The sequence below is a fragment of the Vanessa cardui genome, chromosome Z (assembly GCF_905220365.1).
Source record: "Vanessa cardui chromosome Z, ilVanCard2.1, whole genome shotgun sequence".
Classification (NCBI taxonomy): Eukaryota; Metazoa; Arthropoda; class Insecta; order Lepidoptera; family Nymphalidae; genus Vanessa; species Vanessa cardui.
Window position 1 is genome coordinate 1,706,354 of NC_061154.1, and position 65,760 is coordinate 1,772,113.

The 65,760-nt window shown below is 32.6% G+C and overlaps 1 protein-coding gene across 4 annotated transcripts; it reads left to right on the forward strand.

Moving 5' to 3' along the window:
- The first annotated feature begins 319 nt into the window (after positions 1–319).
- Positions 320–32,440, forward strand: LOC124542923 (DENN domain-containing protein 1A). 4 transcript variants are annotated; one of them, XM_047120865.1, is made up of 15 exons: positions 320–641; positions 1,301–1,456; positions 2,056–2,193; positions 6,768–6,951; positions 7,805–8,062; positions 8,693–8,794; positions 12,917–13,029; positions 18,189–18,297; positions 19,217–19,405; positions 22,677–22,709; positions 25,502–25,608; positions 26,392–26,590; positions 27,118–27,507; positions 31,710–31,814; positions 32,051–32,193. In XM_047120865.1, the coding sequence occupies exons 1-14, from the start codon at positions 625–627 to the stop codon at positions 31,764–31,766; spliced, it is 2,052 nt and encodes a 683-aa protein (XP_046976821.1). In that variant the 5' UTR covers positions 320–624; the 3' UTR covers positions 31,767–31,814; positions 32,051–32,193. The 4 variants fall into 4 exon arrangements, with proteins under 4 accessions (XP_046976821.1, XP_046976819.1, XP_046976822.1 ...); XM_047120863.1 differs by lacking the exon at positions 31,710–31,814 and having other exon boundaries at positions 321–641; positions 32,051–32,440; XM_047120866.1 differs by lacking the exons at positions 27,118–27,507; positions 31,710–31,814 and having other exon boundaries at positions 321–641; positions 32,051–32,440.
- The last annotated feature ends 33,320 nt before the right edge of the window (positions 32,441–65,760 follow it).

The window sequence follows — 65,760 nt, forward strand, 5'->3', positions numbered from 1 at the left end:
CGTACTCATGAATAATATTTACTTCTTTTAACATTATCACTGTTTATAATGTTGCAAAAAAAAAATTAATATCTGCAATCTAGACAATCAAATAACAGAATATTTTAACTTTCAAGCTTCTAAAACTGTGTAGCACAGGGTTAATAATTTAATAGTCATTTTTAGTTAAATATAAAAATAATGCTTATGCTCTAAAGCTATGATCTAGTGTTCATTTAAAGAATCATTCATTCGTCTGAGTCAATATGATGGATCGCGGACGTGACGAACCGTTATATTTGTTGTCAGCTATGACAGTCTGTGCTTAAAATATAAAAGTAGCTACATTTTTAATCTGTATCAGTTCGAGACGTTCTCGGCTTGAAATGAAGTGCAGTGTAAAGTGAAACAGGCAATAACTGCAATAAGTCTACTAATAAAAAAAAAAGTAAAGACTGACTCAATAACATCGTCTTTCATAATAGTTGGAATGATTCAAAGGAAAAATCTTTAAAAATGTTTGCTGTGAAACGAAAGTGATATCTATGGCTTGTGATGTCTCATAATATGAGAAATCTTCTGATATTTGCCAAAAAATAGTCATAGTAAGATGTAATCAAAATTTTAGAAGGTCCACGTTCAGACATGGGTTCCAGATTACGGTAAACAAATAACAAATATTTAAATCGTTCGTGACATATTTTAGTAACTTTCTAAGTAATAATCGATCTAATTATATTCACTGCCAAATCATTTAACCTCATATATGGTGCCAATCATTTTGTGTTATTTTTTTATTGTTTGTTTCTTATTCCGTCCATCGTTATCACATTTGTTTTAATAGACCTTTTATTTTTGCTCTGACACATATTTCCTGCTCCTAATCATAAACGTCATTGTGTTCAGCTTGTAATTGATAACTCCAACTGTCTCCCACTTTTGTAAAAGTAAATGGCGATATAGTCGCCGAAACTTGTGACAAAAAAAAATACTATTTTATATGTCTACAATAACAGCTTATTATAAATCCATTGAGATGGACTTTCTGCACAAGGTTTATTCTTTGTAAGTTAATTTTTAAATGTGAATTCACCATTCATTCATAGTAAACCTATTAATTCTAAGAAAATTACGTTTGCATTAATATTTTATAAAATATTCCAATGCTAAGTGTTGTTTGTTATGTGCAATTTAAATTGAAACTGAAAGTTAATAATATTCGAATGATTATAATTTTAATAAATTTGTGTCATAATGTAATTAGTACTATCTATTTTCCCGTAATATTTATATTTACCGTAGAACCTGTCAATGCTTTCAGAGATACCGTTCGCTTCCTATTTGAATTGTTCTGTGAAGTATCCCCCGGTGATCATGTAAGAGATCCATATGTAGTACGAAAATACCCAGAGAATTATAAAAATGAAGAAGAATTGAAGAATGTACCCAAATTCACATTTCCATGTCAATTGGAGAAGTAAGCATAAATATACTATCTTTGAAGCGTAACTATTGTTACCTCTTTTACAAGTACGCTAAGCTTTGTGATATCTATATATAGTCTTATTTTATTATTTGAGGTATTAAATAGTAAAAATATCATATCAGTCTCTATCCATTAAGATCCTTTTTTTAACATCAAAAGCATAGTAAACCTTTCAAATCTATTGCTAGTTTTAAATATACTTAATAGAAATATTATTCAATAAAACCTTTTTGCTCGATTTTGTTTCCATGTATATATACTACAAATATGTAACAAGTTTCTCTTGATCTAATTTTCAATTGGTACATGGCACAATGTCAAGTGTCAATTGAATCGTAATGTTATGTATTGATACATTTCAAAGTTCTATTTGCATTATTTTCACTTTAAAGTAAAACTAAATGCTATAAGACTATTTTAAATCTAGATTTTCTAATATTTGTGAAATATAAATGATAATTATGCATGTTTAATTCTTTTTTTTTTAACTTTTTAATTTTCATTCATTATATATATATGAAAATTTGCATGCAGCCAAATTTATAAATGTATTTATCTAGTGTACTTATTCCAGTCTTTATTATTTTCAGTACATTTGTTCAACATTACTCCTTTGTATTGACGTCTGTGGATTCGAAATATACATTTTGTTTTTGTCGTTATGATCCAAAAGCAAACACAGCGCTAGTGCTGCTATCCCATTTACCATGGCATGATATATTTTACAAGTAAGTGTTATGATTATTTATATGAATGTGTTGTTTATTATTTCAGTCATTTACATAAAATAATTGAACATCTATTTTGTGTGATATTTATCGAAACATGTACTTTTCCTACCACCCCGAGTTCTATAATTTATAAAGTGCATCTATACCTATAACCTATACTTTTTTGAGTGCATCGCCAATTTGATGGAGTATAATGAATAACGATACATATTTACAATACATATATCAATATATCAAATTAGGTAAAATGTCACTTTTAGTGATGTCAAATATTATGCAAATATATTTTTGATTCTCTAATTGTTTGAGTGAATTAAGCAGATATTTTTTCTGTGCAACATTGTATAAGCTTGTTGTATGTTTACATCACGTGCGAATGATAAGAGTCTTTTAAAAAGTCAATTAATAAGGGTATCCTCTCGTTTTGCGTGCACTGCGATATTCTGTGTAACAGTAATATTCTAGCAAAGCGATGAATGTTTTTCCAAGCAAAGAACTAATTACTTTGGAAACATTTTTATAATCACTTACGCTGCGCAAAGATATATAAACAATTTGGCGAATTTGTTGTTTTTATATTGTTTATTTTCGTAACTTTGTCTAAATTCTTAGTAAAATTTAACTATGACAGTCAAAATTAAGCGTTTTTATAAAAAAAATTAATTCTGTGTATAATTTTATAAATATGAGCACCATAAAATTTAAATACACATTTATCACCAGTAAATTGAAGCCAAGTGCTTATTATAAAACATTGTGAGTCTATCAGAGAGGATAAAAAGATAGCCACAAAAGATAATCATGTCTATCCTTCTCGGTAGAACATAAATTGTGAAAATGTGCGTGCTTTAAATTTAATTTATGATTCTCAATAGGAGATTCATATGTCCTTCTAAGAATATGATACTTAAATACAGTATGTTTTTGGCTTGCTAAGATAAGTTTAATTATTTCGAGCCTTTACCGCCATTTTAGCGCAACCGACAAAAACCAAATTTTACAGGAGACGATTTTTTTTAAATATTTTTATACAGAAGCGTGCTAGGAAATAAAAATTTCGCATACTTTAATATTTTTTAAACATTTAAATATATAATTGAAAATAAAACAAAAATTATAAGTATTTATGCCATTTATGGCGTTTACATTATTTTTGCTGTCATAATCGATAGTGATTTTGGCGTTTACGATAAAAATGTCTATTAAAATGACTATATCCAAGAAACTATAACTGTAAATAAATAAGCATTTTAAAAGGTTTTTAAATGAAATAGTCACAAATATAATTAAAAATATATTTATTCATATCAAACATTTAAAATAATGAGCTCAATCAACGTATATAAAATAAAATAAAGTATTTCTTCTGGTACAAATCTACTTCGTCTGCTTTAACACCACGTACTGTTCCATCATAGGTTTTAAACAAAATAATATTTGTATCATTAAAAATATATTTATGTTAATCATTTGGAATAATGAGATCAAGCAGATTATACATATAATAACGTACTTATATAAAATTAAGTAAAGTATTACAATTCTCATTATTTGCATCATACTTCGTCCGTTTCAGCTAAAGCATCACGTATGGTTTCATTATGCCGCATACTTAAATATTCTTGATGGAATCACCATTCTAGATTCTTTTCTTTCAAGTGACAACATACAGTGTGTATAAAAACGATATGTTTTGAAATTCTTGAGGTAATTATACTTTTGTGCTCTTATTGCGACAACAGTGGGATGGAACAGCAGGCAACATCTCAATGAACGATTTTAACTGTGCGATTTCTACTTCACCAGATTTATTATGAGTATGAAGAGCTTTTCTGCTTTCCCAAGCGGTATTCAGAAATTTATTGGCATTTTCGATAGCGTATCTTAAAGACATTTGAGATAAGTTTAGGGTCTTAAGCAAAAGTTGTTGACATATTTTAATAGTCTGTCCATTATAGTTTATAAAATAATCGTATGATATTTTACGAACATTACTACTAGCTCTTTTTCTGCCAATCGGTCTCCCTTTAGCACATGACAGTAGGAAATCTTTTTGTCTTTTGTCACAACCTAATCCCCAATAGTTTTCAAGGATAATAGCCTAATCATCTTCAGTAAATTTATTTGAACATGAGCTACCACATCTTTTATTCATACAAGGATGAGGTTGCACAGATTTCCCTACAGCAGCTTTGCGATTTTTTTTTGATAAAAGACGTTCCGGTAAGGGTATTATTTTCCTGTATCCTCTTTGACCAACACTCGTCTCTTGAGGTGACTCATGTCCATCCGAAACACTGAACGATGAGGCGGGCTTCCATGAGTATTCACTATCAATGTCGTAGATTATTAGAAGCATTATTGTCGTAGATATCCAAAGACTTCCCGTTTAGTTCTTCTTGGTCAAAAATGAACTGGTGCTAGGCTGTATTAATAAGAGACTCTCTTCGGGAGGTTTTTAACAAAGTAGGAATACCCACTGTTGCGTCACAGTATATTTACAACAATATTATGTATATTCACAATAACATTGATCACTTTCTAGGCTATAACGCCAAGTTTCCGACTCCGCAACGTCAATAAATCCTTCTTGGGGCAAGGTATCCGTTACTATAATAAAATTCCGCAGACATTTTTAACTATGCCGTTTCGTAAATTCAAATCGTTTGTAAAAAATACATTGTGAGAAAAAGCATATTATTCGATACAAGATTTTATAGATGATAAAAAAGCGTGGAGTTAATATCTGTTGACTTCCAAGCAGGATATATTAATTTAAATAATTGTATTTGATTAACATGACTTTGTATTTTTTAAATATTAAAAAAGAGTAACTACTGATTTTCTTGCCGGTTCTTGTCGGTAGAATCTACTTTCCGAACCGCTGGTAGCTTCACTTAATTGTAAAATGACGATTCAAAAGTGCTTGTAAAAGCCTACTTGAATAAAGTTTATTTTGATTTGATTTGATTTGATTTGATCAATGCAATCTGGCATAATAGGATCCCCTAAATTAGTTTGATTTGTTATATCTACTTGTGCAATTTCATTTCGATTATCTAAATCCATTAAAGTATAAGAATTTTCAGTGTCAGAATCACTGAAACAACAAGTTTATTTTGAGTTATTGTTATACGTGGATTGGTATTTTGCTCAGAATTTAAAACGGGATCAGACCGTGATGTCGTCGCAGTTAATGTAGGGTCTATATTAATATCGTTGTTGTTGCTTGTTAGCAAGAATGGATCAAGAACTAAAGCCTCTCCATCTTGCTGTATGTTCTCGGGAAAAGCAGTTTCATGATAGCTTTTTTCTGCGGGGAGTGGTGATATTAGCTATAACAAACAAGAGATATCCTAAAAAGAATCGCATGATGTAAAACATATAAACGGACGGACAAAGTTGTAGTAAAAAAAGTGTGCTCACTAACCTATTAAGAACCCGTCTTTGAGAGATCGTTAAGGAATTTTCTGTCATCCTCTCTTTGTTTCTCTAATTAAACTTATGTAAAATAGAGGCCATTCTCGTATCAACGACAATTATATAAAATTCTCGTATCAACGAGAATGGCCTAACTTAACTATTTTTAACCAATACTAATCTAACACACCAACAATTAAAATGGGAGAACAATATTACAGGCAATAAATTGTACGCATATTACATTTTTACATCGTTCCCTTTGGAACACTGTTAGTTGCATCCTAATAACTTTCGCGGAAATAAATATGTCACGACAGGTTTCTTTATAGTAAGCGCCTTACGATCAAGGACTAATGTCGGTTGCGATAATAAGTAAGGTCGCTTGCGCTAAAAAAAATCCGTCATTAGTCAAATAAGATAAAATTGCCTATTGTCGCTTACGTTAAGACTTTAAAAACGTATGTATTTACGATAATTTTAGCATTTGCTATAACTTTGTAACGGTTTTTTTTCTGAGGGAATCATCAACAGATATCGATCCGTTACGGTTTAAAATATTAGTATCAATAAAAAACGATTTTTCGACAAAAGTGTCGCTTACGATAATTTGGCGGTAATGGCTCGATTTACTATCTTGTAAATCTTTATATTAAATTATATAAATTATCTATAAGAAAGCGAACATTTATTTTAAGTTAGAATAATATTGCACCGATGTGTTCTATGTTAATGATAAAATATTATTTAATATCTGTATTGTTTCTTGTAGTTATTTCTAGTGCTTAATATCGCTCAGTTGAACTATATGTATATTAAAATAACAACAGTTTATGATAAATAGATATTTTAATTCTTATGTTCTTGATATACATACAAATATTAATAATGAAGGAACATTTTTCCATACAATATTTTTTTATTATTTAAATACTTACCAAATCACTATTCTTTTTATTTATTTTTGCATATCACATTTGTGTGTATGTTTTAATGTTTGTGACTCTCAAACAACTGAACAGATAAATTTAACGTGCACAGAGATATGTTTATATGCAATAATTTAATAATTTGTGTTATATCAACAATATAAACAGCTAAGTGCGTCTAATGTGATCTGAATTTTATTTAAAGCTATGTGTATATTGCAGGTTACTAAATAGTATAGCAAATTTACTAAACAGTAATGAGAGGGGAGAGCTGACATCGTTCCTAGAGGCATGCCGCATAAGGCCTCCTATGCCGGGCCACACACTCAAAGTTACGTACAATGCTGGTCATAGTGTTTTTTCATGTCAAAGCCCAGATAACAGATTACCCAGTATACCGGACAATGTGAGTAAAAATTTTGATATTTGAAATAATTGTCAATATATAGTAAAGTAAGTCAAAAAAGTCATCAGTGGTAGGTTTATGGTATATACAGACTTATTTATTTAGGTGAGCAAAATTCATTCACCAATTATTCTACTGCGATAATACTACAATATTATTTGCTTTCTTGTTGGAAATTTATATTGCTATACTAAAATTTAGTATTGCAAATTAAATTTAAATCTTAATAAGTTATGGCAACACTATGTAGGCCGTTCAATCATGTTGAGAATTTGTAAGGTATAAATAGTTTATAATCATGTTTTTATTACTTGTCAATAGCCTTAAACATTCTGTTAATTTTCAATTTCAAAATTTGAATATAAAGGGCATCAAACAACGAATTTAAAAAATATATGTATTATATGTTCTCTGTGGGGCTAAGCTCGTGTATGGTTGTGTCTTCTACATTTATAATATTAGTGTGGATAAATTAATAAAATTAGATTTTATACAACAATGAGTTCGATCTCGAATAAAAAAAAAGAAATAGGATATATTTATATATATCCTATCTAGTAAATATTTATGTAGTTCTGTTCTAGTTGTCTGTAATGTAACAAAGTCTATTGTAGTTGTCTTTAATGTATTGTTACATTCTAGTCTAATATAACAAGTAGGGCCTGAAAAATGCCCAGTCTTGGGTTAAGACCTTCCTTTGAGCATTTTGCAGCAGAATTAAATGTGCCAGAATTTCCCTGTAATTAGTCACGTGCAAGTTTTCTAAAATATTTTTCGCTTCTCTGAATTTATTTTTATTTTACTGGATACCAGTTAATATTTAATTGAATGATTATTTTTAATCTGTTTCAAGTGCAATCTCACCGAGTACTTCAGCGCTATGGATACGAAATGCATGGCAGGTCTCTGGGCGGCTTTACTCCATGAGAGGCGGATAGCGATAGTAGCGTCGAAGCCTTCGCGTCTCTCAGCCTGCGTCCAAGCCGCCAACGCGACTTTGTTCCCTATGTCCTGGCAACACATATTCATACCAATACTACCGAAGCATTTGGTTGATTATCTGTTGGCTCCTATGCCGTTTCTTATTGGTGTTCCTAGAAGTGTTATGGAGGTATGTTTTTTACATATATGTATATGATAAAATTATAATGATTACATTTTTAATCATGTAAATTTTTTTGTGATTTATACTGTCATATCTGTTGAAAATATCTTAATAAATAGGGCATTTTTATTCAACACTAGTATAAATTATAGATGATAAAGAATGTAGAGTTAATACATGTTGTCTGTCAGGCAAGGTCAAGAAAATGGTAAATTTTGAGTTTCTCACCGGTTCCTTTTGGTAGAATCTACAAAAGTCTTAAATAGCCTACAAATATATATAAAGTCAAATTGTTATCTTGTTATTTTTTACTTAATAATTAATTGTAATTTCTAAATTATCTTGTATCCGATTCGAAACTATCCGAAACTCGCATAATCCTATACGATACGTATCCGTTATCGTTAAAATGTTATCTACTAGCAGTCGTCCCACGGCTTCACACTTTTTATGTGTTCTATGTCGTTCCTTGAAGTTCAAATTTGCTTCATAACAAATTTCATCAAATTCGGTTCAGCGGTTTGGTCGTGAAAGATCTACAGACAGACAGATAGACAAGAGTTACTTTCACATTAATAAACATTTATTAAAACTAACTTAAATTGAATAGTGTTTGATTATGTCTTCTGGTTTCAGACAGTGCGGATGTCGGAAGTTGGTGATGTAGTTGTACTGGATGTAGACGCAAATGAGCTGAAATCTCCATTTCATGACTTGGACAGTCTTCCCCAAGATATGGTAAGCTATTCACTATTGCTACCATCCTGGAACAATAATAATAATGGAATAAGTATATAAATATATATAGAGACAGGCAAGCACCGTTGAATCATGTGCTTAATTTGTCTTTATAATTCATCTCGGGTTCAGCGGTGAAGGAAAACATCGTGAGGAAATCTGCATGTGACAAAGTTCATAGAAATTATGCCACATGTGTATTCCACCAACCCGCATTGGAACAGCGTGGTGGAATATGTTCCAAACCTTCTCCTTTTTTTTTTTTTTTTTTTTTTTTTTTTTTTTTTTTATGGCATAGGTGGCAAACGAGCAGGAGGCTCACCTGATGGAAAGTGACTACCACCGCCCATGGACATCTGCAACACCCGGGGGCTTGCAGGTGCGTTGCCGGCCTTTGAGAAAGGAGTAGGCTCTTTTCTTGAAGGTTCCCATGTCGTATCGGTTCGGAAAAACCGCCGGCGAAAGCTGGTTCCACAAAGTGGTTGTGCGAGGCAGAAAATGTCTAAGAAATCGCGCTGTTGTGGATTTTCGGACATCAAGATGGTGCGGGTGAAACTTAGAATTTTGACGAGATGTCCGAAGGTGAAATTCAGCAGCCGGGATTAATCCGAACAATTCCTCGGAACATTCCCCGTGAAAAATTCGGTAGAAGATGCAGAGTGATCCGACATCTCTACGCAAAGCCAAAGGATCAAGGAGATCGGAAAGGGCTTGATCGTCGATAACTCGAGCCGCTCTACGTTGGATGCGGTCAAATGGAAGGAGCTGGTACTGCGGAGCACCCGCCCAGAGGTGAGAGCAGTACTCCATGTGAGGCCGAATTTGCGCCTTGTAAAGTTTTAGGCGATGGGCCGACGTGAAATACTGTCTCGCCTTGCTGAGCACGCCCAGCTTTTTTGAAGCCAATTTGGCTTTGCCTTCCAATTGACCGCGGAACTGAACGAGGCTCGAAATATCAACGCCAAGTATTCCGATACTACCTGTAGCGGCTATCGGAATGTTCTCAAATCGTGGAGATACGACAAATGGTGTTTTTTTAGCGGTTAACGCGCAAACTTGCGTCTTTTTGGGGTTGAAATGGACTAGATTTAGCCGGCCCCAATTCGAGACTTCGTTTAATGAAGACTCGATTTCAGACACAAGTTTGTTCCGGTTCTCTTCGACGTTTTCCCGAGAAAAATTAGCGCGGCCGGTGTATAAGGTGTCAACGGTACTGTCGTCTGCATAGCAATGAATGTTCCCGATTTGCAGCAAATCATTGATATGCAGAAGAAACAGAGTGGGTGATAGAACGCAGCCTTGTGGAACACCAGCATTGACGAATTTTAAGTCAGAGCATGCACCGTCGACAACGACCTTGATGCTCCGATCTGCCAAAAAGCTGTTAATCCAATTGCATAATTTCCCGGGAAGCCCATAGGAAGGAAGCTTCGAAAGAAGCGCTTTGTGCCATACGCGATCGAAGGCCTTCGCTATGTCCAAGCTGGCTGCTAATGCCTCCCCCTTGCTCTCAACTGCTTCAGCCCACCTATGAGTAAGGTAAACTAGAAGATCACCGGCTGAGCGACCCCGACGGAAACCGTACTGGCGGTCACTAATCAGCTGATTCTCCTCTAGGTACCGCAGGAGCTGGCAGTTAATAAGGGACTCCATTATCTTGGAGAGCAAGGAGGTGATGGCTATAGGCCTATAATTGGACGGGTCTGAGCGGTTGCCTTTTTTAGGGATCGGATGCACCAAAGCTGTCTTCCAGGAATTCGGGACGACGCCTAATGTGTAGGATTGCCGGAAAAGACGCGTTAAGACCGGTGCCAACTCGGGAGCACATGTCCGTAGCACGATTGGAGGGATACCATCGGGTCCGCTCGACTTATGAATGTCCAAGGAAAGAAGTGCTTTACGAACTGCACTTTGCCGGAATTTAACTTCCGGCATCGTGGTATCACACCGCGGAATTGTTGGTGGAGATTTTCCTTGGTCATCCAGAGTCGAATTCGACGCGAAGAGAGAGCCTAAAAGATCAGCTTTCTCTTTCGCGGTATGGGCCAATGACTCACCGTCCCTGTGCAGAGATGGAAAAGAGGGCTGACAGAAATTCCCTAAGACAGCCTTAGCGAGAGACCAGAACGCTCGTGTTCCTGAAGGGAGACGCACCAGTCTCTCGCCAATTCTGCCAATGTACTCCGTCTTCGCCCTAGCAATCACGTTTTTGAGGGACCTAGAGGCAGAGTTATATTCCTTTTTGAATGCGCTGGTATTTACATCACGAGACGCAGATGCATTAGCCCAGGTTTGATAGCGTTCCCACTTTCGGCGTGATGCCGTTTTGCAGAAACGACCAAACCAAGGCTGGGACTTGCCACCGATGGGTACTGCAGAGTAAGGAATGAATAGTTCCATACCCTGAAGCACCACATCGGCAACAGAGTCAGCAGCAGCGTTCGGATCATCCGGCGAGAAACAAATCTGCCCCCATGGGTACGATGCAAAAAAAGACCGCATCCCATCCCAATCTGCTGACTTGTAGTGCCATACTCGGCGGCACCCAACAAAGCGTGGCCGTGAGTACCGCACAACCGGCACTGTACTCCGGACGAGACAGTGGTCAGACGAGCCCAGAGGGGGATCGACGATAACCTGATAGCCATCCGGATGCGAAGTCAGCAGAAGGTCCAACAGGGAAGGTGTATGATCCTCCACATCCGGTATTCGCGTTGGCGAGTTGACCAGTTGTGTCAGATCATATGCTAGAGCGAAGTCCAGAACAGATCTACCCGCATGATCGGTGGTGCGTGAGCCGAGCCATTCTGCGTGGTGAGCATTAAAGTCACCCAGAATAATGATCTCTGCGGATGGAATCTGCTGAAGCACGGAATCTGTAGCCATTTGGACGTGCTCAACCAGTCGGTCGGTTTCGGCATTACCGCTATGGGACCTATAAAGGCACGCATAGATTCGCGGATGATCATCGCAGTCTACACGCAGCCAGATAATCGATAGGTCCTGTCCTTCAAGGCTGCCGAGGCGTCGAGAACAGATATCATCTCTAACGTAAACGCATACCCCAGCTCGTGGTATAAAAGAATGTTCCAATTTGTACCTACCTAATGGAAGAGGAGGCCTTTAGCCCAGCAGTGGGAATTTACAGGCTGTTGTTGTTGGTCTAATGGAAGATGTAACTTTGAATTGACGTAAAATATTACCATAAAAATATTATTATAAATAGTTTAGTTATGTATCGAATAATACCTTACAATAAATACTTGAAATGAAATTGTAAGAATATAAATATTAGTGAATGATATCTTTGTAACCATACGCTGCTGTTACAAGGTTATGTCAATGGTTTCTTTTTTAATGCATGACTAGTCGTGATTCACAGAGTCTGATTCATGTATTCTAGTTACAATTTGAACCTTAGTCGATGATTGTGAGTTCAAATCCGGGCAAGCTCCAATTAATTTTCAAATGCTGAATTTTTATTCATAATTTATCTTCTGGTCGGCTATAAAGATAACATATCACAGAAATATATATATGTCGGTTGTGCCCCTATCACACATGTATTGACTTATCCGCTTTAAATTAGTACTGTGTAATATGCTCCCAATCAATATATAATGTTATTATTTTTATTTATAAGTAGATTTTATATGGTCAAGTGGATATTCCATAAGCAACATGACAGGAGACTTCCATCTTTTTCAATTGTTTTTTGAATAAACAATTAATCAGTAATCAAGGCAAAAAGCATAAACACTTTTCAAAATATAAAAGTCAAATACAGATATGCACTTAGATGATTTAAAAAAAATATTTTATAGTTGTCTTCTATTTTAACAGAAATAAATAAATGGTTAGACTTTCAAATTTTTACTTTAAAATGTTAACTTGATAGTTTATTTCCAAAAGCTAATACAAATTTATTAAAGATATCAATGTGTTTAATTTCAAAAGGGACAAATAATCAATTAAAAGATTATATAAAGTTCTATATTTAGGAAATTACCTGCTTTGCCTAATTGTATGCTTCCAAATAATTCTTAATTTCTTAGTTATGATTGAAGTAAGTTTATGTAATTAAAAAAATATTGTTTATTTAATATAATACTTCTGTTTTAGGTAGCGAGTTTAAAAAAGGCTTTAAGTGATAAAAATGCACTCGGTGACGCCGTATCGAGGGCGTTTCTGCGTGCGCTCGTCTGTTTGATTGGCGGCTACAGAGATGCTATCAGGTAAGAATATACAAACACATAGTACGACACAACTTAGATGTAGCATCGGCAAATTCACTTAAACCGATTACTGCGGATTTACATAACCAATATAAATATGATCATTCGTCTCACCTTAAATTTGATTGTTAGTTAATACCTAACGCTCTTACGCTGCCTATGTGATATAATTTTATCCGTCGCACATCAAGTTATAGTACGACACAACTTAGATGTAGCATCGGAAAATGCATTGAAACCGATTACTGACGATTCACACAACCAATAGAAAAAGCTCCCTATCGCGCCATTCGACGCTATTCGTCGCTATAGATTCTCGTGAAATCGACGTGTCAAACTGACGAATATGTTAGGTCATATGATATAACAAGTTATTACGTTTGTGTAAGGATTCACATAAGAAATAAATATTGATGATTTGGGAGAGTGTACTTAAGTCGGATGTGATCGGTTTTATGAATTTTGCCGATGCTACATCTAAGTTGTGTCGTACTATACCTTATAAAAACCCGATCGACTATGAACTGGTTTTAAAGAACTCTGGAATAATGTCAATTACTAGTATTTTTTTTAGAATTCGAATATTATTACCAGAGATTACCTTATATATACAAACGAACAAATTTTAATGCTAATGTAGTGTTATTGATATGGAAAATCATTGGCATGCCAGTAAAATAAACAAATAAATTGAATTGGGTACATGTAGTATAGAGGAAAAGATAATTTAACATTATTTATTTCTTACAAAACTATACCATGTTATAATAGGTATTATAATGTCAATAAAGAATTGTTGATGATGCTGGTTCCCTTTGAGATTCGCCGCTATGACAAAAATCAGTATACATATATACCAATACTTTTGTCATACTTGTCGGACGAATGTCGACATCAACCATAGCATACAAAATGTACACAGGCATATTTTTTAAATGTATAAAACGGTTCAATAACTATAAACAGTTGCTGTATATGTAAAGGACCCAATTGGATTGGACTGGGTTGGACATTTTTGCCGTTTATCGTCAAGCTAGAAATTCCAATAGGCTTCCAAAAGGGTTGCTTTTGCACTGATAAAAAATAGTGTTGTGGTGATACACACCGGCTGATAATAAAAAACAACATTATCTGTTTATAAGAAACTATAGGGCTAACCTTTATTATTAAGGGATTTTTGCATGAGCAAATGCTCATAACATGAATGAAATGCAGGAGACATCATACCTCCAATCCATAGCCCTCACACAGTTCCACCAATATATTGGTATTCCTTTTTGTTTATAGCTCTGATATATATTAATATATTGAGAGCTGAGATGACCCAGTGGTTAGAACGCGTGAATCTTAACCGATGATTGCGGGTTCAAACCCAGGCAAGCACCACTATATATATGAGCTTAATTTGTGTTTATAATTCATCTCGAGCTCTTCATCTTCGCTGAAAGAAAACATCGTGAGGAAACCTGCATTTGTCTAATTTTATCGAAGTCCTGCCAAATGTGCATTCCACCAACCCGCATTGGAACAGCGTAGTGGAATATGTTCCAAACCCTCTCCTTAATGAAATAGGAGGCCTTATCCCAGCTGTGGGAAATTTACAGGCTGTTACTTTTACTTTACTTTTATATATTAATATTGATGTTATTGTTCCTGTGACGTGATATATCCATCCTTATTTCATACTATACCAAAAAGCTTCCTATTGGATTAGTCTTATGGTACCGTTGTAAATTGAGGTTAATATTATATAATTGTATAATAAAGACTCCGAATATAATTAAAATAAAAGATAAATAAATGAAAGTAATTTGGTAACATTTATCTAATCTCCAGTACGATTGTTTTTCTCCTATATCTGTCAAATACATAGGCCTATAATCTATGGATGATATTTAATATTATAGATAGATAAAAAAAGTGAGTTAGCTTTCAAACAGTATTTTTAACAATATGTATTGTAGAATACTATGTTTATAATCAGTAATTCTCGGTTTAATTTAAATTTCGAATTTGAAATTAAATTTACTCTTCCAAAATTGTTTTAATCTTTACTTACAACCTTTTTTGATTTAGTATATTTTGAGGTTCCTTATCGAAGTATTCTTAATTAAAAATAACGGTTATCATTGTTGGATAATTCGAAATTCGAATTCAAAAATGGAAACAATTATTTCAAGTATAAATATATCACGTATAACAACTCGATGTATTCAACGCCAGGACACAACCGGCACGCTTGATAATGTTTTGATTGCATAAAATAGTTCCCTTATTGACTCAAGCACTTGTCAGCTATGGTAATAATGTATCTATTCTTATATGTATGTACTATGTAATGTACATACTATATATATTACGCTTATGTTTATTTATTATTAGCGTTTATTATACGTAGAAAGATGGGATGATCATTGTAAGAATTTTAGATGGCGGTCAATTCAAATCAATTCTTAGTTTAGTTTTAGTTGTGCAGACAGAGCACCGATTATTTTGCCGATGTCACGTAAGATGGAGAAGACACGAAAGAGATTGATTGATACGGTTGAGGGAACTAATATAAACTAATAAATTGGATTTCGATAGACTCGCTTATCAAGTCAAGTCAACGTAAAGTTGGTTCAGAAAGTTGTATACGACCAAGCCCTATCTATGGAGCTTCAAATACAACAATATAAAAAAATTTATACAATGATAAATTGCATCGTGAATGAACTTTGTTTTGCGTCCGAGAAAATACACGTTATAACACTTATTGATATCTAATTGGTTATCTGTGATTTCAATTTAACTCTTGTTAGTGTCAATTCGAATCGTAGTGTTTTATTTTTAAATATTAACATCACGTTTGTGATCACTGAACTGGCGGCGGTGATTTTTTGATTATAAAACATGGGGATATAAAATCACTGGTGAATACTACTGCATTGATTGAAAGTTTGATAGTGTTAGAAATATTAAATTAACATCGTCAATTCGCCTTGAAACCAAGATGTTATGTTTATTGTATGTTTTGTAAGCCAGTGTGGATTACTCGCCCTTTACACTGGCACACACTTAATAACACTGACAGAAGCTGCTTGACGGTGATGAATAGGTGATAGTTACTTAAAAGGGCTTGCAGACAACTATATTTGTTTGATACTAAAATCATATTCAACTGCAAAATAATTCAGTAATCTTAGCAGTTTACTGTATGTAATTTTAAGAAATTTCCTTAAGTTTCTTTTTATATAATAATGCTCATAAAAATTGCCCTGACTAATGTATCGCTTCAAATTCGATAATAGTCATGAATATGTCCACAAATGTATAGAAATGATGACATTTTTATAAGTGTAAGTGTTAGTTATTTTATTTATATCTAGTTAATTATATATTGTCTTAACCCCACTGCAATAGAAGTTACCTTGATTTTTAACTACGAGTAATTAATATCAGGATATCATTCCTTGTAAACGTATTTCGGCTAAATAGTTATTTATATGAATGATTGACGTAGTTATTTACGAATAAACACACTTTTTATACTGCTGGGCTAAGGCCTCCTCTCCCATTAAGAGGGTTTGGAACATATTCCACCACGCTGTTCCAATCGGGTTGGTGGAATACACATGTGACAGAATTTCATTGAAATTTAGACACATGTAGGTTTCCTCGCGATGTTTTCCTTCACCGCCGAGCACGGGATGAATTATAAACACAAATTAAGCACATATAAAGTGGGGCTTGCCTGGGTTTGAACACGCAATCATCGGTTAAGATACACGCGTTCTAACCATCTCAGCTCATAAACACACTTGCCATCTAATATTATATGCTGCATATTATAAAGCAATCTTATTATAGAATTACAAGTTTATAAGGTTGGATATACTGATCTGATTGTTTGGCACTGATGTATGTTGTATTTTGAAATACTTGCTATTCCCGACATACGAGTTAAGCCCAGTCTGAAACCAGTACAGATTATCACTTCATAGTATAAATAAAGGCGGTTTTTCTGTGAAACTACGCAAAGGATTTTGATGCGGTTTTTTTTAATAGAGTGATTCGAGTGGAAGATTTTTGTATATAATACATTGACAATCTAGTAAAGAAACAATGATAATTTTAGAAGTTTCTAATATGACGTCGTATATAAATAAAGTTTAGTACTAGTAGGGCGTTATACGCGTTTGAAGTTACTCCCTATTATATCAGTAATCTGCCAGTGAAAGTCAGTCCCATTAAAATCTGTTCAGCCGTTCCAGAAATTAGCGAAACAAACAGACGGACAGACAGACCGACAAAAATTGTAAAAAAATGTTATTTTGGTATATGTATCGTGTATAAACACATATGCATTTTATAAAAAAGGCTTTTTCAATATTACAAACGGACACTCCAATTTTATTAAATGTATAGATCAGAATTACACCCGTACGAAGCCAAGGTGGGTCGCTAGTATTGATGAAAAAGGTTGATTACCGATCACAGTTCTTGATAGAATTTAAATACCAAACCAAATGTAAGATACCTTTTTTATGTTATAGGTTGGCGTACGAGCATATGGGCCACCTGATGGTAAGTGGTCACCATAACCCATAGACAATGACGCTGTAAGAAATATTAACTATTCCTTAAATCGTCAATGCGCCACCAACCTTGGGAACTAAGATATTATATCCCTTGTGCATGTAGTTACACTGGCTCACCCTTCAAGCCGGAACACAACAATACTGAGTACTGTTGTTTGGCGGTAGAATAACTGATGAGTGGCTACCTACCCAGTGTCTAACAAGTAAATTCCTCAATATAACACTCTAAAGTTGCACTTCGTGATTGAAATAATTAGTATATTCGTTTCCATTGTTGTTAATAATGAAATTTCTGGCTGTAAACGCGTTGCAGCGCTACAATGTATATTGAAATTATAGCGATCGTTATTCAATCGCGTTATGAACAAATGAGTCCTGAGTGCTTATTTTATTTAACCCCTTGCAGTACTGAGTATCGTGTCAATTGCTCCGTGATACTTCGACTTGTCACTTCGCACTGCACGAGCGATCGAATTCAAGACATAGCCTCTCACAAACTTCCAGTAACGAAATATATGCAGTCTTAAACGGGAATTTGTGTTGCTTTTTTGATAATGTTGATATAAATTTATATTCCAGGATCGAAAAGGGTCAACTGATAACATTCAATCCAGAGGCGTTTGTGAGGACGAGGAAGAACATGCAGCCGTTTCTGCGGAAGATTCTCCAATCGCAAATATTCCAGCAGGTGAGATGGATAGATATTTATGTGTAAAAAATTCGAATGACATTCCCACTGCTGGGCAAACGACCGTATCATAGCAAAAAGCGATTCACAGTGCATCAGCGAACTAGTTCTTAAAGTATTTTTGTTGTTTATTTATTATATCTATCTATTAAATATAGATTATTAATAAGTAAGAATCGTGATATCTATGATCATGATATCTATAAAAATCGTGATATTCTTATTGAAAACTAACTGTGTCCGCGATTTCGTGCGAGATTGAATTTATTAGAAAAGTATTTGTTGTAGCCTAAGTTACTTCTTATAATATTAGCTTTTTGTTGGTGGAAGTCTCGTCAAAATCGGTCCTTACGTTCCATAGATTAGCCGTAATAAACACATAGATAGACAAAATTAAAAATATAGTTATTTTAGTATATATACAAATGTATTTAATAAAAAACGGTTACTTTAATATTACAAACAGACATTCCAATATTACTATGTATATATTGCACTCGTGCGAAGCCAGGAACTAACTAATTATAAAATAAATACATAAATATATTGTTTGTGGAGGTAAGGTAAAAATAAAAGGAAGAGCTTGGTTCAATTCAATTTTATTTTACCGTATGAATTAATATTTTAAGAGAACGTTTAAACAAAAAATTTAAATTGACAAAACTCTGAAATAAGTAACAGGCAAATCTTTTATAGTAACTAGCGACCCTCCCGGGCTCGCACGGGTGCCATACTACTATACTGTCAATGTCACTATATCTATTAAAAAAAACTGCATCAAAATCTGTTGCATAATTTTAAAGATTTAAGCATACATAGGGACAGACAGCGGACAAGCTACTTTGTTTTATACTATGTAATGAAGACAAAATAGTTTTCATAAGAGATTAAGTCATGCAACACGTTGTGTACCCAACAGTTCATAGACGAAAGGCTCGAGTTGCTTAACTCCGGTCGCGGCTTCAACGACGAATTCGAAGTCGAATGCAACAACTACGCAGAGAAAGTCAGCACCGGGAGCGGTCAGAAGCTGAAACAGCAGTACCGGGACTGGGCCAAGACCGTCAAGAAGGAGGGTGGTGCCTTCTTCAAAACCGTCAAAGATAAGGTGATTTATGGAATAGTTCGTGTTTTGTATTAATATTTATTTTCTAGCGACCCGACCCGGCTTCGCACGGCTAGTTGATATGTATCTTTTTAAATTATATTATGAACAAATTATATAAAATCATTAAAAATTGTATCCTATGTGCTAGTACATAGGATACAATTTATAGGTTATTTATTTATAGGTACAGTAATATGGGTTCTACACCAGAATAGTCTGATGTATAACCTATATTACTGTAAAATTTCTTCAAAATCTGTTCAGTATTCTTTCGTGAAAGAGTAACAAACATAAATACTGCTATCCTCACAAACTTTCGCATTTATGGTATTAGTTATACTTTTTATATATACATACGATGTCATGTCAGGCTATTGCGTTAAGCAAATTTTCAATGAAAATCTTTGTAATATTTATGTGTATGTAATATACTCTATCAAGAACAACCCACAATGAACTCAATGTATACTTTTGTATGGAAATTTTAGTACTTTTTGGTAGGGCTATATCCAAGCCCGTCTGGTTAGGTACCACCCACTCGTCAGGTATTTGCTGCCAAATAGCAATACTCAGTATTGCTGTGTTCTGATTTGAAGGGTGAGCGCGCCAGTGTAACTACACGCACAAGACATAACATCTTAGTTTCCATGGTTGGTGGAATTATCGGTAATAAGGTTGGTCAATAAATCTAAGCCCTAATGTCTATGGGTGAAGATGACCACTTACCATCAGGTGGCCCATTAGCAGGGTCGCCTGCTAATTATGTATAAATAAATGTAATTACATTTTATATTCATAGAATTTCATCTTTAAAAAGCTAGCTATAAAAATATTTAAAATGTTTAATAAAAAACCAAATCTAACAATAGATTCGTAAGGATACTGACACTAATGTCAGTACTGTAGTTTGTAACATATTCCAAATTTGTTTTGGATTTTATTATGAAAAAGTCATTTCTTTGTCTCTAGTGTCAAAAAAATTTGAACCTTAAGTTACTAACAATTAAGAGTGATTTATACATGATTTATATATTCTTTGAGGCCATTCATTGGTAAGATTTGATATTGATTAATCATACCTCTATCTATTGCTAATGAGAAAATATAATTATCATTATTAGCAATATTATTTACATTGATTGTTCTGCCAAATGTTTATTATGAAATAACTAATTTAAGATTTAAGAATGAACTAAATTCGTCTGAGTGTAGTTGTTATCCGGTCTGATGTGAGTGAGTCAGTGTATTTACAGGCACTAGGGACCAAAGATCTTAGTTCCCAAGGTTGGTGGCGTTGGTGATGTAAGGAATGGTTTATAATTCTTGCAACACCAATGACTAGATGTATAAAACCACTAACCAAGAGATATCTACTAAACATATAAATAAAATAATATTCTAATATGATTTAAATATTAATATAAAAGTAACATTGATAAATTAATTATCGCTTAGTAATAATATGCATCGTTTCATGATTTGTGAGTGGTAATTTAATGGTATCTAATGCCATCGGTCAGGGTTGCCAACTATAATAAGTAGACGTATACATTATTGTTGAAATATATTTTTTTCTCATATATTATACATCAAATCAAAATAAACTTTATTCAAGTAGGCTTTTACAAGCACTTTTGAATCGTCATTTTACAATAAGTGAAGCTACCACCGGTTCGGAAAGTAGATTCTACCGAGAAGAACCGTCAAGAAACTCAGTAGTTACTCTTTCTTAACATTTAAAAAATACAGAGTCATGTTAGTTAAATACAATTATTTAAATTAATATATCCTGCTTGGAAGTCAACAGGTATTAATTCCACGCCTTTTTATCATCTACAAAATCTTGTATCGAATAATACGCCTTTTTTTACCAATGTATTTATTTACAAACGATTTGAATTTACGATACGGCAAAGTTAAAAATGTCTGCGGAATTTTATTATAGAAACGGATACCTTGGCAACTTGTATACATATATACGTATAATGTGATTATCTTCGAGGCGAAATTGGAGAGATACCATTGTTTTTCTACTTACAGATCAATATATAAATTAAATGATTTAAAAAATGCATGCTTATATGATCAAATTCGTTGCTTCGTACTAAAATATTGATTGTATCTTAATACGAGATATATATGAAGTATAAATAAAATCAAATAATAAATAAAGTAAAATACAATACGTTTTGATATTAGTTCGAACACATGGACACGTTTTTGGAGTTTTGTTGTTATCTTTATACTATTATTTTATAATTGAATTATTATTTTATAATATTAGTAGTATTATATTAAGATTGTTATTTATTATTATTTATATATTTTAACAGTTGGGCCGTTAATCAGCTTAGCAATGCGGGTGTGCTTTGAAAACCTGCTAAACAAAAAAATATGCCTCAGCCTGTGTTTAGTGCTAATTTAATAATATTTTAATTTAATCTGTTATCGTATCGATAGAATTTGTACAAAAGCGAGAATTTGTGATAGTATTTTGTTTTATATTTTGAAAAGTAATATCATTAAAGCTTTTTTTATAAATCCTTTAAGAATTTTAGTTTATGATCTCGTGAAATGTGAATTATAAAATGTAATGGCTTCAAATTGATTATATTTTAATGTTATATTTTATATTACAAGTTCTTTTTTTCAACATATGTGATTTTGTGTCGAAAACGTTATACAGAATCATTGCAAGTATGCCACTCTGAAATATCATTTCAAAAGTATATTCCTATTTATAATAACTATATAGGGAAAAATAGATATTACGGTATCGTTTTTTATTGTATAATTTACAACATCCACGGGCTCATAAATGCCGGTGCCTAATTCTACATTACATATAAATTTTGGCGTTTTATATTTTTACTAAACATCAGCATTTTTTACTGTATTGTTTGTACGGTACAGTTTACAAAATAGATACAAAATTGCCATTCGATTGCGTTCTTATAGAAGTTTTAAACCATTTGTTAAATTATAAGGTAACTTTGCATACAAGCCAAAGATAAGTCCGGTAATGGCAGCAAAACATTCACATGATCAAGTATCACAAGTTAGAATCTTTATCCTAGTGTCAGTAACTGTTATGACAACGGTACTATCAATCTTCGCAGCTGTTGATTCACCTCGTGACGTACAAATTCTATCGTTATGGTTAATGAAATTTGTGTACTGTATGGTAAATGCGTGTTGTGTTGTCGGTAATTATGTTGCATGCTGTAAGTACATGGGTTTTTTATACGCTTTAAATTGTTAATATTTGCAGGCGAACCCCGCGGTACAATCGGCTGTGAAAACGGTGAGTGAACCATGAATGTTCATAAGATATCGTCACGTTATTCACTAATTAGTGGAATGTTTTTTTTTTTTATTATTGTTGTATTTTAATTAGTTTTTACATAATGTAGACATGTGCTAAATATCGATATTCTGAGTCGATTATTTCAATATGAAAATTGATTTGGACGCGTTACAGACCATAACTTAATAAATTAGGTCACGTTATAATAATAATAAATATGAGCCAACATCACATTCATGTAACTCTCTCAGTCTGATCCCAATGTAAGTAGCTGAAGCACTTGTGTTATGGAAATCAGAAGTAACGACGGTACCATAAACACCCAGACCCAAGACAACATAGAAAACTAATGGTAATCTACATCGACTCGGCCGGGAATCGAACCCGGGACCTCAGAGTGGCGTACCCATGAAAACCGGTGTACACACCACTCGACCATGGAGGTCGTCGTTATTTCAGTGCAAACGCGTTTATTAAAATCTAGTTGTTGTCCGCGGGTTCGCTCGCGTCTAAGGGGGTATCTGCCATGTCAGGCAAAAATAGCCTGTTCTTGTTCTTCCATGGAGTTCAAGTTTGCTTCATAACAAATTTCATCAAATTCGGTTCAGCGGTTTGGTCGTATAAGACCGACGAACAAACAGAGAGAGTTACTTTCACGTTTATAATATTAGTATACCTACACTTAAAAAGCTGCCGTAATACACGGATGCTATAATGTGAGAGACGTAGGTGCGAATAAGAAAATATATCGATAGTATAATTATAATCGATCTCTGTTCCAAATTTCATTCAGATACATTCAATCGTTCTTGCGTGATTGAATAAACATTTATTCATTCAAGTTTTGATAGATAGAATGTGTTCTCGGAACGAAAGCATCATTCGTTGTTCTTAATAAATTATTTCGAATATAATTATGGTCTAAATAGCTTGTTTACATTTTGTATAAATTAATTTCATGAAACATAATCAGCTTTTGTAGAGGAATAATACAGGGTGTAGTTATAATATCTTGTATCGTTATAAAACAAATCAAGAAGAGTATTTATATGTGAAAATTTATTATTTGTATATTATATTTACATCCGATGTATCTGTATTTAGTGTATTTATCATGTAGTAATTTATTTTTGATATTGTTTTAGTATATATATTTTTTATGTATATGTTTATTCTCATTGCATGTTTATTTATTTAGTATTATTTACAATACAATATTTGGGCATCGATGTTACTATATATACATAATTCCCTAATTCACATTTTAATATACCTCGTCAAATCTCAGATTATAAAAGAGCAAAGATCAAATGGAGCGCTCGCAACAATAAAGTGAAGCAACAAAAACGAATACAAAATCGAACGAACTATTGATGAAAGACATGTCTTGTTGTAATTTGTACTCGCTTTTGATTTTGTATTTGTTTATGTTTCGCGCGCTCCAGTTATCTTTTATTTTATATTTTGAGTCAGACTAACTGATATGCCATGCTAAACGCTCATTGGTTGTCGATGACGTCGTGACCTGCCACCGACCAATGAGAATTTAGATACAGCCAAATTATTTTTGACACTGACAGCGTTTTGGAAAATGGATATAGTAGTCATTTTCTTTTATATATATTAATTAATTATACATATATGTATTTATTTTATATTTATTATAGTTTTGATTAAAAGTAGAATATTAAGTAGAATATTAGCAAGCTATTAATTTAAAAAATTCCACAAATTAGTGAATATAGTGCGATAATCGAAATTATATAAAGTCTTAAGTCTATCGTTGCACTGGGTTTCAATGTATGTGTAAGTATTTATTGCATGTGATTTAATTGGGTAGTAAGTATACACAAAAAGAAACTGTTCTGAATTTGAATTTAAGTCTATAAAATATTTTTGTTCTTTAATTAAACTATAACATAAAAAGTATTTCTAGACACAAAGATATTATTGTAAGGTTCGTACAGTGCATGGCTGTATGAATTTAATCCTTTATCAGTTTGTTGTTTTTAAAATTTATTAAAAATATAAGGGGTTTAGGGAGGGGAGTAGTTTCGACCATGTCTTATGTTTCCTTCCAAGATGGTTGGTAAAAGTTTCGATAGTTGAAAATATCAAAAATATACTCAATGTTAAAATAATTTGAAAAAGCCGAGGTTTTCTCGAGATGCACCCTTAAAACCTCTAGGAATGGTCCCCAATGACAATGAACAAGAACTATCTGGTTATAATTCGTATATATCTTATGTTCTGTAAGTCATAAACATATAGAAAAACACAGTCGTCACACAAATACACATAAATGTTTGTGTATGTGTGTGTTTAATGGTATGCTCGTGTAATGTTGAAAAAGTGTAACATTTTTTTTAACACAATGCAACGTTTCAACCGCGAAATGTTTTCACCTGGGTCTCGTGTACTGTGCACGCTTTTGTATGAGTATTATTCGTTATCTCTTGCACTATCTACTTTATACGTCCTCGCACGCTACTGGGGTAAGTTTAGAGTAATTACCTTTTAAAGGTAACAATTATATTATTTTCAAGTAACACTTTATATGTTTATGTGGGAAAAAAATCTTGCACAATTTGCTTTCATCACAATTTGTTATTTTCCTTAAAACTTCAAGCAATGACACATTAATAATTTTTCATTATGTAAATACTGATTCTAATAAAATGTTTAATTATCTGGGTATTGAAAATGATATATATATTTCTGTGTATCCGAATGTTGCAATATTGAAAATATCATTTAATATTTTTAATAATTCGAGCATCTTTCCCTAGGTCCGACAAGGGGGTAAAAATATGAAGTCAGCTGTGCGCGGCTTGAAGAATAAAATGCCCAAAACAGGTTCACGGCCATCCTCCATAAACACCACTGACGATAGCAGGTAATTGTTTTTTACTTATATAGTGAAACCGTTACGAAATTTTTCGTGACTTAATGTTAGGGATTTCAGCTAGGACGTCTGGGTATCACCCACTCGTCAGATGTTCTACTGCCGAGTAGCAATATCCAGGCAGAAGGGATATAACATCTTAGTTCCCAATGTTGGTGGTACATTTTTTTGCATTTATTTTTGTTTTGACCACGCATTTGCTCGTGCTCCGGCCTGTGTGACGTTGATCTTGTGTGAGGGCAACGTGAAAGAATAACGAAGTAATATATAGATAAACTCTTATCCATATTTATAATATTATATATGATGTAAAAGATTGGACTACAGAATGATCCTATACACCATATGGGAATGGTAGTGACGGTTCTGAGCCTATATGGGTTAATTAAATATATTAATTAGATTCTGTGTGTGACCATTGCAATGGTACACTTAAAGCATTCCCCGATCATACAATCGTTTAAAATGAATTTGCGTGACTCGGATTATTTAGGATTCAAGTGTAATTTATTAATTAAATTTTTCAATTTAATATAATTTTATATTTCTTAGCGCAGCTATAAAGCGTAAGTAATATTGATGTCGTGTTTCAATTTCGTATTTCTTAAGCTATCCGTACGCTATGTTTAGCTATAATTTGGCTAATGATTGGTATTCGTGCTAGAATATATCAGTGGTGCTATTCTCCAAATTTTCTCTTCTCCAAGTTTTGTAGTGGAGATAAATATTTCTAAAGTGGTCGATATATGGTGTGACTGATATTTGTTCTGACAGGTTTTCATGCGGCTCAGCCACACCAGTTTCATCCGATTCCTCCGAATCCTCCCCCTCTCATGACATGCCACCTCGCGAGCCACCCCCGACTCTACCGCTAGATCTCCTAACGGAGATGGAGTTTCTCTTTCCGAATAAGCGTCGCGATAGTTTCCCCGGCAGTGCTCTCAACTCTGAAATCAGCCTCCCCGACAAAGCCGTGAGTATTACGTATTATTGAACGCCTTGTATTTATTTGGTCTGTGAATTTGGACAAACGGTACAAGTTTTTTTCCGTCAAAATTGTTTCTCCAATAATCGGAGTATTTTTATTCAAGAGTGAATCTCATTGAATTTGTTCATATTTTAAGTACTAATAAGTAAAATGTACCGCAACTTCAAATTCTCGACCGTTACGCTGAATGCTCGTATCGGAAACGCTTTAATAATCATAGCTTTTGATACATACTCTTAGTATGGGCAAGTCTCGGTGTAAATATCACTATGTAGATTCGTAGTGTCAGTTACTTTCACCCGTCATCAGTTTATAGTGTCAAAAGTTATGAGAATCGTATACCGCGATGGGGTGTCTTTGACGTTTGACCGCAAGGTTCAAGGAGTCACCCCGTCTTGCGTTGCCTATCGTTGGACGTCGCTTTACGTGTTAAGCTTGTATCACGTGTAAATGTATGCGAATGACAGCTCCTAGGGGCACCGTGGCACATTATTCGATATTTTATTTTGCAGAAAACCCTGTCACCATGCCCCCCACCCCGGTTACCGGAACGTCCCCACCCCCCACTCCGTTACCCAATCATATCGACAAGGAAACTAGTAGATTTGTCCGATGCGCCCGCGCCTCCCCCGAGGTCGATACCGGCGCCCTCGACGGCACACTTTATAAGTAACATCACAAAGAACGACGCGAACGTCACTCAAGACTTCCACACTAGCACGATTCGATTCACCGAGGGCAACGACAAGGCCAAATTAAAACTGACCCTATCGTCCAATCAGAAGAAGGGCCAAACTAGCCAGCCTTGTAACGGCTCCACGATCAGACCGGTGCCCCCTATTGTGCCCAGACCGGTCCCAGACAGGCCTAGGCCGAGACACAACAAGGGCAGAACTCAAGAGGTAATTTTAATATGCGTTACTATTGTCATAGCGATACTATATTTTTCAGTCAGAGATATTGCATATATACCTTGAGCAACGAGTGAATTGTTGTTTGCACTAACATTGGAGTAATATGTATTTATATAGATGATATTAATTTATTATTGATTTATACAATTATTAATATAATATAATTATCTAACATTGATAACTGTCCCATTATTATTTTGGTATTTGAACCCTGATGTTTGCGTTATATTCGTGAAACGATATCGAACTAAGATATAAGTACATGAAAATTGTGATATATTAAATGGAAACACTTAATAATTGGTGAGAAATAAATGAAATCAGAGTGATTGGAGTGTCCTTATAAAGGTATTATGAATGTTTTATCTAGATATATTCATAAAATTAATTACATACATACATATCCATTAATAATAATTACACACAGCCCTATACCTCGCTTATTAAAATTATTGTCGTTTATATTATTTGGAATGTTTTGGAATGATCTGTCAACGTTTTGTTTTTTTTATATTTGTCTTAACAAACACTACCATTGGTTGTTTTTATTTGAGAAATAGTACTCGTATTCGTACTGCACGTCAAATAAATATGTCATGTTGAGATTATTACTAAGTAAAATATTACTACCTATATTGATTATTGGGAATTCAAAATGAGTGAGCTTTTTTACATGTTTTTTTTTATCTACGTAATAGCGTAAATACTTTTTTTGAGTAAATTTACTATTAAATGTTTTTTTTATAATTTTTTTTTCTTGATAGTATTTTTTCTATTATAACACGATATCCAGTCGTGGCTATGATTACTTTTACGAAGAGTTTTTTTAGTTTAAATTAATTTAGCGTTGGAACTGATTTTGATTGATATTATTTTGTTGTTAATTTATTTCGTATAACTTACAGCGGTATTCATAAAAAAAAGGTTTTATTGGTTTAATTAAATATATAATATTTATTATGTTTGGTTACAAACAAAATTTGTAATATGACTTTATTTATGTAAGTTAGGTATTTTAATATATACGAATGTAGATTTGATTAATCTTAATTCGATTACCTCTCTATATTGACTATTGTAGTGACAAATTAAGATCAATGATATATAAAATTAATACACTTTGAAGTACAAACGCAGTTTTGATACTTACGATACTTTTATACGTATCGTGCCTAAATAATTCAATAAAGAGGCCGTATATCTACATTGGAAAGAAAAGAAAGTTTCAATGCAATATGTACCTAATATTATCGCGTCCAGTTTCACCAAATAAATTTTAAGATTTCCATAAGCATAATTTCATTCGTATTCGTAATACAAATTTGTAATGTTTATTACTATGTTAGCAAATTTAAAATACGTTTATTTCAGAATATTCCGAAAGTATTCAACCTACCTTCTTAATTTATAAACGTTTTAAAAATTTAGTACCCTCAGACCGTTACATTTTAGCTCGAGATTACGATCGTTACTTAAATATAATTACATCGTAACGAACGGGTTATTACTTTCAAAGGGTTTCATTATTTATTTATTTTTAGAAGTCAAGCTTCTTTGTTCGCAATGATTGTTTAATTTTGGGATTTAATTTTAGTACAATTCTTATAAGTAACGTTTCTGACGCGATAATGTTTCAATACTGTTACAAATGTAGCTGCGTTGCATATATGCGCATTATATCATCATTATAATTACATAGTATAAAACAAACTAGCTCACCGCTGTCTGTCCCTATGTATGCTTAGATCTTTAAAATTACGCAAAGGATTTTGATGCGGTTTTTTTAATAGATAGACTGATTCGAGGGAAAGGCTTTTGTATATGATACATAGACAATGTAGAAAAGAAACACTGATTATTTTAGAAGTTTCTAATGTGGTGTCGTAAAGAAATACATGGACAATATAGTAAAGAAACTAGTAAAATTCTGTAGTATATTTATTATTATGTACATATATAGCATTGAATCTGTGCGAAGCCGGGTCGGGTCGCTAGTGTTAAATGAAAAAGGAACATTCCAGATATAGGGGGAGGTTTATGCTATTATAAATATTATAGATAGATATATTTACATATATATTTGTAGTCGAATATGATTTGCAGTACGATTAAAAAATTGTTCAAATATGTATACAATGGTAATGTTCGTTAAAACATGACGTGTGTATTATGTGTATATATTTGTATATGGTGTTCGCACATATTGTTTCTTAAAATGCATGTACGCACTTAGTGTTATGACCTAGAATTAATATTAGGCTGATCGTTCACATGATACGTAGCGATATCATTAGCAATATTTCAGTCGAATTATTTTATTGAAATTGTATATAATTTGTCTGCTTTTGTTTTAATGTCCTTAATTTTCATTTAGTTAATTAGTATATTCACGTGAAAGAAAACTCGTCCACGTTTAAATATGGCGTGCGTTAGTTTGAGTGACGTCACGCTTATGAGATGTTTTATTTTGCATGGACTACAGAGAAGACAATTAAATAATACAAATTAGACTGTATTTGTTGAGTTGTTTAATTAAAATGTCGATAATTTAACGTGGAGGGGTGCGCCGTCGTTAGTGGATATACATATCTATATGAGTTAAAGTCAATTAAATATTAAAATTATGATTTTGGCAATACCTTGAAAGTTGCCATTTATTAAATATTTTAGTTGACATATTTAAAAATAAAAATGAAAAATGACGAAAGACAACATTCATATGATTTTGATTCCTCATTTGCCGAAACATCTAAAACTTAATATATAAGTAATTAGCATTGATTTCGATTATGAACTGTCGCTACGAATTATATAATGGCTCAGCTATACTATTTAACGCTACGTATCCATTGAACAGTCAGCCTTAACGATGTCGAGTTCAAACACTGTGGTCCAGAATGTCAGGTAAAGGTTACGTGCGAACCCGACTCTTAATATTAACCTCCAATATTAATCTTAGTCTTAACATATATGAATATATAGTCACGACCGGCCACAGAGCTCATATACTCACACATTGACAAAGGGTCGCTGTATAATATATAATCTGTATATTATAACTCGCATAATACTAGAAAATTGAGTTATAAATGTTTCTATATTATTTCGTTAATTTAAAGATCTGTGTTTAAACATAGATGTGTCAATTTGATTGATACAAAGTATTTATTTCTGTATTATTATTATTTTTTTATATTTTATATTTCAATAAAAATTTACATTAAATTTTAATTTATTAATTTTTTTTTATAAATCCACCGTTATGAAATTAATTTTTTAAAGCTCCTAATTCTGCAACGTTTCTCGATAAGTACCGATTTTTCTTTTTTAAATTAAATTTCAATATTTCTTTAAAAGCGGTCAAGATTTATATACGATGGGTTCCGTACAATATTACCCGAATTCGAAAATAGAACGCGTTCGTAATAAATTTAAATTTAAATTATATTTTAAGAACGTTGATAATATACAAAAGAGACAATATGATGCCAATTGATTCGATAACAGTTTGAAGTTTTTTTTGTTTGAAATCTTCCTAACCCAATGTTGTTGTGTTCGTTATTGTTCCCGTGTGTTACCCACAGTCCCTTTCTGACTTATGTTTTGTCTCAGAAACTTATGTGCTAGTTTTTTTTTAATTCTGACTTTTGCATTTTCGGGGGTTTACTTCGCTTCAATACACGAACGATTTAAAAAGGCAGGATTTTTTTTGGAATGTATTCACAGTCAAAACAGTTTAATTTTAAATTAACATCCATTGAAATATTTGATTTAAATTGATTTGCTTTTTACTGGCATTAACTAAAGCTTAACCGCTTAACCTAGTAAGGGCTTAAATAGGGTTGTCAGGCTAAGATGCTTGATTTGGAGAATTGAAATAGTTTTTCGATTTTCTAGTGACACACACACATACATTTTTTTAATAGATTTTTCATTAGAGTGGGGTGAACTAAGGTCATTCCAAAAATGTCGATGACATCTGATCGTAAACATTCATAATTGTTATCCTGAATTTCAGGTATGACGTATGTATTTGGTAAATGTGTTTTAAAGTAATTTTGAACACAGACATGTGAGAAAACTAATATTTAATACGAGGTATTAACGGTTCAACATTATTTTGTAGGTATAACTAACGTACGGAACACTAATCGTGCGATGAATTTTCGCACTTGACCGTTTTTTTTCAGACACTGTTGAAATATTTTACTCGGGAAATAAGAAACGGAGAGAATATTTACTTTTGAAAAAAATTTATAGTAATTTATCGACTTTCGCCTGTTTTAACATTTGTGGTAAGTCATTTCCTAGCGTAAATATATTTAAATGCTTATATTTTGATCACATTATATCCTTACACATATATATGGTTTGTAATATATATGATATTGCTGGTCCAAAGATATTCCATATCGAAATCAATCGCGTTAAAATAATAAGCACCTCTATAGTAATCGGTAATGAGAGAAGGTTGTATAATTAGGAGCGCAATTAAACTCTCCGGTATTAAACTAATCAATGTGTTTTTCAGTCATCTGGCTCTGATCTCATACAACTGGACGATACGCCCACGGATCTAGAAGATTTCGATCCACTTAAGTATCGGGATAAGAACGAAAAGGAACAAATTAAAACATCGACGGATAGCGCTTTGTTGCACGAATACGGGTTAGACTTTAGCCAATTCGGCTTATCTGATTTCACAGCTAGCTCGAGCGCGCCGGAGACCTCAACCGTACCTAAAGGATGGACTACTTTCAATTAGTGATCTATCTCGTGTCGTGACTTTAGCGCTCTTCCAATTTGTAACGCAGAAGCGAAACATTTGTACGTTTTTCGTGTGCTGAAACTATCCCTAAATCGTCTATACTATATTATGTCATTAATTCAAACGTCAAATATTCTTTTCGATATTTAAAAATTTTTTAAACGTTTTTTTTTTTAATTCTAATAAGGTTTTCTAAATATAACGATGTTCTAAAATAACGTTGTTACGAATTTGCTGTCCGGTTAGATTATTTGTCTAAAATGAAAATCTATTGTGAGGGAAGTTCGTCTGAGTGCGCATTGGGTAATGTTTAAAGCAACCGCCCACGGCTGTATTCACTGACTCGTTAATAAACAAAATGCAATAAGTACATTCGTGGAAAACGCTGAACTTGAAAATAAATATCTATTTATATTTTAGTTTACATTTTCGTTATTCTCGCGTTACATAATCGTTATTCCTAATGGAATGGACGGACTAACACAAATGGTTAATTATTTGCCTTATACTTTTCTATTCAATAGTGTATATTGTAATTTAACGTTCAGTGATGGTTATCAAAATTGTAGCGTTACGTAACGATGGTTGTAGTTATATTGATAACGTTATTTTATGTGTTACTTTCATATATCGTTCCAGTGTATGCGTTGCAATATTCGTTCCCTGCAAATGATTAACATAAAAGGAAAAATGTACGAAGCTGTCCCCAAAGGCACTAATAACGTACAAATGTATTCGCTTCTCAATTCCATTCTTTTCGCAATTCGCTTTTATAAAAATAATACTTTTTTTTTTCTAAAATAACGAAGCGAAAGTGGGCTGTGAATGTCGATACTTTAATGTGAAACATATTTCCGATTTTTTTCATCAGACTATCGAATACATCGTAATTGAAATTATGCATTAATTTACAAAGATTTTGTACATAAGCTATAGATTTTCATAACGCGGAATGTTTATTTGTAACATATACTTAAGCTTAAACAGAGATACGACTAGCTGTGTCAATTCAACGCTTTCATCCGTGCCTTAAGATAAACTCAAGTCTTGTACGTTGTCACTATATAGTATAAAACAAAGTCGCTTTCTCTGTCCCTATATCACTATGTATGCTTGAATCTTTAAAACTACGCAATGGATTTTGCGTATGTTTTTTAATAGATAGCGTGATTGGAGACATAGGTTTTTGTATATAATAAATGGACAATATGGTAAAGGAAATAAACATATTCTGTAGTGTATTTAGTATCTGTATTGCGAAGTCGGGCTGGTCGCTAGTTGAGAATAAAGCGAAGAAAACATTATTACGGAAATTCAAAGCTATAGTTTAGTAATGGATCGGTAACGCTTAAGTCATTAGTGTCAAGTTCTGTCGATATTCGATACTTTTATTATAAGCGGTCATCAAAATAATTAGTTTTTTTTTTACAGTAACCTAATGGATTTCGGTTTCGATAAGCGTTTGATGAGAAACGGCTGTTTTTTTTTGGAATTAAAATTTTCGTTATTATTTTGACTTTCTGTTGTGTTATATTTCGAATTATGATTTGCGATAGTATGAAAAAAAATCGGATATGTATTCTATATAGATATACCGCGTTAAATATATATATACGAATAGTTTACCGATTTACAATAATACGCTTTTCTAGTACTAGTATAATCTTATTTATTTCGCGAATTTCGAATTGTTTTTGTATTGTATTATTGTATTGTACATAATGTTACATATCAATAAATTGTATATTTCGTCATATTTTTTAATCATATAGATATTTGTATATTAGAAATCTAAGTTATATTATTTGTAATTTAGTTGTGCGCTGTGAGATACATTTTATTTGTTATTTGATTTATCTATGTGGGGGTTAAAATTGTCAATGTGTGCGAATAAAAATTTTGTTTATATTTATTAGTTTGGGGTTGCGTAGAAAATATATTATTGAATGCGTTATGTTATGCTACCGTAGGTTGCATTGCATCCATGACAGACGATCTGTGTATGATTAATAGAATACGGAACCCTAAAACGATTACGACCTAATCGCTCTTTAATATTTTTTCTATATAATTTTTGAATGACGAATATTGTGTATCTCATTATGCGTGGAGATTAAAAACGAGCCATTTTACAAATAGTTTTGTGCTATCGGTTCTTGCGATTTATTTTTGTTCTGTTATAATTTTTTTTGTTATCTGTACGTGTTTTGTAAATTCTCGAATGTTCTATGGCGGTGCTTTATGCTAAATTGCATTTTTGTTATACACGTTATATTTCTTTTAAACAATTTTATATTGTAACTTAGGTTTAATGTTTTATTGTTATTGAAACGCGCACGACGTTGAGGTGGTCAAGTTCATTTACTCGATTTTTTTTCGCCAAACAAATGTTTTATAAAAAAAACTATTATGAAATTCTTGCCTCGTTTAAATTATTTTCAACATATATTCAATTTATATATGTATATAATAATTATTCGATCGTTTATCATGAAATAATTAGAATAATATTAAACCAGTTCGGCATAGGTGATAAAGTACATAATTTTTTAATTAAATAACTATATACTGTATTGTCTTTATACTACGTAATTTGTATACTATAACTTTGTATGTTTTAACAATTGACATTACTTTTATAATCTGTGAAAATCAATTAAAATCTTCATTAAATTATAATTTAGGTATAAATAGATTTTATTTTAGATTTAAAAATCATAGCACCCACTTGGATCTCATTAATCATTAGTAAAGTTATTTGTGGAATCGTTTTTTAGTGTTCTCATATACAATTAGCTCTGTATAAGATCTCCGGATATCCTATTTCACTTTATCTGAGGTCATATTTTTGTATTAACACACCCTGTTCATTTTTAAGATGAAATGTTTATTTTAATTAACTTTAATACTCCCTTAGTTATGTTTTTCGAAATGTTTGTACCGATTTATTGCATTTACGAGATTATTTTTGATAGTAAATTAATTTCAGATATAAAAGTGTTAATTAAATTGCGTTATTGACAATGTAATCGTTATGAGAGAACTATTAGAATGGCAGTTGTAACAAAGTTGAGCTTAGGTCGTTTATAAAGACTGAGCTGACTTTAAGACGTGCGCGAAACTTATGAACACGTTAAGAAATAACGCAATTTAATTATGAATCACTTAAACTATGAATAGTCTTATTGCTAACTGTATCGTAGCTTTTATATTAGCTGTGTAATCAATTGGAAATAAATGTTGCTTGTTAATTATTAATGTTATACGTTCTCCTACTTTTTTCTATAAGTCTTTAAAAAGAAGGCCAATTTTAAATTTATTATAGAAATTTATAAAAAAAAAACAATACGAATATTAGTTGACATTAAAATAAGAACGTTGTTCCTTTGCATATCCCACTATAGTGATTTAATTATTTTCTGTTTTGTTGATAATATATATTTCATCTTCAAAATGAACAGGCTGTAGTCTATCTGGCGTACAAAAAAAATTTAATAAATAAACAAGTGGATCGCTTGTTTTAAAATCAAATATGTAATTAGTAGTGTTGTCTACGACTCCAATATTACAACACATAGTATCTAAGGTTAATTTCACAAATATAATTATTTAATTTACGTAAAATATGTGGTGATTGCATAATATTTATGTTTATTTAATAAAAACTTTTAAAGCGTTAAATCAATCTGCTTACGTCACAACGAAAATGCCAAACAACAATGTCACGGCTATTAATGAAAATTCTCTCACGTAAGTAAACAAACGGAAAAATACATTCGTGATTCATTTTGTTACAAAGCAAAGCTAACTTGAGCGTGGCGCTTCCGTGCGCCCGGCTGGGTTGGTGTTTTTTATTTTTTAATTTAATACAAACTCTTTTTATTTATTTATTTTTTACTTTTTATTATTTGACATTTACAATTACTTCTATGATCTATTTAATCTATTTTATTTCTTGAGCTTGTGAATGTGTTGTTAATACTGTGAAGTCACATGTAAATTTTATGATTTATAACTTCGTATATATCGTTGGAATTATTTTTTTAATTTTGCAAAGCGTAAAGCACTGCCAAACAATGGAAAATTATTTATTTTTTGTATTTATTCAATGTAATAAAAGTAAAAAGTACAATTAGCTGTTTTTAGATATAAATATATTTGTATTGTCTGATATATTTTAATTACGATATAAATTATATTTTTATAAGGTGCTGTATCGTAAAGAGCTATATTTGGGAATTTGAGATTGCATTAGACAGAATATACTCATTGAATAAGTTGCGCAAAAAGTTTTTATTTAAATTCTGGTCGAGCTACCGAACGAGCTGCCAGATTTGTATTGTGTCAAGAGGGAATTCTATTCGAATAAATTTATTTATTTATCCTGTTATCATTCCAACAGATGCATGTATATGAATATGCCTACGGCTATAATGTATTGTACTGTCTCAGTGGCGAGTTATGTCTTATATGGAAAATTGTGTATAAGATGTTTGGCGGTATTTAAGGTGGTCATACACGAAACTTTAAGTCTGACAGGTCATTATCTATGCGGTCAAATGGGGCGTTCATTAATGCTGCCTATAACTACAAGGGCATATGATCATTCGTCTCACATAAAGTTTGATTGTTAGTTAATACCTAATGCTCTTACGCTGCCTATGTGATATAATTTTATCCGTCGCACATAAAGTTATAGTACGACACAACTTAGATGTAGCATCGTAAAATGCAATGAAACCGATTAGGTACTGCCGATTCACACAACCAATAGAAACAGCTCCCTATCGCGCCATTCGACGCGACCATGTCGATTTGTCAAATTGACGAATATATTAGGTCATATGATATTACAAGTTATTACGTTTGTGTAAAGATCATATTCGCATATGAAATAAATATTAATAATTTGGGAGAGGGTACTTAATTCGTATATGATCGGTTTTACGAATTTTGCCGATGCTACATCTAAGTTATGTCGTACTGTACGTGTATGACTACTTTGAAATGTACGTCAATGTGTTTTTTAAAATGTATCAATTGTACCTAAAATAAATGCCTTGATGATGTTAGTTTACAATCATAGATTAAGAATATATCGTGATTCAATATTCTAATTACGAATGTCATAATGTCGTCGTGATAAAAGGAATCGTTCAAATGTCACAGCAGTGAACTTTTGATAGATTTGGTATTGAAATCTCGACAAATCTAATCGGTGGGTACTAAAGCTATGATAATAATTATTATTATCGTTATACGAGAGCTCATAACAAATTCGATGGATAGTTTTATGCAATTAAATGAAAATGAAAATAGATTCTAATTTGTTGAGATTGTTTCTCATAATTATTATATTAATATTGATTGATGGTGATTGAAATAACTCAATCTAAACCTGCCTTTGTATTTATGTAGTGAGAACGTTTTCTTCCGAATGATTTTCAATTTATTTTATATAGTTTATGAATATGTTCCCAAATTCATACCAGTGTAAGCAAAACTGGTCGATTTTCAGTTTCGATTCAGTTTTGCCAAACGCACTAAATGACTTTCATAACTTCAATTTTAGAGCTATAATGCAGACCATATTATGTTTGGTAAGTGAATACGATACCATTACCGATAATCTGAAAAACTAAAGTAAAGAAATTATATGAATCAGATATTCGCCTTGTGGTTTCTATTCTTAAATATTTGTGAAAAATTTGGCAATTTATTCTATATTGGCATAAAACTATCAATTGACAAAAGTTTCATTGCTGTGTCTAGACCTTTATATATTTCAAAAGGCAATACTTTAGAGTGATAAAATTTACATATTTAATTCCGTAAAAAAAGAAAACGTTTACGAAAATTAATATTTTAATAAAAATCTAAATGAGATGTAATTATTCTATCAGGCAAATACTTGTCTGGACACAGAGAGATTTGGACTTTGTAGCAAGTGTATATAAAGAGTATATTCGATTAAATTATTATACAATATTGCAAAGCTTAGAACGATCCTTGGTGAACACTTCATTCTAGATAAAATTAAAAAGACTCGTCTAGTCCAGATCTTTTCGTGTAAAACCTCGTATTCAAAACACAATTCTAAATTATATTCATATAGGTACATCAACGAATATGTAATTGATGAATAATATATATACGATAATTTATGTATAAAAATGTATTTGTATATCTAAGATATTAGATATTTGAAAATAAATTATTTTCGTTTTTAAATTGTATCTAATGTATATAAAACGCCCATGTCATCTGTTATCCCTTACTTAGTGATCAATTAAAACTTGTATCGAATCAACTGATTGTTTGAATATAAAATCGATTAATGGGTACGTTAGTGGCGATTTATCGGATTATGTTTTATCTGCGAGATAAAAAAGTAACGTCATTAAACACATATAACAATTTTTGTGTTATTTTATCTGTAACAGAAATATGGCCTGGCTGTTATGTCTGTATTTAGTCGAAGGTAAGTTTGAATTGAAATTATCGATATTGAGTTAGTGAAGTTGATAATAGATAATAAATCGTTAAGAATTATTGAAATAATTTCGTCTATGGTGCCGAATCACATAGATACATGATTTCACATATGAGCACTTTTAAATCACTATCTTCGATTATATTTAACACTGAGAAATTAAACTGCTACACTTGAAAAGTTTTATGTCATGGACAAAATATCTTATCTAGACAATCAACATAAAAAAATTAACAGCCTGTAAATTTGCCACTACTGGGCTAAGGCCTCCTCTCCCTTTGAGGGGAAAGAGTATCAAAAGACCACTTTGCTGGTTGGTTCACATGTAGCAAAATTTTGTTGAAATTAGACACATGCAGGTTTTTTCGTGATGTTTTCCTTCATCGTTGAACACAAGATGAATTAGAAACAAATTAAGCACATGAAAATTCAGTGATGCCGAGGCAAGCAATCACCGGTTAAGATGCACGCGTTTTATCCACTGGGCCATCAAGGCTCGGAGAGAGAGCCCTGCCTAAGAGAATATCTAAAAAAAATTACGACCCGTTCCCGCATTCAAACTGGGAAGAGTTACTGAGATCTACAGACAAAGCTAGGCGCTGTATAAACGAAGCAGTCTTTATTAAGAATAATATGCATGGGATGTTACAAATAACAATATTAAACTTGGCTACCTTTTAAAAGTTGGCCCTAGAGAGTTCCTCCTCTTTTTTTGGATTAATTTAGGTCCACGCTGAATTTATTACAGACATTTTAGGTCGAGCGTTTTTCTTCGATACGAGAATTCTCCCCTGAATAACCAAAGAAATGTTTTATGTAAGATAAAAGAAAAATTATAAAACACACATAATATTTAAGTACGTTACACTCTCTACCAGATTAGTAGACAGGCGTTATCATGCTGCCGCCCAGACAAGTGATAAGATGGCGTCTAAAAATCCAGATAGCATACAGATGGGTATCGGCCAATCGTTGGAATTTCCGTTCTTGAAGTCAACTTGCATTATATTTGTTCTTCAAGAAATTTTCTGAATTTATTCCTTATTCTGATAATTATCGACTTAATCCAAGCGTTATAATGAGTAATGGATAGTGGTCACCGTTATCAACATTGTGGTCGTATGAAAATTCAACCATTTCTTAGGCAACCAACGCAATACTTACCTTGTAAACTTATTAAGACCATTGTGCCTGTTACACTGGGTCACTTTTCAAACTAAACCCTAACAATACTAGGTATTGCTGCTGGTGAAATGTATTATGAGTCAGTGGTGATCCACAACAACAACAACAACAGCCTGTAAATTCCCACTGCTGGGCTAAAGGCCTCCTCTCCCTTTGAGGACAAGGTTTGGAACTTATTCCACCACACTGTTCCAATGTGGGTTGGTGGAATACACATGTGGCAGAATTTCTATGAAATTTGTCGCATGCAGGTTTCCTCACGATGTTTTCCTTCACCGCTGAGCACGAGATGAATTATAAAGACAAATTAAGCACATGAATCAGCGGTGCTTGCCTGGATTTGAACCCGCAATCATCGGTTAAGATGCACGCGTTCTAACCACTGGGCCATCTCGACTCGTGATCCAGGGAGATGAATTTTTACAAATTCGTTCAATTTATATTATTCAATAAACTAAAACAATGTCTGAACTCTTATTTCAATTTTACGATTGTATTTGAGGTGAGTATTGATTTTGTGTTAACAGCATAAACAGCAACTGAAGGTGTTCGTCGTTGACTCAATACAACCAAATTGAACTTTCCAAATTTAACAAAAATATTTCCATTAACTAAGTAACGATATACATGTATAGTTTATTATCCAGTAATTCATTAGATGTAAATTATATGTATTTTTCATATGAAAGGTGTTGATGTGATAAATTAGTCTAGAATTGTAAAAAAGAGAAAAATAACATACACGGTATAGTATCGCAATATTATGGTAACTGCGCCGTTTTTTACTATCAAAAATAAATAAGATTTAAGCAGATAAAAGTATCCATCCCAACTTACCACCCGGCAGATTTTAAATATTGAAAATTATGTATATATGAATTTATAAAAATATAATTTAATATAATATAAACCTGTAAATACATACATACTCTAAAGATGAAATCCAGCAAAATTAATTGATCATAGTAGAAGCATTATACTTATTGATTGGCCAATTAAAAACTATCTCCGGTTCGGAAATGTTACCTTGACTTAAGAAGAACTGGCGAAACGAACATAGCTGGTTTAATTTGGTTTTGTCGATTCGTGATTCTTTACATAATATTAAATATATCAAATGGACACGGGAAGACCGTTTCATTTCCAAGTTATACTATCAATCATGACCTGGTTGTATAAAAACCGTTTGCATAAAAGTATTACTTTACACATTTCCCCATAAAAGAGTTACTAACGCTGCATGCTGCCTAGAGGGCGTTGGCGAAGAGGAAGCACGATGGAATCAGAACTAAGCCGTTTAGCAAACGTTTCAGACATCGCGCGCCAATAGAGTTTCCATGTCAAGTGACAAATAAAAAAAGTTTCATCACCATATTTTAATCAATGTTGCAATAAGCAAAAATAAAATAACAAATGTGGAATAACACACATAATACAGTTTTAGCATATTTGAATTCGTTTTTCGGAAAGAAGTTTTATTTTTGTTACGTTTTGTGATCAGCTGCTAACGTCAATGTAGTTAAACGTAATTGTGCCACGAGAGTATTACCGACGTCGCCCGTAAGCGGTATTATTCATATAATATAAACAGGATCTGACACAGGTGCGGCAGTGACCTCATTTACACAGAAGCTGTAAGAGTCCTCTCAAGTTATTTTACTTGGAAAATTACATTTAGTTCTTCAGTCCAACCGGTCTGATGTAGCTATAAACATTTACTTCGAAATCCACGAAATTATTTGTATAATATTATCATATTTTTGTTAGTAGAGACCAAAAATACATGACTTTAGGCCTTTTGGGTAATTAAAAAAAATGGTCAATGGCGGTGCGTTGAAAATGTACATGATAGGCACGTGTTTGCCTGACATTAAGTAAAAAACAAAAATTCTCTTAGACATCTATTAACATAATAATTAAGATATATGTGGGATTTTTTTCAGATAAATATATACTTATTGTATGCGAATTTCCAAGAATCAATTATAATTAATCTTTTCTATAAAAAATCACAATAACCATTCACTAGCTCCTTGAAGGCATGAATATAATAACGTTGGTTTTGTATTGTATTAATAGAAAATGTTTATTCTAAATTAATTTTCACCAAGTACCTACTTGGTATTTTCTTTAGATTAAAAGCAACAATCTCGTTATAAAAAAACAAAAAAAAATTACAATAGAAATAATCTCAAACTATCTGTCACTCCCTACTTGATTTTTTCCACGAGTACATTTACTTAAGACGGAAAAGCGAATATTATATAATTTCATAGATAATTGTTTTATTTAATAGTAAGCACTTATGTAAAAAATATTTCTCATAGAAATTCTTTGGTAAACTTCAATCTGCGTCTGTAGAGGACATCATCTCCAATCGACTTCTCTTTCAAATCCAATATTAGATCTTACAGATATATATGAGGGCTAATCGTGTAAGAACTTTTATATTATAAAACTACACGCGACTTAAGTGAAACTTCTTTGTGCTTCATGCATACTTACTTACGCTGCACTCAAATTTAACCTTAAGATTCTGCTTTCGTCGCACCCAAAGCTGTACTTCAATGAAAATCATACATTGTTAATGAATTTCTCGTCTATAAATTTCAAGTATGTTTAAGCTACGTTGTTTGAAACTAAGCTTAAAATTTTAAAAGTATTTTATTATTTTATATAAAGTACAATGAAAACTAAATGGTTTTGTAAGGTATTTGAAAATAAAATCATATAATTTAATTCATTTATTAATTCAATTATTCTTTAATTAAAATAATATTTGAGATTCCTACATTAAATTTATGGCTAAATTTCACTAATTATAATAATTTTCCCAAAAATTTTCGAACGTTTTTATTAAACGTCTCAACTTTACGTCACTTACTTCTTAATTATAGTATTGAGTCGTGATAATTTTCATAATAATCTTTCCAATGGTAGGTACTTGCTGATATAATGTTTATATATGCTAACTAATTTATCTAAATGTAATTATGTACTAGTTATTATACTTAAAATTAGACCATATCATAACTATGTTATTTAATTAAATACCGATTTTCAAATCCAATTTCTACGCAGTCCCGTATTTAAAACTAGTCCGAGTTGGAGATCTGTAACTATATTTTCTAATTATAGAAAATAAAATTGTGTTATTATGGCAATTATTATAGTCTTTACTATTAAAATAATTATTTAAGATGTTTCAAGAAATGCCACAATTTTCCTAGCCAGTATATTTTTAGAATTTTTAAAATCAATGTTTATAAAGTTCTTGAGGGGAAGGAAGCAGCGTGCCAAGTCATTTCCCGAGCTCAGGATGATCGTGTTCCCGAGGCTGTTTGTATATTAAATTATGTATAAAAATAAACCGTGAAATGAAGTTACAGATTAGGAACGCGTCGTCGGTAAAAGCCGTAATTATTATACGAAGGCATATTTTTCTTATCGTCCGCTTGATACTTCGCTAGCAATAGAGGCCAACTTTTTTCATTTTCTTGAATGTTTGGATTCGCTTCCATTCTTTGACGAATCTTTGCTGCCTTCGCGACAACCTCAGCGTTCAACATGTTTTCAAGATATCGTAACTTGTGCGGCAGAATAATCTTCGTTACCTACAAAAAAAGGATTTATTTAATTAAAAATAACATTTCATAAAATGCTCTAATTTCTGATGTCTATATCAAAAGCTTATTCGTTTCTAATTTCTTGGATGATCATAAATATTTCCCCACAGATGTTAAAAAAATAAATAAATGTACGTGCTTATAAATCAAAGCTTTCTCGAACAGTAAAAAAATGGTGAAATGACTAATGAAATAAAAAGTGTAATTAAAAGGGGCATAAAATTAATTTCAAAGAAATCGTGAAGAATTTTACTGTGGGCCAAATTTCCGAGAATGGCAGTTTGAGAAAGAGAACACACACATGATGCTATCTCTTTTCAATAAGCTAATATCGATCGCGGTTTTTGGAGAAACGTGAAATACATCCTGTAAAAACGACGATGCTTGTACTTGTATTATGAGTATTGATTAAGACATGAAAATATAAACGGTATAAATAAAAAAAAATGTGACTATTCATATATATGAATCCATTTTAATGTGCTTAAATTTATTAAATGTGATGTTATGTGGTATGTTTGTATTGGATCTTTAATTTTCCATAATTATGTTATAGTTAAAAATAATTTAATCTATAGTGTATGATTCTATATTATAAATAATAATGTATGGTATGACTTCGACATCGTTTGACCGATCACGGTGAAAGTTGACACATAAATCTCACGAAGAAGATTTTCATACTGTTGATCTTCTTTTTTTGTTTTCTAAACTAAACGCTGCTGCAGGACATCGATTGGTACAACCATTGCATACTCTTCAAATATTCGACTTGAAAATTAGTGATATTTGAGCCTGGATAATATTTTTTTATTTTACGCTTGTTTGTAAACCATTGAAATTGTTTTTTTTTTTTAAGTTTCGTATGTTTGATCTGACATTTCATATTAATAGTGCTTAATCACGATGGAAATGATTTGAAATGCCATTGAAAAAATTAAACAGTGAAATAAAAATGTCACCTGTTAGACGACACAAAACTTCAATCATAGCGAATGGATTAGTCGGAATACAGAAAGTAAGAACAATATTCTCGTGAATGGTTTGCCATCAATTTATTCCAATAAGAGTGGTATTTTATTAGCGGCCATCTTAATTTATTTGGTTATTTCTCACCAACGAATGATGCTTCCTAGATTACAATCAGACTGTAAACTTTATATATTTGACGTTCAGAAATAATGTAAACAGACAAGTCCGAGTCTGCAAGGTTTCTCTAGTACAGGATAATATTTTAGTGAAATGTAATATCGTAAGCGCTCTTAGTTCAAGGTATGTTTAGAATGTCAACACAAAGTTTGTGGTTCCAACAAAATAACAGGAGAAACCCGCTGGGTTTAATAAGTATAGCAAATTACGGTTCTGCTTAGCTTGCTACTCTACGAGGCAAGTTCATTTCGTGCCAGATAAAATTAATTTACGAAACACAAACAGATCGCAGTTTAGACGAACTGGGTGTATCGTTATGAGTTCAGCAGTAAACAGCCATAATTCCGCCGTGATATCATTTTGATGGATAGTTTTGGATAGCGTTTCGTATATTTTAATTAAAGTACTATATCGACTGTTGGTAAAGCTCTCTCATCGGTTATTCTATCAATTTTTATCGTCATACTAACAGATCTTCAAATTTTTCCAAGATAGGGTTACTTAGCAAACATGGGAGGTCTTAGTCCAAAATGTCGATGTAAGAAATGGTTAGTATTGCACAGTGTCAATATTAAGCTTTGCTTATATGTTATTATTAGGTGGCCAATACATACATAATAAAAAAATAAATTGTGCCAATTCATTCCTGCCTGATGGGTGAGTGAGCGTAATTATGAGGGCTAGATTCCTAGGATGGTCGGCAATTTAAAAGCACAAGGAATGACTTTTACTTCTAACAATGCTAATGTCTGTGGGCGATAGTAATCGCTTATTTTCAGAAGATATTTATCTTTTAGAAGTCGTACTACTGTATAATGAGACTGGAATGGGTGATGATGGGGATAATGACTGACTTTAGTCGCAGAATCCAATCTCAATCTGTCGTAATTCGGTAAGACGACATATCCAATACTTCCCGGAAGATTTTAAGTGCAGGACTTGCTTTACTTTATAAGACAGGATTCCATACAATTCTAACTTTCAAACCCCGAGCCGACACTGAATGTTTTTCCCAAAAATCCAATTTTTTTTGACCAAACTTTAAATGAAAGTTCTCGGGATCAGTAATTATATCTACATATCAACCTAGACCTAGGAACTACTTTACTTGGACGGTAAAAAGTATATGAAGCGCCAAGCTACGGCAATACAAAGTATTTCTGTTTTATGTTAAAAAAATATATTGAAGGAATGATGAGTTACACCTGAAAAAACGACTTAGTTACATAACAGGAACCAATTGGGGCCGTTCTAAGAAAATAATAAAATTGTTTGTATTAGATCTTGCTTTTATTGATTTTCATAAATGCATATTTAATCTCCAGTACTTAAAAAGTAAATATCAGTTAAAAATTGATTATTTAACGAATATCGGATTGAAATATAAGCGAAGTGTGCGCAAAAGACTCAAAAAGCCGGGTATGTTTGCATGAACCGTTCGTAACATGATTTTAATGGAAAACCAATCGTTTTGCGGAACGAAACGTGAACGCAGCATACAAAACAGCTTATTTATATGTAGCACTTGTTTTTAATGGGAAATATTTATTAATGAAAATGAAAATTTCCATTTTATATACCTACAAATAATCGGAATGGCCCAGTGGTTGCTAGATGTGAATTTCTTAACTTACTATTAGATTCTGTATTCAAAACTGGGGCATGAATCACTGAAATTCTGCCATGTTTGTATCCACAAGCCTATACTGAAGAAGCTTCGTGGAATGAACTCCCAATATTTTCGAAGAAGGCCCGACGATAGAACACTAACGAGTTTTTATTTTCTTTGCTATAATAATGTTTTTTATTAAAACCTTCCTTGAAAGGTGCGGATTAGAACTAGCGCGCACTGGTAACTTTTGTCACGGTGACTGTTTCGTCACTCTTGTCGAGTCCATGAATATGTATGGAGGCACATTACGACGTGACGTTTGTGTCTGCATCTGTACATATTCACGGACTTGACAAGTGTGACGAAACAGTCACCGTGACAAAAGTTACCAGTGCGCGCTAGTTCTTAGTTTGGAACTTAACAGTTTTCCAGTAGGCATTACAACAAAACAAAAAAAAACATCTCTGTTAGTAAATACTTGTTTAACCGAATCAGCTAATAGCCATTATCAATATCGAACCTAGTTAATCAAAACTAATAAGAACTATATATAACCAATAATCCCAAATAAACTCAACAGCAAAGTGACCTAGGTAGAATTCAGATACAAAATATTTAATTAATTTTCGAACAAAATACTAAAACAGAAAACGATATTATGGGAACACGCCCTGAACTTGACGTGCGCAATAAATCCTTAGGGAGTCGTTAATTAGCAAGTAACGCTGTGTAACGCCTTTTAAAGAAATTACGCGTCATTTATATATTGGATCATTATCATCTCACAGGGGTCTTTAAATTAAAAAAACAAAAGCGTGCAAGCTGTTATTACTTCAGCGTTATTAAATCCTTTTTGCATTAGAAACTTATTATTCAAAGCTGGTCAAGGAAATATGTTGCTATGAATTTCCAGCCAGCCAGTACATTTCTCACTGCTGGGGTAAGGCCTCTCGCTTTGAGAAGAAGGTTTTAGAACATATTCCACCACGCTGTTCCAATGCGGGTTTTGGAATACACATGTGACAAAATATCTATGAAATTCAGGTTTCCTCATGATGCTTTCCTTCACCGCCGAGCATGAGATGAATTATAAACACAAATTAAGCGCATTAATATTCAGTAATGCTTGCCTTTGTTTGAACCCGCAGTAACCACTGGGCCATCACTGGAGATAGTCTTGAGTCAATTATATGTTTAATGTGTGATCAGTATAATCTGAAGTACATTGAAATGTTCTGTGACGTATGTAGTACTATTCCGTGAGAAGAAACTCACTTCAGAATACAGACATTGACTGTAATAATCATAAGGATATACGTATCAACATGGGTTATCACCGCTATTCACTTGTCACCATTTCAGGAGTGAGATAAGAAATGAAGTCTCACACAACGCCTGTTCTCGGAAGTTGTCAAGCAGTCAACTGTCGAATATGATGGCTTTGTGTTTTGTTTTAATTATCTATCTAATGTAACGCTTATTATTACCGTCTGCGAATATCTTTATGAAGGTTTTGACTAGAATTTTTACATTTTCGTATTAATAATTAATGAAAATTAAGAATTAAAATGTATAGAATAGTGATAAAGATTATATATGATGATTTTATATATTATTTAAGACGGGTTCTATCGACTTTAAATGGATTTGTGTCATATATGAGATATTGTGAACTGATAATGCACTTTAATTAAGTTTAAAGTTGCTCAGCGTGCTATGGAAAGGGCTAAGCTTGGCGTTTTTCTAAGGGATCGCAATAGAAATGAGGTGATCCGTCAAATAATCAAAGTCATCGACATAGCCCACCCGATTAGTAATCTGAAGTGGCAGTGGGCTGGTCATATTTGTCGTAGAACCGACAACCGTTGGGGAATACGTGTTCTAGAGTGGAGACTACGTCTTGGCAAACGTAGTGTAGGACATCCTCAGGCACGGTGGAGTGACGATTTACGCAAGGCGGCAGGCAGGTGCTGGATGCGAGTAGCCGGAGAATGACCACAGTAGCGTGCACTTGGAGAGGGATATGTCCAGCAGTGGACAAAAACGGGCTGATGATGATAATGATGATGAATCTACTTTATGGAAGAGTCTAGAGCAAGCCAACCTAGATTATTACAAAACATCTTCTAGGTTACCACTAAACGGCCATATTTCGTATTCTTGTGTTCCGTGCCTGAATGTGGCAATCTGACACGATATCTTAGCCCAATATACTATACAACTATTATCAGGTATCCATGAATTACCCGTTTATAATATATGACTTGCACATTGAATACGAAACGAAGTCGGGCCTAAACAATCAAACAGAAAGCTATAAATTGTAATGTTGTCGAAAATATCCGTTAATCCATCACAGGGTAAGGATGCCGTTTCTGACTGTCCCTCGAGACACCGTTCACATGCTGAGTTAAAATGTATTCTATACGTGAAGCGATCAGCATCCCCAGTTTCGTTAAAATTTATACAATAATTTTAACGTAGATGTATAGGCAAAGGGCTCTATGTTATTACATATATGTGGTATATTATCACAGTTTAGTTGCGTTATTATTTATTTTTTGTAAGCAGACCTCCTTGCTAGATGGTTATTTTTTCTAGCTGTGCACGCGACTTTGTACGCGTTTGAAATTAACAAAAAAAATATTATAGCCTAAGGTACTCCCTATTATATCAGTTACCTGCCAGTAAACGTTCCGTCAAAATCTGTCCAGCCGTTCCAGAGATTAGCCGGAACAAACAGACAGACAGAGAAACCGACAAATATTGTAAAAAATGTTACTTTGGTTTATGTACCGTGTATAAATAAATATGCATTGAGAAAACAAGGGCTATTTTAATATTACAAACAGACACTTTAATTTTATTATATGTATAGATAAATAGTTGATACTAGACAGCTATCGAAGAACAGAATTTAAGACGTGTTTATTTAATTATTTTCTAAAGAAATAAAATAAAGGTGACTTTTTAAAACGTTTACTCACTACAATCCCACATATATGTACGAGTATATCCATACAAAAAAATACGTGAACTACACATATATATTTTGAAAAATATATTACTGTTTTGTTTATTAATTGCAATTGTTAATTACGATTTGAGTAAAACAAATTTGTTAACTAACGAATGGTATTGTTCAGTATCGTCATAAGAGGTCGGTAGTCAACCATAACTCGAAGTAAAATCAATATCGGTATCGAAATGATCTTATCGTTTTTCTTGGCAACGTGGCGAGTGTCAACTTGCAGTAATGGCTTGAATTGACAATTTATATACTTATATAAAAAATATATTATTGCTTTGGTCACGAGAGAACGTGAGAACTTAAAGAATAAAAAAAATATTCAGAAATCTTAGAGCGTTTTTCCTTTATTCATATTTATGGGTTTTCTAATAGTTTGTTAGTCAATTAACAGGACATCGTATCCTGTTAATTGGCTAAAAAACTATTTATATTTGAGGCCCATTAAATAATTAAAAATTATTATATCGATACGACTTTTCGTTTTAGAGAAATTCGTGGACATATATACATACGAAATTAAGCACACATGCTTGAAGCCTAAAGCTTCATGCTCAAATATTATTCAATTCTAAATTGAACAGTATTCAATGTTACATACATACATGTAGAATTGATAACCTCCTTTTTGAAGTCGCATAAAATCGATAGAGAATTGATTCAATAATAACGGTATGAATGTTATGAATAATTAAAGTGCTATAGAGAACAATAAGGCTATACTTACGATATTCGCCGTTAAATACAATAACAAAATCGATATACTCAATGTACAGTTTCTCATTATCGATTCTTTGTTGCTTATCACTTAACTGGTATTTGCTAACGAATGCTATCGAGGTAAGCTTCTGTTTATGAAACATTATTCGTTTGTTGTATTGCTTAAACGTGACCAATAATTGTTTACAATTTTACGTATAACACTTTCACATGCAACATAAAACGCGGCGTTTTACAAATTTACTAGCGACCCGCCCGGGAACCGCAAGGATGCAATACCGATACTAAATGACGGCTATATATTTACATCACATTAGAAACTTCTAAAATGATTGTGTTTTTTTACTATATTGTCCATGTCATATACAAAAACCTTCCTCTCGAATCAATTAATCTATTAAAAAAACCGCATCAAAATCTGTCGTGTAATTTTAAAGCATACATAGGGACCGGCAGTAGTAAGCGACTTTGTTTTATATATGCCATGTAATGAAGAGACTGACTACTACGTACAAATTTGTATTTTTATTAACTAGTTAATATTAATGATTTGTGTTGAAAATTATAAATTATACTAGAAACACAAAAAAAAATAATATTTTCATGTGACATACTTTTGACTGAAGACAATAAAAAATTTAGTATCAGAATATATTTTAATTCACCCTGTAATTATTTCCTTATTAAAAGAAAACGTAAGCTATATGATAAATATATAGTTTTGTTTTCGAATATTCCGTTAATTTTTTGCATTATGATTTTATGTACAGTGTGAGACAACCTTAATACCAGATTTGTACTCCCGATTGCCTAATGTTAAACAGCCTCATGTTATGTAAAAGATCGATTTGTATTTTAAAAATGAATGTTTTAGAAATGTTCTGTGAATATAAACGATGAAAACAATTTGTTTATAATAAGCTATGTTCATTACAAGAACTATGTGTAATATATTCCTACTAATATTATCAATCAATATTTTGCATATTGTATGTAGTGATGTTTGTTACTCTTTCAGGCAAAAACATTCGATTTAGTTGAAGACATTGTGTGAATAATATCTGTCGATCAAACCCTAAAACACAAGCGAAACAATGGGCCTGAGCTATTCAAAATTACAATTAAAGGCAATTCTTTAACGGTTACTAAATTCAAAAACCGATTCGTTTTTCATTCGATGCAAAAAATGTCTACGGGGCGTAGCAGCTACGCGAGCTTGTTACTTATTCTATGTTCTACTACGACTAATTAGTAATTATTTGGAACTACTTTTGTTTCGTTTTCTTTAATCCTATCCAATGTATTCAGAAGGATTTTTGTAACGTCTGATACTGTTGTCTCACTTTGTCACTTACTTGTACACCCAAGAGGTTCCTTCCCACTTATGCCTGGAAAGCGTGACTGAGCGCACTATGCTTGAAAAACTTTATTTTACTTCTCGGAGAGAATATATTTTCCATATTAGAGTAATGGTTTAATATTTATAAAAAGGTTTATAGAGCCAAGATGGCCCAGTGGTTAGAACGCGTGCATCTTAACCGATGATTGCGGGTTCAAACCCAGGCAAGTACCACTGTATATATGTGCTTTATTCGTGTTCATAATTCATCTCGTGCTTGGCGGTGAAGAAAAACATCGTGAGGAAATTTGCATGTGTCTAATTTCATCGATTTTCCGCCAAGTGTGTATTCCATCAACTGGCTTTGGAACAGCGTGGTGGAATATGTTCCGAACCTTCTCCTCAAAAGGGAGAGGAGGCCTTAGCTCGGTAGTGAGAAATTTACAGACTGTTGTTTTTGTTGTGAATATTTAAATAATATTATAATCCGTTATAAAGCGCTTTCAATTTTGTCTTTTCTTTTTTTGAATCAAAAGTGAAATAAAAATAACACGCTGTATCATGTTGCGGATTCGGATTTTTATTGTAAGTATTATTATATCTGCATTCCCATATTGTTTCATTGAGATAAAAGTGAGGTTGTACGTGTACGAAAAAATAACAATAGAGATGTCAGTTTTATTGAACGTTTTGTTCTTACACTGGACCAAGTTTTTATATTGGCTTAGCGAGGAATATATTCTGGGTTTAGTAAAGATTTGCTTCATAGTTTTATTCTAAAAAAAGTCGCTATAAATTATTTATATAACATTATTTAATATATGTGACTTGAAGGCAGATGATTCTTTGTTGGTTTTAATTTTTTTTTATGGAATAGGTTGCCGGACGAGCTAATGGGCCACCTAATGGTAAGTGGTCACCATCACCCATAGAGAATTACGCTGTAAGAAATATTAACTATTCCTTACATCGTCAATGCGAAAATAAATATTTTTTATATATAATGTTTTGGCGGTAACCTTTTTTAATTTATATTTTAAATAATTATAGTAGTATTGTTAGCAGAAGGGCTGAACGTTAACGAAGTTTAATTACTTTTAAAATTTGTTGTGGATATCGATTGGAAATAAATTTCGTGTTTTTGAATATTTAGGTACATACATAGAATTGTTTGAGGATAATTAACTTTATTTTATCTAGTGCGATATTGGCAATGTGTTTTTACCAAAAATTAAATTAGTTATAATTATAAACTTATAGTATCAACATACTTTGGTATCCAATTGTACGTATAGATTTAGGTGCTGAGAGAAAAGATTTTGAAAAAGTGCAATTAAATAAATAAATTTAAAAGATATGCATCACATGTGTATGTATATATATAACATCAAGCCCCATGTCACTGTTACAGTCAGTATGAATATACTGATCCGCCTGGACAAAGTCCTACGACTACAATCAAATACTGGCTCCCACCAATGTTATGAACTACAATATCTCAGATCAAACTGAGGCTTTCAAAAATAATCTTTGAATGATGAAAATAAATAAAAAATAATAATATTACTCGTGTGTCTCAATACTCTATATTTTAAACGAATTCATTTCAGATAAAAAGTAATAAATTTTATTACAGAAACGTAAATTTCTTATAAGACGAATTAATATTGATACTTACAATAAATCTAAGAATACGCATTATTTGTCAAACTTTGAAAGGCAATCCCATTACAATAAACCTCCTAACTTCTACATAAAATAGATTTAGTGTTTAATAAACAAATTCCTACTTGACATAAGCGAGATCGTTCGAGCTCAGTTCAACAAAACTACATTAACCAAAGAATTCCATTGCTTTAATAATGAAAATGTTTCGATGTAATTTGTATGTAATAAAAATAGTTGGTAGTTATTTGGGAATTAATTGAAAATTACATTTCTAGAAATAATTCATGCGGGAAGAAGATAGAAGATTGTTTGAGTAATTTCGTAAATGTTTTTATGCCAAGTGACGTAAAGTAACTAATGATAAACGGCAAATGTCATGATGCTCTCATGCCGTCATGCTCGCACGCCGCTGAGAGCAGCGGCGTAGAGAGCTACCGATGTGTGCGTGACGCGTATACTACACACTAAATCGCTGCTCTTCAATACCAGTGTGTGCGTGCTTGGTAAACAATACACTACATTGTTTCTCTGCGTATACATTGATATTGCATACGAAGCAAAAATATATATTTCTATTTGTAAAGGAAACTTTATTTATATTTATTCATTTATTACATTTATTTTATTATATTTTATTTCAATAACCATCGAAATTGAAAAAAACATCTGCTGGTCGTCCCGCAACGGTCACATTTCGCTTAAGAAATATTTTTTATCGAATATATTCATGTATATGTTTTTTTATTAAAACGTATCGAATCAGATGCGATTTATAAATTTCATCAAAAAAAGCGCTTAACTATGCGACGTTGCAAACTTACGAACTGCTTTAAATCAATCAATATATTTGAGCTCGCAGCGTATTTTCTGCTGAATATTCATAAAATTTTAATAAGAAACGTTATATTTCAGAACAAGTACGGCTGCTTACGAGATAGACGGACTAAAATAAGATAAAATTGTATTTAATCAAAGAGCTTTAATCGTTGCTTGATTAATATGATGCTTGCTTGATTGTATAACTTTCTGAGGACGATTTTAATAATTATGAACAAATTAAAGATTATATTTGCGATGCAGCGTTATATTTATTAAAAGTTATAGATATTTTATATTTTTATAATTGACTAACTAATTTAATTTGAGAAAATGCGTAACCAAGTTCATTGTCGCTAGTTTTTAGTAGAATATACATTCCGAATCAGTGTTTGATTGTAATATCACTTATCATATGAGTTAGAAGCTTTGCTCGGCTCGGTTCTATTATTTATGATATTTGTGAAATTTTTTGTACGCAACGGAATAATATTTCTGCAACATTTTTTATGAATATTCCACACCTATTAAGTGTACTATAAAAGCATGCAATGAATTTTTTTTTTATGACATAGGTTGGCGGACGAGCATATGGGCCACCTGATGGTAAGTGGTCACTATCACCCATAGACAATGACGCTGTAAGAAATATTAACTATTCCTTACATCGTCAATGTGCCACCAACATTGGGAACTCAGATGTTATGTCCCTATTGCATGTAGTTACACTGGCTCACTCACCCTTCAAACCGGAACACAACAATACTGAGTACTGTTATTTGGAGGTAGAATAACTGATGAGTGGGTGGTACCTACCCAGACGGGCTTGCACAAAGCCCTACCACCAAGTAAATTCTTCATGATAAGGTTTTTTAACACTAAAATACTTTTTCTAATCGTTCTAGTAGTTTTCGAGATTAACGCGTTCAACCAAACAAACTTTTCAAACAAGCATTATAGTATTAGTATAGATATGAGTATTGTAAGTAACTTTTAAAAGCCAACTTTATTTCGAACGTTAAAATAGAAATTGCAACTTTGACTCACTGGCATTTTAATGCAAAATGGGAATAAGCATTGTTACCCATCGCTCGCTCGTAAACTCGGTGTGAAAACGCAATTCTATATCGCCTTTCACGTAAATACGAAACTTTTTTACAAACCGACAGTTTTATACGAGTTTGACACGTGATCGGCTTATAAAAAAACATTCGTATGAATAAAATCTTCAAAGGTCAAAGTTAAAGATTAATAACACACAATACACAAACCCCTATTTTACACCCTCAAAGGTGTAAAAAATAAGCTTAACTTTGGGACTCAAACTATCTCCTCGCCGAATTTAATCAAAATGGGCTTAGAGGTTTGAGCACGAGCGTAATAGACATAAAGTTAGCTTTAGATATTTTAATTGATTTATATATATTTTCTAGATTAATAAATGCCGTAAACTTTATTAGCTGTTTGCACGTATATTAAGATTTAAATAAATCTCTAAGACATAGTTATACAAGCCTCCACTTATAGAGCAACTTTTAGAGGATTTTATTATATATATCAAAATCAAAATAAACTTTATTCAAGTAGGCATTTACAAGCACTTTTGAATCGTCATTTAACAACTAAGTGAAGGTACCACCGGTTCGGAAAGTAGATCCTACCGGGAAGACCGGCAAGAAACACAGTAGTTACTCTTTTTCAACATTTAAAAAATACAGTCATATTAATTAAATACAATTATATATATGTAATGTATTCTGCCTGGAAGTCAAGAGGTATTAATTCCACGCTTTTTTATCCTCTACAAAATTTTGTATCTAATAATATGCGTACAAAGAATATCTTGTATAAATATATCATCTCTCTAACACATCGAGATACATATATACGTTCTATGTGCCCGAATGCGAGCCCCTGGGGCACTCGACGCCCAATTTGAAATTCGATGGCTATAGGATGTATTTAAAAATTTCCATTAACACGGGGCTCACTTGCTATGTCTACTTTAAAAATAAACACACCCGAAGGACAAGCGAACGAATTGACTTTTTATGCAAATCTTTTAAATCCACACTCGAAGCAGCGTCGTTTAATTGTAAAACTCGGTCGGAAATAGGTTTATTTACTTAAGGATTTAAAATTGTAATATCATATACAGTAAAATGTTTGTTTATAAAAATATTATAAATATAAGGTTTTTTTACTGTATGGGGAAATTCATTGTAACGATGCATGGATTGGATTGTGTGAAAGTGGATCTGGTTAGAAAGATTGTTACTTGTGAGATGACGTCCGACAGAGAAGTGTGGAAGGAGAAGACATGCTGCGCCGACCCCATTAAAATTTGGATAAAGGCAGGCAAGTCACGTAACTCTTATCAAGTAAAGTAAAGTAACAGCCTGTAAATTTCCCACTGCTGGGATGAGGCCTCCTTTTCCATTAAGGAGAGGGTTTGGAATATATTCCACCACGCTATTCCAATGCGGGTTGATGGAATGCACATGTGGCAGAGTTTCGATGAAATTAGACACATGCAGGTTTCCTCACGATGTTTTCCTTCACCGCCGACCACGCGTACTAACCACTGGGCCATCTCAGCTCTTATATAACTATTATCTAAAACTCTTATAATAATCATTATCTATTGATATTATTTAAAACTGTTCAAACCTTTCGACTAAATATACGAAGTTAAATTGAAAAATACATTCAATTTTTTTTTTGTCGACTAGGGTGTACACCGGTTTTCATGGGTACCCCACTCGGTCCTAGGCTCGATTCCTGGCCGAGTCGATGTAGAAAAGTTCATTAGTTTTCTATGTTGTCTTGGGTCTGGGTGTTTGTGGTACCGTCTTTAATTTTGATTTTCTATAACACAAGTCCTTTAGCTACTTACTATTATCCCAATGATCATAGTAATAAATGTGTTGTTGTCCCAGATTTTTTTATACATATATACGTACATTATACAAGTATATATATTTTTATCTCATGATAATGCTGGCTATGAACCCTTAAACGCAGACATACGGTTCACGCACGAATAAATCCCACTGTATATTTATTTCGTATCTTTAATTTATTTCAGGACGTTTATCAACTAAAGTGAATGAAAAATAAAAACATAATTGTGGCCACCATATTATTTACTAGCAGTCATGTGTTAGACAAAAAAGTAAGTCCTTTCTTGGAATTCAAGTTTACTTCATAACAAATTTTATCAAATTCGGTTCAGATTCAAGTTGAATTTTCATACGAATAACACAACTATTTTATTTATTCAGAAGCTAATTTTGTTTTATATGTTTCTGATGTATAATCAGGTACATATACATATATGTATGTTATAATATTTTTGATTTTCAATACAACAAGACACATAACATTTTATTTGGTATTGGTGGAAATGTAAGGTTTAAAAGGCCGGCAACGCACCTGCAAGACCCCTGGTGTTGCAGATGGCCATGGGCGGTGGAAGTCACTTTCCATCAGGTGAGCCTCCTGCTCGTTTGCCAGCTATGTCATAAAAAAATTGGAAAATATTCCTATTAAGATACATTGGTAAGTAGACATCAACTTAAGGTTACTTAAAGCCTATCAAAGGAGGGATAAGGTAAACATACCCTCGATTTACATATTCCTTGCGACTTGCTAATTGTGCTGTATTATGCACTACAAATAGTTCATGATGAATATATCTTTATTAATGTTAAAACAAACTTAGTTACTAGGATATACTTCAAAAAGATAAGGTGCAAATTTAGCTGTCATAAATGTTATTTTTGCTGGTAACTATATAAATAGAACAACTTATACATAATGCGTTGAGTATATGTAAACTATAGCTATATTGAATATACAGGGTTATTGGTAATTCGACGTACATCCGCTCAGTGGTGATAGGGGTGACTATTTGCAATAATGTTAACCCCCATATAAAAGATCCAAAAGTAAACCATTTTTGAGTTATCACGTTTCTTAGCTTTTTTCAAAATTTGTCAAAAATGCAAGTTCAAAAATTTATTTAGAAAAAAATATCAATAAATATCTATTTTTTTTCTGATTTATAAATACGAATAAACACTGGATATTTGTGAATATTTAAACAATCATTATCAGCCACCAGCATCCTTTCTGGTCATTTCATTTTGGCTGCTTTGAAATTGACTTATTGACTGACTGCATTATTAAATAGGGTTAACAATTAAAAACTAATAATTCCTTTTACAACTTTATTATTCTAAATTCAACGATAAGACATTATTCACATTAATTACTAAAAAAAAATGCCAGAGATAGATTGTTTTAATGATTTTATATATTATATAGGTTAGTGTGGTTTTTATTTTTGATAGCTTCACTTAATTGTTAATTGACGATTCAAAAGTGCTTGTAAAAGCCCACTTGAATAAAGTTTATTTTGATTTGATTTGAACGACAACGTTGTTTACACCTATAAATATGTATAACCTCAAAAATAAGCTACCTATATTGAAATATTATTTTTGTGTTTAGTGATACTAATGGTGTAGCTATTAAATTAAAATTGTTGCAGCGCCATCTATTATTTAATTTATGAACTAAACAAATTAACAGGCAAATTATACAGATTTAGCTAGTTTTGAAGTGTCGTTATTATGAAACAGACATGAAAGACACATGAATATGCGGTCCATAGTTCTGTACGCCAGAAGATACAATAATTTGATTACTAGGTACCTATGAATCACCATATTCATAGCGTTTGTCTCCTGAGAATGGAATTATTCCATAACAATTGTTTCCAGTGCCGTGTTTAGTCGGTATTTATTCATTTGTTATGAACAGATAGTTTATAACTCTGAGATGACCTTAAAAATATTTCTAGAACAATACAATAATTCTCCCTGGCGACTTCAGTGTATGCAGTCGTATAAGTTTGTTAAGCGACTGTGTTTTATATGGTACTAATTCATTATAAGAGCCAAGATGGCCCAGTGGTTAGAACGCGTTCATCTTAACCCATGCCATGCATGATCTATTGACCAGGCAAGCACCACTCAGTTTTCTTTTGCTTAAATTGTGTCTATAATTCATCTCGTAATCGGCGTTGAAGGAACACATCGTGAGGAAACCTGCATGTGACTAATTTCTACGAAATTCTTTCTTGACTAAATTCAACGAAATTCTTCCACATGTGTTTACACCAAACCGCATTGGAACAGCGTGGTGGAATAAAATCCAATCCTCCAAGGGAGAGTCTTAGTCTTAGCAGTGGGGAAATAACAGGCGGTTGATGATGATGATGGTGATAGAAAATTATAGAGTTAAGTCTATATGAAATACGAGATAATTGAGTGCTATTACAAAATAAAGGGATGTACGTTTCATAATTTTATAAAGCCTTGCATGTTTAAAATATTAGTTAAGTACGCTAACCGTTTAAGGGTTGACGGATTTCATTCTCGTAACCGAGTTAACGAGCAAAGTCCGTAACTAACGTCTCATTCAAAGTTAATCGGTTATCCTATTAAGTGCTTAACACGGTGGAAGTGAAAAGTGTTTTTTGTGCTCATAATTTACGTAAAATATTTAATGATTTATATATCTAGACAAACTGTTACATTTAAATTTTGAATGGTATGTCTTTTTAGCATTACAATCTTTTTATATATATATGTCCGTCGACGTCCCTTAAGATTGCATAAGTCACAATATTGTAGTATGAAACATTATGTATACTATAGTTATTATTTATCCGTATGTTGAACTGAGATGGCCCAGTGGTTAGAAAGCGTGCATGATTGCGGATTTAAATCCAGGCAAGCACTACTATATATATGTACTTAATTTCTGATTATAATTCATCTCGTGCTCGGCGGTGAAGGAAAACATCGTGAGGAAACCTGCATGTGTCTAATTTCGTCTAAATTCTGCCACATGTGTATTCCACCAACCCGCATTAGAACAGCGTGGTGGAATATGTTTCAAACCCTCTCCTTGATGGAAGAGGGAAATTTACAGGCTGTTACTTTACTATATTTTGAATTTTTATAAATATTCTTATATTATGGTTTTAACTCTCTATCTATATCTGCAGTTACCTTTTTTTCGTTCTATCACTGAAGCATGTTTTTGAAAAATTCCTATAAGTGATATCGCCTTTGCGTACCATTTGTTAAATATTATTATTTTTCTTACTCTTATGTGTTATGTGGTATTTAAATAAATTAATAAAATGTTAAAATATCATATCATAAGATTACGTAAAACATAAATATAACTAATTATATACACATACGGGTTGTATTGACAAACCAAATCATCCGAAAAATAGGCATCGTTTATCCCTTCCCATGTATCAACCGAAATGGAATATTGATTTATGTATGTGTAATGCGTCCGTGACATTATTAAGGAATCATCAATAAATTTACGTGATTATCAAACGTGTAATGAAAAAGCAAAATAGGCGTTCAAATATCAAGACTTCTTTGGTTGACTATATGCTTGATAAATCATTTTTTTAATAGTATCATGTTAGGTCATCGGTCGTTCTAAAACTAAGCTAGACTTAATTTTAAGATAGAAAATGATACTCATATAATTTAAAGCTATAATCCATATTGCTCCGATTTTTTGTCAAGTTCATTTTTCAATTCTTGGTATATGATTCTGTTAGGAGAGTTATAACTCTGTTAAATTATGTAAGGTTTTATTTGTAAAAAGCTAAGAAGCTCTATCTACTATTAATTTTGAAACTTCAAGAACATATTTATTCTGCTATAACGCGATGAAATAACCTATCAACCTTTTTGGTTATTAATACAAACAAAATCGCCAGCACTGGCCATAAATATTATGGAGATTTATTAATCAAAATACATAGTTAATCTCAGAGCAATATGTGTAGAGTTATGTTAATCGTCGGTAGGATTGGCGTCCGAGCGAGCCAGGCCGCTGATGTCAAAGCATACGCGACCATCTTACCCTAAGCGCCAATAGATGTTTCTACTTACCTATAGTCAGTTGTGTAAATTGACAAAAGGTAAGTTATATGATATGCAAACCAAATTCATGTGAAAGTGCCCTTAGTCGTTTTAATTCGTTGAACTGTTGATTCGAAAGTGTATTGTATGTATGTGTATAGCTTTATAAAAATTGTTCAATGAAATCAGGTATAAAATATAAACAGAAAACGATATATTTTCCGAATAAATAATTAGTCTGACAGTGTCCCAGGTTAAAGGCCGAGTAAGCCTGGGTAAGGTATGTACGCGCATGTTCCATCACAAAGATATTTCACAAATATAACTTAAAGGGCATTTGAAATGTGAATATAGTCGTAAACATCTTACTGCTAAGTTCTTTCTTGTCTTAAAAAAGGTTTAGAGTTTATTTGTTTAAGACTAAAATAAACTAATCCTACTAGTATTATAAATGCGAAAGTTTGTAAGGATAGATGTATGTACAGTCAGAGTAAGAAAACCTTTTTAAATTTATTCCTTTATCAAGTCTTAACGTCTTAGTACCTTTTGAATCTAAACATCAAATCATCGCGACGCGATATGTCATTCTCGATCAGTAAAGCAGATTATCGGTCATAGTGAGCACACGAAAATAGATCTTAAGGTGACGAACCTTTTCTTACCCCGACTGTACATATGATGTTACTTTTTCCCAAAAAAAAATCTGGATTTATATGAAATTTAACAGCAATATAGGATATGCAGTCATCTGCAATAGAGGCTACAATTTATAACGATATTATGTAATTTTGTCATAATATATATACAAATATAAAGTACCCGTGCTGGAGGAACGCTGGTAATTCAAATTTTAATCATACTATTACATATATATGTAGTGATCCAGTAAATTTCTCAGATTTAAATTAAAAAAGATATCGAAGTTTATCCAAAGCAAAGAAAAATATGATACAAACATCACAAAACTACTACACATCGGGGTCTTTGCAGGCAGCGCGTGTATCGACGTAGTGGGCGCTTACGACGAAGCTGCACCGAATGCAAACGATATGCTACAAGCGTGCTACGGTCGTTACGAAAAGTCGTAGCTTTGAACGAATTACGAAAAGCGAATTCAAAAATAAAATACATTAAGTTATTTAAGAAAATTATAATAAATATTGGACAACATCACATACATTACTAGTATTACTACATACTCTGATCCCAATGTAAGTAGCTAAAGCACTTGTGTAACAACGGTAATACAAACACCCAGACCCAAGACAATAAAGAAAACGAATTAACCTTTTCTAAATCGACTCTGCCGGGAATCGAATCTTGGACCTCGGAATGGCGTACCCATGAAAACTGGTGTACACAAATCGATGTAGGAGGTCGTCGTCGATTAAAAAAAATGTACAATTTTATTCTAATTTCGAATAATTGCCTGATAAAAGGATTTACCTATAAATAATGACTGTCACCTGTTGTAATCCACTTTGGCTTTTATAATAATGGTATTAAAAGCTATTTTCACTTTTGAAATGCAAAATATACTTTATATGGATGTTAATATACAGCTGTAACATGTAGTAAGAACGAGTAAGATACATAATGGTACGTCTTGCTAACCAGTTCAAGTAGATGAGCACTTTCTCAAGAGTGTGGATTTAAGTGGAGGTTGGGGGGGGGGTGTAGGGCAGCTCTCGTCATCTTTACATAAATTATTGAAGTTCAATGGCTTAGGTATCGACTGCTGATGAAAACGTATTGAACAGTTTTAGTTACGCAGACGAATTGTATGTCTGTATAGATCTGTTAGTTTGGGCCCTTTACAGCTGCAGGCAATACGCAAATATATATAACAGGGCTTTCTATAAACAATTTCTATTATTTATTTATAATATCAAATTTATTTATATTATAAATAGAAAAATATGATGCAACATCACATACATTACTCTGATCCCAATATATGGAGCTAAAGCACTTGTGTTATGGAGAATCAGAAGTAATGACGGCACCACAAAAAACTCCCAATCTACATAGACTCGGCCGGGAATCGAACCCGGGAACCTCGGAGTGGCGTACCCTTGAAAACCGGTGTACACACCACTCGACCCCGGAGGTCGTCCTTCATGAGATAACGATTTTAACTTCTATGTTTTTGATAGTATGTATACGCGTAAATGTTTTTATGTCGACCTTAGTATACTGAGATCATCGCATTCAATAACACAAACAAACGATTTCTTTTTGTTCAAGAACTTTTATATCCGTGTTAAATCTTGGCTACGCCATTATACTATATTTATAATATAAAATATTTTATGCATACATATATTTATATTTGTATTCTATGTATAGCCTCTTTGTAGGGAAACTTCTTTGAGCGCGTCTAGAGCACAATTTTAAAAGTCAAATTTGAGTGCACAGCTCTTGTAAAGGTTTTAAATATTTCGAAGTCTTATCACGTGTTCCGCATATATTTAACACATGCTTTATACTTTTTTATGAGATGTAGATTCGATTAACTACTTACAACATCAACAACAGCCTATAAATTTGCCATTGCTGGGCTTAGGCCTCCTCTCCCTTTAAGGAGAAGGTTTGGAACATATTCCACCTCGTAGTTCCCATGCGGGTTGGTGGAATGCAAATGTGGCAGTACTTCTATGAAATAAAATCTTTTATGAAGATGAATTATAAACAAAAATTAAGCACATGAAAATTCAGCGTTGCTCGCCTGGGTTTGAACCCGCTATCGTCGGTTAAGATGCACGCGATCTAACCATTTGTCCACCTCGACTAATTTAACTACTTAGCAATAAATCATTGAATAATCTTTACACTTACGAGTACAAGTCTTGAGTATGAAACGATACTTTTATTATTATTTTATATGTGATAGGGTGCAAACGAGCAGGAGGCTCACCTGATAGAAAGTGACTACCACCGCCCATGGACATCTGTAACATCAAGGGCATTGGCGGCCTTTAAATGGCTGGACCGCTATTGATGTTTTATTTGTTTATAGTTGATTACTGATATATTTAGATTGGATTTAGATTTGTTAATGACGCTGCTAATGTGTTTAATATTTGTTTAGACACAGAAATATAAAATAAATAAAATATTTTTTTCGTCCGTACGAAGTCAGGAGGCGTACCTAGTGATATAGTTATTTATAAAATTTACAAAAAAAACATGGAACTTTGTTATGTCGATTCGAATCTATCTTGACAAGAGCCGCGCATTTCCCGCCCATTCAAGAATATATAAAAGGCAAGCACAAACTCTATTATCGAAACATATTGGCACCTAAAAGTGTTGCCAAATATCATGTAAATACGAATACTATATTCGAGTTATGAGAACAACATATAAATTCGATATTGGAAATATTTATACGGTTTTTCATATCTCAGAGTAGTTTACTGTTATAGAGGCATATTATTATTTGTCAAACAATTGTATTATTCGTATATTGTAGGGATGTTTTTTTTAAATAAATAGTTGACGGTCGCGTTTACGGATCTGCTGGTGAATGTATGTAACAAACGTATTATATATTATAGCTTGCCTATGTCCCTTGTGCCCTTTATGACACTGGCTCACTGACAAATTCAAACCGGAATAGAACTATAGGTAAGTATTGCTGATTGTGGCTAGAATATCTGATGAAAGGGTACCTACTCAGGCTGGTTTGAACGAAATCCTTCACCAATCCTGTACCCAATTATCAAAAGTAAATTTAAAGGATTTTTTTTATTGATATATTCGGAATAACAAATAATAGGAACTGCTGTACAGTAGACAACGGCACTGTAAAAAATATTAATCACTCCATAAATCGCCAATGCGCGATCTTTGGGAACTAAGTTATGTCCCTTGTGGCTGTAGTTACGCTCACTCAACCTTCAAACCCGAACGCAGTACAGCAGGAAAAGTTGGGGAAAATGCATTTACTTTTTTAATAATAAAGTATGGGGAGTGGTAATAAATATAAATAATTTATATTTAATATGTTCAAATATATATCGCGTGGGCTATTTAAAAATAACAGATATGGTTATGATAAGATTACGAAGACCTCCGTGGTCGAGTGGTGTTTAAACCGATTTTCATGGGTACGCCACTCCGAGGTCCTGGGTTCGATTCCCGGCTGAGTCGATGTAGGTTATCATTAGTTTTCTATGTTGTCTTGGGTCTGGGTGTTTATGGTACAGTCGTGACTTCTGATTTTAGATAACACAAGTGCTTTAGCTGCTTACATTGGGATCAAAGTGTAATATATATATTTTTTTTACGGTCAATTTCACGTTTGTTCATCTTATTCAAGCTGTTTGTGATGGACTTCAAAGGCGAGTTAAAGTTCTCGCTTAATCGCTTTTTTTTATCCGATATCATTTAATCGTAATGTTTGATTTTTTTTTGTTATAAAATATAGTGTTATAGAATATCAAAGAAATTGTTATAAGAATAGTTTGATAAATTATTTTTATTTATTTCTTCTAGATTTACTATTTATACATTGGTAAAAAAAGCATATAATTCGATACAATATTTTGTAGATGATAAAAAAGCGTGGAGTTAATACCTGTTGACTTCCAAGCAGGATATATTAATTTAAAAAAATTGTATTAACCAACATGACTTTGTATTTTTTAAATGTTGAAAAAGAGTAACTACTGAGTTTCTTGTCGGTCCTTCTCGGTAGAATCTACTTTCCGAACCGTAGGCAGCTTCACTTAATTGTAAAATGACGATTCAAAAGTACTTGTAAAAGCCTACTTGAATAAAGTTTATTTTGATTTTGATTTAATTTATGGTGTTGGCGAATCACAAAGCGTAAACAAATCAATCAAATTTAAAAAAAATTATCTA

Coding starts and splice junctions, on each gene's coding strand:
- LOC124542923 (XM_047120863.1), top strand. Junction 8,795..12,916: donor ACAGTCTTCCCCAAGATATG/GTAAGCTATTCA, acceptor CTTCTGTTTTAG/GTAGCGAGTTTAAAAAAGGC. Junction 26,591..27,117: donor TCAGCCTCCCCGACAAAGCC/GTGAGTATTACG, acceptor TTTATTTTGCAG/AAAACCCTGTCACCATGCCC.